The sequence below is a fragment of the Neofelis nebulosa genome, chromosome 9 (assembly GCF_028018385.1).
Source record: "Neofelis nebulosa isolate mNeoNeb1 chromosome 9, mNeoNeb1.pri, whole genome shotgun sequence".
NCBI lineage: Eukaryota > Metazoa > Chordata > Mammalia > Carnivora > Felidae > Neofelis > Neofelis nebulosa.
This window is the reverse complement of record NC_080790.1, coordinates 113,579,482-113,638,912: the sequence shown is the minus strand read 5'-3', so window position 1 is coordinate 113,638,912 and position 59,431 is coordinate 113,579,482. Positions and strand designations below refer to the sequence as shown.

At 53.9% G+C, this 59,431-nt stretch overlaps 1 protein-coding gene and 1 non-coding gene across 2 annotated transcripts; one reads left to right on the top strand and one right to left on the bottom strand.

Annotated features, from left to right (window-relative positions):
* Positions 1–12,710: 12,710 nt before the first annotated feature.
* Positions 12,711–12,813, top strand: LOC131486401 (U6 spliceosomal RNA). Its single transcript, XR_009249312.1, has one exon. It is a non-coding gene; the product is annotated as a U6 spliceosomal RNA (small nuclear RNA).
* A 10,315-nt stretch (positions 12,814–23,128) lies between these two features.
* RSPO4 (R-spondin 4) lies at positions 23,129–59,230 on the bottom strand. Its single transcript, XM_058685158.1, has 5 exons — positions 58,713–59,230; positions 29,663–29,851; positions 29,055–29,195; positions 27,060–27,245; positions 23,129–24,648 (listed from the first exon to the last, which is right to left on the bottom strand). The coding sequence occupies exons 1-5, from the start codon at positions 59,188–59,190 to the stop codon at positions 24,545–24,547; spliced, it is 1,098 nt and encodes a 365-aa protein (XP_058541141.1). The 5' UTR covers positions 59,191–59,230; the 3' UTR covers positions 23,129–24,544.
* Between the last annotated feature and the right edge of the window lie 201 nt (positions 59,231–59,431).

Here is a 59,431-nt window from a genome sequence, read left to right as displayed (position 1 = left end):
GTGACTCGTTTTGACCACCCAAATGTGAACGGTAACTTTGAAGAACGGTCGCGTGGCGCCGTGTGCTTCCCTCCCCTGCCGCAGAGAACCCGGAGCTTTGTGCTAAGAGCGCGGCAACCTCACATGGTCCCGAAATTCTGGGTCCCCCGTGAAGTTTCGATGGGCTTCCCTGATGACTCATGTTGGACTAGATGCATGAGAAAGAAAAAACTTTCCGTCTTGTATCGTGCTGGCGGTTGTCACAGCAGCAGAGCCCCACTGTTCTGGGTTGAGCTCTGTTCCCCCAAACACATGTGGAAATCCTAACCCCCAGAATGTGGCCTTGTCTGGAGAAAGGGTAATTAGTTAAGCTGAGATCATCCAACACGCCTGGTATCCTTGCAACAAGATGTCATGACGATTCGAGGGCAGAGCGCCATGTGAGGACAGAGGCAGGGATCGGAGCAATGCAGGCACAAGCCAAGGAGCTGCAAGATTGGGGGCGATCACCAGAAGCCAGGGAGGGCCAAGGGAGCCTTCTACCCAGAGTCTCAGAGGGCACATGCCCACGCCGATGCCTCCGGAGCTGTGAGAGAATCCATTTCTGTTGTTGTGAGCCACCCAGTCTTCCGGACTTGGTGACAGCAGCCCCAGGAAACGAATACCCTGACTGTACCTTGGCTGATGCAACAGTCGACCGCGGCAACCTCTTTCGGTCACCCCGGTGTCATTTAGTGACACTCTGCACGCACCAGGCTCAATGCCCAGCGCTCCACGTACAATATCGTTTCACTCATTTTTGTTCTTTATTGTTTACCTCTACTTTATTTATTGTGTTCCAACCACGTGCCCCGGCACTTTCCTCTAAAGCCCTGGGGAAGCACAGGGAACCAAATGGCCCCCTGGCAGGCTGGCAAGGCTAGAGGGATAGACACTGAGCAGGATGGTCACGTGGATGTGTGTTTGGCTTTACCGAGGAGGTGGGATTTGGACAGAGACTGGAAGGAGGCCCCACAGGTCCAGCCTTGAAGATTTAGTGGCCCTCTGCCTGGACTCCTCTTCCAGAAGGGGAATGGGAAACCAAGTCCCAAGTACCAAGTTCATGGGCTGGAAAATCAAGGCGCTATTAAAAATGAAATTGCAGGGGGAAGAGATTTGTGATATGTTGTTGAGTTTAAAAAAACAGCTTTAGGGGCGCCTGCTTGGCTCAGTCCGTTAAGCGTCCGACTTCGGCTCAGGTCATGATCTCACGGTTCATGGGCTCGAACCCCGCATCGGGCTCTGTGCTGACAGCCCAGAGCCTGGAGCCTGCTTCCGATTCTGTGTCTCCCTCTCTCTCTGACCCTCCCCCATTCATGCTCTGTCTCTCTCTGTCTCAAAAATAAATAAACATTAAAAAAAAAACAAACAGCTTTAGCCAAGATTTCTCAGAGAGGACACAAGTACAGAAATCGTAAGAGAAAATACTGGCAAATTGAACTTCATCGAGATGCATGGCCTTTATTCTTCCAAAGGCACGATTAACATAATGAGAAGGCTCTTAAACGCAGAGAACAAACTGAGGGTTGATGGGAGGTGGGCGGGGGAGGGGGGGAAATGGGTGATGGGCAGTGAGGAGGGCACTTGTTGGGATACACACTGGGTGTTGTATGAGAGCGATGAATCATGGGAATCTACCCCCAAAACCAAGATCACACTGTATACACTGTATGTTAGCCAACTTGACAATAAATTATATTTAAAAAAAAAAAAGATAATGAGAAGGCAAGTCACAGACTAGGAGAAAATGTCTGCAAAACGTATCTAGGGACCCCTGACTGGCTCCGTCTGAGGAGTGTGCTACTCTTGGTCTCGGGGTTGTGAGTTTGAGCCTCATGTTGGATGTAGACATTACTTAAAAATAATAAAAATCTTAAAAAAAATATGCATATCTAACCAAGGACTTCTATCCACGATATATAGAGAAGCTCTCAAATTACCCAATAAAAACATGGGCAAAAATTGTGAATCAGTTCTCACCAAAAGAAAAGACAGAAGGGGCGCCTGGGTGGCTCAGTCGGCTGAGCGTCCAACTTCGGCTCAGATCATGATCTCACAGCTCGTGAGTTCGAGCCCCGCGTCGGGCTCTGTGCTGACAGCTCAGCGCCTGGAGCCCGCTTCGGATTCTGTGTCTCCCTCTCTCTCTGCCCCTCCCCCACCCGTGCCATGTCTCTGTCTCTCAAAAAATAAACATTAAAAAATTAAAAAATAATAAGAAAATACAGAAATGCCACAGAAGCACACGAAAAGGTATTCAGAATCATCGGTCATCAGGGAAATGTAAAAGCAGTGAGATAGCAACATTCACCGAAATGACTATGATAAGAAAGATTGACAACAAGTACCGTGAGGATTCGAAGCAGCTAAAACTCTCATTCGGGGGCGTCTGGATGGCTCAGTTGGTTAAGTGTCCGACTTTGGCTCAGGTCATGATCTCGTGGTTTGTGAGTTCGAGCCCCGCATCGGGCTCTGTGCTGACAGCTCAGAGCCTGGAGCCTGCTTCCGATTCTGTGTCTCCATCTGTCTCTGCCCCTCCCCGGTTCATGCTCTGTCTCTCTCTGTCTCAAAAATAAACAAAACATTAAAAAAAATTTTTTTTTTAAATAAAATAAAAATAAAACTCTCATTCATTGCGGGTGGGAATACAGAATGCTACAGCCATTTTGGAAACCCGTGTGGCAGTGTCTTATGAAATTAAACGTATATTTACCATACAACTCAGTGATTCTCTTCTGAAGTATTTATCCAAAAGAAATGAAAGATGTATGTCCATCTGTATGTGTGCGCACATTCTTATGAACAACATTGTTCCTAATTGCCCCAAACAGGAAACAACCCAAATGCCCATTGACAGGTGAATGGATAAACAAAGTGGATGGAATGCTACTCAGCCGTAAAAAGGAGTGAGTGATAGATGCAAAGAACAACATAGATGAGTCTCAAAAACCTTATACTAAGTAAAGGAAGCAAGAGTTCCTCCTGAGTGGTTCCATCATACGAAACTCTAGAAGAGGCAAATCTAATCTATAGTGACAGAGAGCAGACCAGTGGGTACCTGGGCCGGGAAGCTGAAGGGAAAGGTTTGACTGGGAAGAGACACAAAGGAAGTTTTTGGAGGGTGATGGAAGCCAGCGTTCTCTGCCGGACCAGAGGGGTAGCTACACGGGTGTGTTAAATTTGTTACAATGCAACAAATTATAAACATAAAATGGATGAATTATATTGTATTCAGTACAACAATAACAGATTAAACTGATTAAAACAATAACAGATCTGGGGCCCCTCAGTCAGTTAAACGATCCAACTCTTGATTTTGGAGCAGGTCATGATCTTGAGGTTCCGTGGGTTCAAGCCCTACGTCGGCTCTATGCGGTCCGTGTGGAGCCTGCTTGGGATTCTCCCTCCCTCTCTCTCTCTCTCTCTTCCTCTCAAAATAAAGAAATAAAAACTTTAAAACAACAACAACAACATCAGGTCTTAGGGAAATGGTTGACTCTTGGTGATCACCAAAGTGTCAGACCACTGCCTGCCTGTGAGACTAGGTCCAAGTCATTATACCTCCTCACCAAGTAAGAATCACCACCCGCCTCATTGTGCGATCCCTTGTGAGCATTAGAAGTGATTCAGGGAGAGACCCCAAAAGATCATAGTACATGATGGTAATGATTGTTACTTTTAATAATCATAAAGAAGGGTAAGTTTCCTTAAGTGTTCTTAGTGTCCTCTCTCCATCTACTGAGAATTCATCCACGCACCCATCCGTGCATCCATGCATCCATCCATGCACCCATCCATGCATCCATGCATCCATCCATGCACCCATGCACCCATCCATGCACCCATTCACCCATCCATGCATCCATGCATCCATCCACGCACCCATTCATCCATCCATGCATCCATGCATCCATCCATGCACCCATGCACCCATCCATGCACCCATTCATCCATCCATGCACCCATCCATGCATCCATGCATCCATCCACGCACCCATTCATCCATCCATGCACCCATCCATGCATCCATGCATCCATCCATGCACCCATGCGCCCATCCATGCACCCATTCATCCATCCATGCACCCATCCATGCATCCATGCATCCATCCATGCACCCATCCACACACCCATTCATTCATCCATGCACCCATCCATGCACCCATGCATCCATCCATGCACCCATTCATCCATCCATGCACCCATCCATGCACCCATGCATCCATCCATGCACCCATGCACCCATCCATGCACCCATTCATCCATCCATGCACCCATCCATGCATCCATGCATCCATCCACGCACCCATTCATCCATCCATGCACCAATCCATGCATCCATGCATCCATCCATGCACCCATGCACCCATCCATGCACCCATTCATCCATCCATGCACCCATCCATGCACCCATGAACCCATCCACGCACCCATGCACCCATGCACCCATGCATGCACCCATTCATCCATCCATGCACCCATCCATGCATCCATGCATCCATCCATGCACCCATGCACCCATGCACCCATTCATCCATCCATGCACCCATCCATGCATCCATGCATCCATCCATGCACCCATCCACGCACCCATTCATTCATCCATGCATCCATCCATGCACCCATGCACCCATCCATGCACCCATTCATCCATCCATACACCCATCCATGCATACATGCATCCATCCATGCACCCATCCACACACCCATTCATCCATCCATGCACCCATCCATTCACCCATGCACCCATGCACCCATCCACGCACCCATTCATCCATCCATGCACCCGTCCATGCACCCATTCATCCATCCATGCACCCATCCACGCACCCAAGCATCCATCCACCACCCAAGCACCCATCCACGCACCCATCCATGCACCCATCCATCCATCCATCCACATGCCCATCCACCACCCAAGCACCCATCCATGCACCCATCCATCCATCCATCCACGCGCCCATCCACGCACCCAAGCATCCATCCACGCACCCATCCATGCACCCAAGCACCCATCCATGCACCCAAGCATCTATCCACGCACCCATCCATGCACCCATTCACCCATCCACGCATCCACGCACCCATGCACCCATCCACACACCCATCCACGCACCCAAGCACCCATCCACGCACCCATCCACGCATCCAGCACCTGTCTATGTGATCAGCACTGTGCTCCACCCTATGAATTCAGCAATAGAGAAGAAGAAGTGCTATCCTGTGGGCTTACATTTTAGGGCAAGAAAAGGATACCAAGCAAACAGTAAACAGAAGATGAATTCCGGTGTGACAAATGCTGGGAAGGGGGCTCCAGGGAACCATGGGCCAGTGTAACAGGGTCTTAAGCCAGTCAGGGTCAGGAGACCCTTCCTTGGTAAAGGACCGTTTGAGGTGGCCCTCAGGGGTGGTGCGGAGTCACTCAGGCCCAGGGTCATGGCACAGGCAAAGGCCCGGAGCAGGGAAGGGCCATGGAGAAGGAACACTTTGCTGGCTGCACAGTCTCTTCCAGCTCTGTTCGCCTTGCATGAATGACTTTCCCTCCTGGTACGGGAGCTGGGGTTGAGAGCAGGGGGAGCCCAGCCTGGACTGCAAGCCACAGGTGTTTGGTCATCTTGGCCACAGGAGACCCCACTTCACCCCCCCTCTCCTAGGCCCTGGCCTCCCCCACCGCCCCACACTGAAAACTGAAACTTTCCCTTAGAAACCTGTCCAGACCTCTGAACAGCCCAATTCAAATCCCTTTTGTCTGAGGCCTTCCTCATGCCCAAGGGTATGTTGTACTTCCTGACGCGGAGCTTCCTGCCTCTGGCTCAGGTAAACTTGGCAGCTACCCTTGGCCGGAAACCTGCTTTTCACAAGTTCATTGGCCCTGTGATGCTGCTGCCTTTGTGATGGGGGGTGGGAGCAGCAGCTGACCAGGAGGTGGTGAGCAAGGGGATCTCCTTCAAGAGGCCGTTCCTGACCCCCTCTCTGCAGCACCCTCTCTCCAGTAATCGTGACATTGGCAGGGAGATAGAGAGGCGTGGGAAACAGACTCTGGAGTTAGTTGCATCCAGCCTCTCGAGCCTCAGTTTCCTCATCTGCAAAATGGGTTTAATATGGCGTCGACCTACTTCATGCAGTTGCTGGGGGATGATCTCAGACCAACACACATCATCCTTAGCGCTCAGAGCAAGGGCTTAATCCGGGGCATGAATTGTCGCTATTCTTCCTGTTGCTGCTACAAGGGCCATTGAGCAAGGACTCACCCCAAGGCCAGGCCGCTGCCTCCGGGACCACACGAGCGACAAGGTGTTCTAGCGCCCTTTTTGCGGGTTGGGACAACGGAGTGTCAGCAAAGCCACGGGATGGGCTCCAGGTCCCACAGGTGGGGCAGGCAAAGCTAGCAGTGAATTGAAGATGCGGGGACACCGAGGCCTGTGCCCTCACTGAGCGGACTCTGAGCCCCCGAGGGTGCACGGCTGCGCACACTGACGGTGGGGGAGGGGCGCCAGGCTCACCGGGCTGTGGCCTTGGACCTCCGGGGCTCATTCCTCCTTCCCACCGAGAGATCCTGGGCCAGCCACTTCACCTTCTTGAGCTCAGCGTCTGCCTTTGGAAGCCGAGATCATACATAGTCCCTGCCCCGCAGGGGCCATGGGGGCATCGATGAGGAAGGGGGTGGGAAGCCAGAGCCCAAGGCCTAGTGCCCCGTGGAGCTGATGGGGCAGGTAGAGGCAAGAAGGCCAAGCCTGGAAGTTCTGGAGGGCAAGCACGTTTCCCTACCCGCCCCCCGGCCCCCGATTTCACATCCTTGGCAGAAACCTTTCGCAGAGGGTTGGCAGCAAGATGAAGTTCGACGGGTGACAGAAAAATCTCAAATCGGCCTATTTTTCTAAGTGGGGTATTTTTTCATTTCACACTGGTGTGAGAGGAATGTTCTTGGCCCAGGAGTTGCTGTATTCGGCTCATTCATTTATTCAGGCATTTCCCACACACGGGTCACGTAAGGCCAGCCTGAGCTGAGGGTCTTTGTATTTGCTGTTCCCTCCATCTGGATCACTATTCGCCCGGTGGCCACCTTCTTAGCATTCTAGCTAGGCGCAAACACCTGCCCTCAGAGAGGTCTTCCCTGGGCACCCTGTAAAATAAACTCTATCCCCTTCCCCACTGTGGTTTCTTCGTGACGCTTTGACTATCTGACATTGTGTTTTAAAGGTGCCTGTGTGCTCTCTGTCTCCCCCATTAGATTGTGAGCCCCTGAGGGCACTGACGGTCTCCAAGCCATTCACATCCCCGTTGCCTAAAACGTACCTGGCACACAGAAGGTCCTCAATAAGTACTCGTTAAGTGGATGAGTGAAGTGCTCTACGCTCTAACTCAGACGTTTCCTGAGCACCTATGGTCTGTGAGCTGTGGATATGGAAATAAATCAGACACCGTCCTTGGCCTCAAAGAGCACTCGGCGTAAAGGAAGGAGAGGTTTTGACCAAAGCCACAGCAAGCCATCGCTGGGGAGTCCGTGTCTGGATTCTTCAAACTTCATGTACGTGAGCGGAAGGAAGGAGGAAGGCAGTGAGTGTGTGTGGAGGGCCTACGCCGTGATAGGACCTTTCACATCTCACATCTGGCTCGGTCCTCACAAGAGCCCATTTTGCAGATGAATCATAGGGTGAGATGCCTCGCCCCCAAATCAAACTCGTGGCGGCAACGGGATGGGAACCTGGGCGGCCCGATACTAAGCTGAGTTCTATTTCCTCTTCCATGAGGCCCCTCTTGCTCAAGAGAAAGAAGTTCAGTCCGGCCTAGGGGGGCCCAAACAAAAATCTATATCTATAGCTTTGTATAAAATAAAATTATAGACATTTTATATATAAGATACTCCATAAAGTATTTAATACGATATATAGTTGTATTTAACGTTTTATATTTATAGAAAATGTAAAATATAAATGGAATAGTCTATTATTATTATTATTATTTGCTCATGTATGAGCTATAGCCAAGAAGATCAGCCTTCAGGCACTGCTGGATCTAGGATCTCAAGCAACATCGTAGAATTGGCTCCATGACCAGAGGACCTCTCAAGTCATGGTGGCAAGAGGTTGCCTTTAATGCCTACCCTCCCCTCCCCTCCTCTCCCCTCCCTATTAGCCTCAAAAAACCAAGTCTTGTGGGCAAAAAGAATGTCCTAGTGCAGGCCTTGGGGTTGCCTAATCCAGCGCCCATTTGCATCAGCCTTCTCCCGCAATTGAGTCTGTATGCCAAATACTGACCGAAATTTCCAGGCTCTTCTACAGCCGGGGAAGGGGGACTCCTGACCCAGCGCTAGCTGAGGAGACAAACTAAAGTCGTCCGGCAGGAGAGTTTCGTTCCGGCTGTGGCTGGAGCTGCCCCCCCTCCTCACTTCATCTCGTCTTGAACACAGCATGGTGGTGGAGAGTCTTGCAAACCACGAGGGAGCGGGGGGTGCGGTGGGGTGGGGGTCATCATCCCTGACCCGGGGAAGCTGCTGAACCCCCATCTTTGGACTCCTTCCTAAGAGAGAAAAATAAGCCTCTGCTGTTTAAGCCCAGGCATTCACTCTCGTGTTACTTGTAGCCAAAAGCATTCCTGCTTCTACACATCTCTGTCAAGTCCCCACGAAAACCCTGCAGAGGCACCACATTGTCATTTGCCTTGTTCATCTTTTGGGCTTTTCACGGGGGAGGCGGAGGGGAGGCTCGGGGAACTGTCCAGCTAGGGGACCTTCCTGGGCATCAGGGATAAGCCGCAAAGACTGCTTTAAATGCAGTGTGCACAGGGTCCTTGAGGCCACGAGCTTGCCTAAGCTCATCGTGTCACCTCTCAGTCCTCGCCACCCTGAACAGGAAGGCAGACCTCTCCTCCCCCTTCTTCGTCCTCTCCTCTCTTGTAAGACTTTGGCTCCGCACAGGTTTGAGTTCGAACCCACCTCCGTCCCGTCAAGCGGGTGGGCGGCTTCAGACTGTTATCTTGATTCCCTAGGCCTGCGTCTCTAACAGAGGGGACACAAGGCCCTCCACGGGGGAGGACGGTGCAAGAAAGAGCGGGCCAAGCGTCTGGCCCACACCTTCTCTGCAAACCCTTCCCGGACGATCCGAGGATCCCAGGGAGAAAGTCCGCTCCCACCTGAGGCGTGAACCACCCGGTGGTGAGCAAACCCAGACGTGTGGCTGGGCCATAGTCCTCAGCCTCCCTGGCGGGTAGGAGTGGTCATGTGACCGAGTTCCACTCCACGGCGCACCTCCCTCTTCCCTGGGCTTGGCGCACACAGGCGTGGAGGTCTCGGAGCCACAGGGCAAGATGGCGGGGCTGTGGGATGGAAGGAGCTTGGGTCTTGGGATCATTGCTTGAGAAGCGAGCTTCTCGCTTCCTGAGCGCCCCTGTGTCGGACTTTGGGTGAGTGAGGAGCGAACTTCCATGGTGTTGGGTGCGTTCACCTTTTGGGCTTGCTAACGTTGCCCCAACTTAACCACTGCCCGGGGGTGGCTCACAGGATGGGTAAGGGATGTCCGGTCAGGGAAGGCACTCCATATGGGCGTCAGCAAAGGCAGACGGTGGGGGGTGAGGATACCGTCCTTGAACCCTCCTCATTGGACCACCGGACGGCGGCCGTGACATCAATCCTGGAGTCAGGGTAAGAGACTAATAACAACAATAATCCTAACGGGGGCGCCTGGGTGGCTCCGTCGGTTAAGCGTCTGACTCTTGATTCTGGCTCAGGTCGTGATCTCACAGTCGGTCGTGAGATCGAGCCCCACGTCGGGCTCCAGGCTGAGCTTGGAGCCTGCTTCAGATTCTCTCTCTCCGTCTCTCTCTGCCCCTCCCCGCACTTGCACGTGCGTTTTCTCTCTCTCTCTCTCTCTCTCTCTCTGTCAAAATAAATAAACATTAAAAAAGGTTTAACAAGCGATCATAATAATGCGAGTTGCTGCTAATATTCAAGAGCACTTACCACTTGGCAGGCACTGGGCTGATCCCTGCAGAGGCCTGGTCTCTCTCACCGAATCCTCATGATGACCCAGCCAGGAAGGCACTGCTGGTTTCGGCCCCATTTTACGGATGAGAAAACTGAGGATGCTTCCCAAAGGGTGGAATCTTTTTTTTTTTAATGTTTATTTATGAGAGAGAGAGAGAGAGAGAGAGAGTGCATGAGCAGGGGAGGGGCAGAGAGAGAGGGAGACACAGCATCCGAAGCAGGCTCCAGACTCCGAGCTGTCAGCACAGAGCCCGACGCGGGGCTCGAACCCACAGACCGTGAGATCATGACCTGAGCCAAAGTCGCGCGGCCTAACGGACTGGGCCACCCAGGCGCCCCGAGGGCAGAATCTTTGGGGGAACAGCATTTCCCTGAGAACAGCCTCTGCCGTTTCTTGGGCTGTGCCTTCATATGTCACTATGCGGCCGACATCACGGTGGGGGCTGCAGGGACAGCAGCCAACAGAGGGGAAGGAAATCCCCAGCCTCGTGGAGCTGATGTTCTAGCGGGGAACGTGGGCACCGGACCCTTGGGCACATAAACACGAGGGGTTCAGATGAGGACCAGTAACGTAAAGACAGTAAGTCAGGAAGCTGCGGGTGGGCCAGGGGACCGGGTGGTGCCTTGAATTGGGGTGTCGGAGGAACCCCCCTGATGCTGAGCTGAGAGGGGAAGGAAGTGAGCCACACGAGGGTCTGACGAAGGCTGCTCCTGGCAGAGGGAATAGCACGTGCCAAGTGTGAGAACAAAGGTGCCGAGGCTGGAATGAGCTTGTCACCCGGGAACGGAGCAGGGCAGGGCAGGGGGGAGGGGCGGGACGTGACGGCTGCAGAGGGGACCGGGATGGGACAAAAGACAGGTTTGGGTGGGCAACGGCGGGAGGGGTGGAGGACTTCCTTACCAGGACTCATCCGGGCGCCAGTTCTGAGGGCACCAGAACAGTGTCCAAAGGAGGAAAGAAGACAGGGTCTCAGCCCAAATTTAACTCCCGTGCTTCTCTTCGCTCGTCTCGTCGCTCTCTTTTCTTTGGCACAAGGGGAGGCTGTATCCCTTGGGAGAATGAGGCCCAGGCTTGAGTCCACAGGCCCTTGGAAGGACGGAGGCACACCCCTGCCCTCCTGGAGAGCCTGACATGGAGCAGAATCAAGGGACAGACAGTGCTGAGAGAAAGGGCCCCGTGCAGCCCTGCCCTGCCTCGAATTTGCTGTGTGACCTGGGGCTGGTCCCGGCCCGTCTCTGGGCCTCCCTTTTCTCTTCTGTTTGAGGAAGGGGCTGGTCTGGCTCCCCTGCTTTCCAGCTCGCTCTCCTTGGACAAGCTACTTAACCTCCTGTGCCTCAGTTTCCTCATCTGCACAGTGAAGATGGCCCAGTCCCGGGGTTATGGTGTGGACCAGAGGTACCGCACGCAGCTGGTGCTCATAACTGCTAGCGGTCACTGCCATTACCATCATTTTACCATTCGATTGCTTTTGTTACTGTTGCTGTTAGCATTGACCCGCTATCTGTCCCGAGGCCCCTTCCGGCTTTCAGCTTGGCCTGGTTGTTGCCTAAACCTCTACCCCTCGGCCAGCGCGAAGGACAGTATTCACCGACCTCACCGATGCTCTGCTTGGAGCGGGGCTGGGGACTGGGCTGGATGTCCCCTCCCGTGGATGGACCCAATCCCCCTCTGCCTTGCGGCTCTCCTGGTCCGGCCCCCTTCAGCAGGGACCTGAGCTTTCCTCCCTCGAAAAGGATGGCTTCCCACCGGAGGAGAAGACAGGAGCAGAAATCATCACGGAGGCCCGAATGACTACTTGGGCGGAATTTTTGGAGAGCCTGGGGAGAGCGGGAAGGGGGCGGGGTGGGGGGCATGGAGATGATCTCCAAGGCCAACTGCTACCCCTGGCCTTCACCAGGGTCCAGGAGGGGACCCGCCTCCCCCACATTCTTTGTGCTTCCCCGCCTCACCCTGGCTCCCATCCCATCCTTACCCCTTCCCACTGCTCTCCCGAGAGGATGCTCCTTCTCCCCCTCCCATCTTGCCCCGGCCACCAGAGAGCAGCACCCTGGGCAGGTCTCCTGATGCCCCACTTGACGAAAATGCAGAAGGCGCCCTTGTCTGAAACACGCGGCTGAGCCTTAATCGCTCCCAGCCTTCTTGGCTGAACAGCCACTGGCTGCTGGCTGTCCTCGTCCAAGATCGAACCGGACTTACAGACAAGGGAGCTGAGGCCAGAGTGGATCACCAGCCAGGCTTCAGGCTCCTGGTCCGGTGCTCGGGCTGGGTGTGAGGGGGGGTGGGGGGGGGCGGGCAGCCCATTGGTCCCTCCTCAGGCTCCCATTTCTCCATCTGCAAAATGGGGGTGGTAATGGGAGATGTCACACTTAGACTAGTGCCTGGCTCACCTTGATAGACCCTCCCTAAGACTTTGGCCTTCAGACTCCCACTATCCCCTCACGTGGCTCTCCTGCTGCTCGTCCCGCCACGTCCACGGAAACCACGGAGGGCACTTGAGGCCACGGCCACCGTCACAGGCACCCCCAGGAATCAGAAATCAGGCTGAAGAGGTTCAGGTCCACAGAGGCAGGGTAGGGAGAGCTTTGGAGTGGGGGTGCTGGAGACAGGTAGCCCGGGTTCGAATCCTGGCTGTGCCCTTCCCTGGCTGTGTGACTGCGGGCAAGTTAGTCGACCTCTCTGAGTCTCAGCTGGGCTATCAGAAAAGCCGAACCAGTGCTCGCTTCGGCAGCACATATACTAAAATTGGAACGATACAGAGAAGATTAGCATGGCCCCTGCGCAAGAAAAGCCGAACCAATAGGAACATCTAGCTCAGACAGTTGTGACGTTTGGATGAGCTAGTCTATACTCAGTGCTTCAGACAGTGCTGGGCACATGAGCCGTTGACGGTATTTGGGCACCTATCCGTGCGGCCTGGAGGGACACCAGAAGATCACAGCAGTTCGTGTCTATTGAGTGCTAACTGTGCCAAGCCATCTGCATGAACTGGCCTCTTGAATCCTTACAACCGGGGAAACCTGAAACTCTGAGAGGTAAAGGGACTTCGAGCCGGAAACTGGAAACCCACTGCCTGCCGTTCTGGGGACCTTGCTCAGGTCCCAGTGGGGAGGGTGGCCGGTGGGGGGGGTGGCCCGGCCCGGCTGGGAAATGAGATTTCCAGGGCTGGAGCCGGGTCTGGAGCACCAGTCTTGATGAGGAACAGCTGCACCCAGAGTCGGGGGCCCTGCCCACCCCTCCTCTGCAGCCCAGGACGAGGGGCCGCGATAGCTTCCAGATGGGCTTGGCCGTGAGTAACACCTTGAGTGGTTCCGTCTGCGGATCCCTGCGGGGGCGGCTCTGCGGGGCTCCTCCCTGGTTCTCAGTCCTTCTCGTGTCCCGGCAGATACCGGACAGGGTACCTTGGTTTCAGCCAGGTGACCTGGGCAATGTCGACCTCGCTCTGAGCCTCAGTGTCCCCATGTAAGAAACAAGCATTTCTCTACCCGGCTGGCCCCGCAGAGCTCTTGCATACTGGGAAGGCTGAGGAGGAACATGGGAGGATTTCCCAAACCGTGGAGGGCTGTGCGCATGGGGCGCAACCTCCCAGACCAGGCACCCCTGGAAATGGAGGGCTTTTTTAAGCTGGTTTTACTTTTCTATTTGTCTTTATTTTCGGACTCTGTAATACCAATCCACAGTACCAAACCTCAAAGGTACAAAAGGGGACATAATGCAAAGCGAGTCTCTCCCCCCGCCTTGTCCTCCCGACACGCAGAGCTCCCCCCATCCCTGAGACGATTCCTCGTGAATCTGTGTAGAGCTATTTTATGTACGTGCTGGAAAGACGCACAGGAGTTTGTTACTCGATGATGGCAAACTGCAGACACCATTCCGCATTTTTTGTTGTTGTTGTTACTTAATAACACACTTTAAAGATCTTTCTACTTCACTCCGGAAAGAGTGCCCGGTTCTTTCTGAGGCCCGATCACGTCCCTTGAGGTCAGCCCGACTCCCATTCCCACCGGCTACCTCCCAGCCGGAGTGGAAATTGGTTCTGGACAACAAAACGCAGGCAGACCTTTGCTGGGGGAGGTGGGGGAGGTGGTGGTGGTGAAAGAGAGAGAGGAGGGAGCAGGAAGTTTCCTGGGAGAGCTTTCCTGGCACAGACACAGCTTCTTTCTGTTCTTGCCCCTTTCTTCCTGCCTTGGGTGTGTGGGCAGAGGCAGCCATCTTGCAACCAGGAGGGCAAGTTCAAGAGAACTGCGGTCCTGACATAACTGGCTCGCTGAACCAACACCAAGCTACCACCTACTCTCAGACTTTCATATTATGTGTGAAAAACAAACCATTATTTTGCAAGGGGCTGATTCGAAAACATCGAGCACTTGGCATGACCGTACATGTGTGGGCCGGGTGCATATCCGTCCTGCTGATTTGCTGACACCTCTGTGAGTTCGGGTTTTCCAATACTTACAGTCAGATCGTTCCCAGAAAACCCATAACCAGGGTCTTGAGCAATTAGGGCCTTATTTTCCCCAGGTAACGGAGGCCTGGAGGTCAGTGGCAACTGTTAAAGTTTCAGGAGTTCAACAAAGTCAGGGCTGGCGGCTTCATACCCTCTTAAGTCTTTCCCTCAAACTTGTCACCTCATGGACACAAGATGGCTGCTGCAGCTCCAGACGTTATATCTACATTTAAGGCAGGAGTAAAGTGAAGCGGGAGAGTGTAGCGGTATCTGTCACACGCTGGCGTTGGGAGAATTCACTGATTTTTAAATAGAAGTGTAATTCACACACAGAGAAATACACGGAACTTAGTTGTACAGTTAGATGAGTCTAGACAAGTGCATCTTCCAAGGGCACCACCAGCTGAAACAAGTTATAGGACATTTTACCACCTTCTCCCCACCCCCCCCACCCCAAATTCCCTTATGCCCTTTGGGAAGGAGAGATGGGGAGGCATTCAAGATGAAGAGGGGCCTTTGAAAGTCTCATGATGAGATGGCTCCTCTATTTGAAGAGAGAAAACCCCGCTGGCAGAGGGAAGGAACACAGGGTGATAGGTGGATAGGGGGCTAGTTAGGACAAGAGGCCTTCCTGCTGCAAACGTGCAGGTTACAACTTGAGCTCCCACCCCTGAGCTGTGTGACCTCAAGCAAGGGGTGGGATCTCTCTGTGCCTCAGTTTTCTCTTCTGTAAAATGAGCACACTAATGACCCTTTCTCTACAAGGCGGAGTGAACTGTGCCTGGCACAGGGGAAGCACTCAGAAAGTGAGTGATCTGCTACCCCTTCAACGCCTGCCTTCCTTCCCTCTTCCATTCGTTCCACAAACACTGATTGGGTGCCTAGCCTGTACCGGCTGCTCTTCTGAATGTTTGGGATTTGTGGTGCTCGAGGCAGATGTGGCCCCTGGGCCTAGTCTGGTGGGGAAGACAAACACAAGTGACGGGGGCAGACATAAAGAGGTCGAGAATTAGATAAATGCTGGCTCCGTCCGTTGAGCGTCTCACTTCCGCTCAGGTCACGATCTCCCGGTTCATGAGTTCAAGCCCTGCCTCGGGCTCTGTGCTGTCAGTACGGAGCCAGCTTCAGATCCCCTGTCTCCCCCCCATCCCCCCAACTCCGTCCCTCCCCCGCTACCACTCTCTCTCTCTCAAAAATAAATAAAACATAAAAAAAAAAAGAATTAGATAAACCAGATCGTTTTATTTTATTCTATTTTTTCGCTTTAGAAATGAGGCAGCACGGGGGCGCCTAGGGGGGCTCAGTCGGTTAAGCGTCCGACTTCGGCTCAGGTCACGATCTCTCAGTCCGTGGGTTCGAGTCCCACGTCAGGCTCTGTGCTGACAGCTCGGAGCCTGGAGCCTGCTTCGGATTCTGTGTCTCTGTTCCTCTCTCTCTGCCCCTCCCCTGCTCTCATTCTGTCTCTCTCTCTCTCTCTCTCTCTCTCTCCCTTAAAAAAGTAAAATAAACATTTAAAAAATTAAGAAAAAAAAAGAAATGAGGCACCACCTCCTTTGGATGCGTCTGGAGTCTTGGGAGCCTGACCACCCTACGTCCTCCTGCAAATGGAACCTTGAGGGCTTGTCTGGAGGTTCTACGGGGGGAGCACAGCTCCTCGCCTACCCTTGACGGAAGAATGGTCCTCCTCCATCAGGGAAGGTCGTCTTCTTGGACCCAGCTTGCAGCTTCAAGAGGGACACACGGAGCAGTGAGGGAGGAAGGGGATGCTGGCCCAGCCAGTCCCATCTGCCCAATCCACCCTGGAGACTGATGGGGTGACAGACGTCACAGCTGGATCACCCTCATCTCCAAACAAGATCATCTCAAATCACCATAAGGCCTATGAAGAAACATTTGAACGGGTACTAAGCAGCGAGTGCCTTGGGGCGGCCTGTACTGTTTAGATAAGATTGTCAGGGAAGGCTTCTGTGAAAAGGTGACTTTGGAACTAAGAGAAAGAGAAGGAAGCAGCCAGTGGCGATCTAGATCAACAGGGAGAGCACTCTGAGCAGAGGGTTAGGGATAGCAAGTGCCAAGGCCCTGGGGCCAGAATGAGATTTCAGGAACAGATGAGGCCAGCGTGGCTGGAGGGGGCAAGGAGGACAGGACAGAAGACAGAGCAGGGGCCGACTTGGTAGGGTCTTGTGGCCATGAGGGGTAGAGATTTCACCTTGTTCCTGATGTCTCCTGGCCTCCTGCTTCCTCTTCTCTGGTCACCAATGTCACTGGACCGGTTGGCCGTCCTGAGGCTCCTCCATTGCCTCCAGCAATGAGGCTCACCCTTCCTGAACCCCCTTCACGAAGGCTCCCAGGTCCTCACACCTCCCCCCCAACCCCTTGCATGTTGTGGGGTTAACAAAGCCACTGCCCTGAGAACACGAAAGAGCCAGCCGGCAAAGTCATTAACTCCGAGGAAAACGAACCCATCATTGTCATCAGAGGGGCAGGTCAAGGGGAGGGCTGTACCTCCTACCACCTGGACCTCGGCCTCAGCCTCGGCTGTGTCACAGTAAAATGGGGGAGAACATCGCAGACAAAAGGGTGAGTCGAGGCTCCTACGCTCTCAGTGGTCATCGGAGAGAATGAGAGTTCAATAGTGAAAGCACTCCTCCTTTACCTGCCCCCACGGAGCTGGCAAAAAAACGAGAAAGCCAGGGGCTTCCCGGGGTTAGCAAAAGGGTGTGGGAGGCGGGAATTCCGTGTTCTGCTGGACCTAAAGCAGGGGCATGCCAGTGACCCCGCCACCCACCCTCTCCCTGCGTAAGTAGCCCAGAGAAATTCTACCGCAGGCCCAGGAAGGCGGCCCTAAGAGGCAGTGATTACTGTGACACAGTCGGAGGAAGGGAGCAGTGGACAGTCGCGTCTAAGGTCAGGGTAAGTGAGCCTCGGCGGGGGCAGGGGAGCTAGATCTAAGAAACACCGCGTGGGTGAGGGGGAAGGGGACGGGAGGAAATCGGTAGCACACACACACACAGTTTTTTTAATTAAAAACAATTTTTTTAAAAATTTTTAAACAGTATAAGTTTATTTATTTTGAGAGAGACAGAGACAGTGCAAGTGGGGGACGGGGCAGAGAGAGAGGAGAGAGAGAGAGAATCCCAAGTCTGCCCCCCCCACTGCCAGCAAAGAGCCCCATGTGGGGCTCGAACCCACAAAGCAGTGACGTCATGACCTGAGCCAAAACCAAGAGTTGGACGCTTAACTGACTGAGCCACCCCTGCCCCCTGAATCATTTCTGGACATAAAAACATGCAAACCTTAAAGAACATTAAAGAACACAGAGTTCGTGAGGGTGGGTGTGCGGGGGTGGGGGTGGGGGGCAGAGACGAGTAGGGGCATCAAGAGAGAAATTAAATAGGGGCGCCTGGGTGGCTCAGTCGGCTAAGCATCTGACTTTGGCTCAGGTCACGATCTCACCACTGGTGAGTTTGAGCCCCGCATCGGGGCCCTCTGCGGCCAGCATGGAGCCCGCTTCGGTTCCTGTCTCCCTCTGTCTGTCTGCGCCCGTCCCCCCAGCTTGCCTCAAAAATAAACAAAACATTCAACAAAAAAAGAGCGAAATTCAATAAAGCAAAAGAGGGGTTTGCCCGGATGGAGAATGACGAACTCAACTCTCTTGACACCCACAGTCTAAAAAAAAGGGGGGGAAGGAAGACAAAATGGGGATGACAGAAGGCAGCCACGGTAGTGCCTTCCTCCAACGAGCTAAAGTAAGCAGAGTGCGCAGAGTGGGATCTGGCACCCAGTAGGGCTTTGCGGTAAGCCCTGGGCCAGCGTGGTGGTCTCCAACCTGGTGCTGCGGGCTCCCTGGGCAATGCTGCCCTCTCATGGCCACAAGAGTTATAGCACCCAAGCCCCTCCCCAAGGTATGGAACAAAGGGCGTGGAAGGAGGGAGGAGGACTGAGTCACACAAGGAAGGGAGCTCGACTGGGAAAACACAGTGGATCAGGTAAGGCTTCCTGGAGGAGGAGCATATATGCTGCAGAACAGATACGATTTGGAGTCAAGGAGACTACTGGACAGCGTCTCAGCAAAACTTCGCACTAGTTTTGCGTAGGGAGTAGACGTAGCGCCTGCGTGAACAAGAGGAAGTACGCTGTGGGACCCCGCGCAATGGCTCACCCGGAAAGCCGCACCCCTGCTCTTTGGCAGGCAGCGAGGACACCCCACTGGGCCTCCCTCCTTGAGCTCAAGGCCATGTCTCCAAGACCCTGTTGGAAAAAAAAAAAAAAAAAAAAAGCTTAATTTTGGAGTTGATGCAAAGCCATGTGAATGTGTATTCCGGGGATTAAAAAAAAATTTTTTTTTTAACGTTTATTTATTTTTGAGACAGAGAAAAACAGAGTATGAACAGGGGAGGGGCAGAGAGAGAGGGAGACACAGAATCCGAAACAGGCTCCAGGCTCCGAGCCGTCAGCACAGAGCCCGACGCGGGGCTCGAACTCACGGACCGTGAGATATGACCTGAGCTGAAGTCGGACGCTCAACCGACCGAGCCACCCAGGCGCCCCAGTATTCAGGGGATTTAAAGACCCATTTGCCTAGTGTGACTGTCTCCAAAGCATTTTAGTTTCATTTTTATTTTGGGGACTTGGTAGTATATTCCCGTGTCTTGCAAGTCCAAAGGAGCAAAAGAGAAAAGCCAGTCTCCTTCCACCTGCTTTTCTCCGTTAATAATGCATGTGGGCAATTGCCCTGTGTCAGTACATCGAACACTTCCTCGGGATCCTTTCTCAGCGGCCTGGTGTGCCACTGAGTGCCGGCCGATTATACCTTAAGAGGGTCTCCTACAGAGGTTGGGGATGTGCCCGGTTTTTTGTGATCACACGCAGGCTGCAGGGAACAGCTGTGAGGCACGTATGCTTGTGTTTTTACACATCCTTGGAAGTGGGTCACGGGGTCAGGGGACGAGTGCATTGTCATTCTGATAGATGTCATCAACTCATCTTCGATAGTGGCTGGGCCATGTCCCTCCCCCTAGGAAGGCAGGAGAGAGCGCGGGCTCACCCACAGCCTGGCCAAGCCCTGTGGTTTCCCATTCCAGCCCTTTGCCAATCAGATAGGTCCCAAATGAGAGCTCTGGGTGATTTTATTGTCATTTCATTTGAACGAAGCTGGCCATCTCTTCTGGCGCATGTGTAAGAGCCATTTGGAGTCCCTTTTCCAGATGAGGCTTTTTTGCTGTTACAGGAGCAATACTGCCCAGAAGAGCAGTGGAGATCTGGACGCATCTCTTTCGTGACACTCGTCTTCCTGGGCTGAGTGGGGCGCACCCCATTGGCGCCCCGCAGGAAGTGGCCACCTGGTGGAAGGCGAGGTTTTGAGTTCCCACTCCATTACTTCCTTTCTGAGCCTTGGATTTCTCGTGTATAAAAAGTAGGAATAATAGTAAGATCTACTTGGGGCGCCTGGGTGGCTCAGTTGGTTAAGCGCCAACTTCGGCTCAGGTCACCATCTCACGGTTCGTGAGTTCGAGCCCCGTGTCGGGGCTCTGTGCCGACAGCTCGGAGCCGGGAGCCTGCTTCCGATTCTGTGTCTCCCTCTCTCTCTGCCCCTCCCCGACTCCTGCTCCGTCCCTCTCTCTCAAAATTAAATAAACATGAAAAAAAAATTAAAAATAAATAATAAAAGCTACTTCCGAGGGTGAGCTGGAGGATGAATTTAAGTTTTTAATGGTAAATGCCTGACACAGCTCCTGGCCCTGACTTAGTGCTTGGGAGATGGTTGTTGAATGAATAAATGAAATAAGCATTGGAATAAAAACCTTTATTGAGGACTTACTGCGTGTATAAACTCCCATGTATTATTGGAGCTCATTTAAACCTTGTAGTGACACCATGAGAGATACTCTTCTTGTCCCCTTTTACAGAGGAGGAAACTGAGGCACGGAGAGATGGACAGGATCTTGCCTAAGGGCTCAGAGCTGGTCAGTGGCCCGCAGGTGAAATTTCTGGCCTTCCTGCGAGGCTCTTCCCTGCCTCACCCCTCTTCACCCCCATTCCAGTTGTCTGTTGCTGCAAAACAAAGCTTCCAAACCTCAGGCACAGAAAGCAGCAACCATTTTATTATGCTTGTGAGTCCTGAGGATCAGGAGTTCAGAGAGGGCAGATTCTCTCCGCTGGGGCCTTAGCTAGGCAGACTGTGTAGCTAAGGGCTGCAGGAGTCACTTCCGAGCTGGCTTCTTCAGTCCCGGGTCTGGCTGGCTGATCAGCCTTGTGGGTGGTGAGTGTCCAGTTGAATGGAAGACTATGGGGAAGGCTGGCAGTTGGAGGGCAAGGTGGAGAAGCAAGAGATCCCAGGGCTGAGTCCTTGGATCCCAGGGTCGGGGGCCTAGGAAGCTTGCACATTCTGGGGTGGGCACCTCCACGAACAGCTTCTGCTCCGGGCATTTGCACAGCCTGTTTCCCGGAGCTGGGCCCCCTCCAGAACCGTGTCCGGCTTCCGTTCCCAGCCTGTCCATCTGGCCCTGGAGGAGGTGCTCCCTGAGCCCCCTTGGGCTGTGTAGATGCATTTGCTGTCCCTCCTCCCAGATCCTGTCGCTGGGGGGGGGGGGGGGGGGGGTGGCGCGGTGCGCAGCCCTGTCACGCCATTGTAACTGACTTGAGTACAGACTGGAAAGCTCCAGGGACAAGGTCTTGGGTCTTTATCACCAGCACCCAGCACAGTCCCAGGCACACAGCAGCGCCTTGGTGCATATTTACTGAACCGATGGCGAGGTGAGACTGGTAAATTTTTTTTTTTTTTTCAACTTTTTAAATTTATTTTTGGGACAGAGAGAGACAGAGCATGAACGGGGGAGAGGCAGAGAGAGAGGGAGACACAGAATCGGAAACAGGCTCCAGGCTCCGAGCCATCAGCCCAGAGCCTGACGCGGGGCTCGAACTCACGGACCGCGAGATCGTGACCTGGCTGAAGTCGGACGCTTAACCGACTGCGCCACCCAGGCGCCCCGAGACTGGTAAATTTTGAGCGACTTTAACTCGAGCCTCAGTTTCCTCTTCTGTAAGTTAGCTTGCAGCGCTGCTGTGAAGCGGCAGGAGATGACGCGGAAAGGCACGCACACAGGAGGAATTTGGAAAGGTGATCTACATCGAAGAGAGAAAAGCAAAGGAAAGAAGATACTGCCCCCAAAGCCCTGGGTCGTGTTAATTACGTTTAAGACATTCCCATCATTAATCATCAGTATCACTACTGCTGCTTTTGTTCTCAGAAGCATGCACGTTTCCTGAGTCTGATGGGCCGCACAGGATGGTCTGAAATCCTCCCATACGTGAACATGGGAGAAATAGAACTCCCTGAGTCACTGGGGGCTGGAGGCCGGGAGGTCAGGAACTGCTACAGTCTCCATTACCGCTGTAGGATGAATCCCTGTCCCCTCTGTGCGAGGGAGGGTCTGAGCCCTGGGCCTTCACTGCTGTGAATGGTTTCACCATTGCAACTGTTGTCTGTTGTCGTCCAGCCTGAGGCGGGAGGCGGCCTCCCCCCCGTCATCCAGCCCCCCCCCCCCTCCTGCCCACCGGTCCCATAGAAGAGAAAAGCCTTGCGTCCCCCTGTTTCTAAAAAGTGCCTGGCTGCAAGTGCCCCTGCAGCGCTGTTCCTGGTTGGGTGGCGCCCTCTAGGGACAGGAGGTGGGAATGACAGGCAGGGCCGTGGTGCGGGTCCGGGGGAACCGGGACACCGTGAGCTCCCGGGTGCGGAGTCCGCCTGCCCTGCGGAGAGAGCTCTGGGGGTGGCCGGTGCAGTGTGGCGGAGCTGGGCGGGAGGGCTGAACAGCAACTCCTCCGCTCGGCCCAAGCCTTGTTTTCTCTGTGGAATAGCGTCTGGCATCCTAGAATTCAAATCTCACCAGAAAACTGTATAGAGGAGAGATACACACGTGAGACTCCGAAGAACCACGTTGCTGAGCCCCGCTTTCAGAATCAAAATGGCAGCTGGGATTCTAAGTCTCCCGAGAGCCACCCTTTCCGCTGAGCTTGTCCTGGAATGGGTCATTGGCTCCCACTGTCTGCCCCCGAACTTGTTGGAGACTGGTAGGCCTGGGGTACGGCCCTGGAATCTGAATTTTTACAAAAAGCGCTCCAGAAGATGCTGTTGGGCCACTCCTATTCGGGCAACGGCTTCTATCTGGTCAGGCCCCCTCTGCATCCATCAGATTGGGGGGGGGGGCGCTGAGGCCCAGAAAGAAAAAAATGACTTGGCCTAAAGCCCACAGACGGCTGGTGGCAGGCTGGGACTTGAACCTGGGCCCCCAGTGCTAAAGCCACTCTCACCAGCAGCCCAGGGGATTGAGATGGCTCCTTAGGATGGTCTTGCCTCCTGGGCCTCCCCCGTCCCTCCTGTGATTCATGGGGCCGAGAGGTGCTGGGGGTGGGGGCCGACAGTGCTACTGTCTTCTGTCTGTGGCTAAGCCTCCTTCTTGAGAGGAGCCTGGGGGACTGTGGACCCCTTCTCTTCTTTCAGCACCCCCTTCGTCCCCCACACACCCAGGCCCTCTGCGCATTCCAGGGAAGACCGCCCCACATGGTTTAGATTTGGCTACTCCAAACTCATCAGCATCATGGTTTTGTAACACCCGCCTGATGCCCAAGAAGCACTTGCAAATTTCTTTTTTCTTCTCTCTTTATTAAAAAAAAAAAAAAAGTTGGGATCTTGAAACAACGACAATAGAGCATTTCAGAGGCACAAACTTTGCAGAAGAGAAGCTGGTAGTCTGGCCAGGCAAGGAAGGGCTGTGGCTGTCCTCAGGGAGGAGGAGAGGAGCTAGGAGTGAGGGTGGGCCTTTGGGGGGTGTTCAGAGGGTGTGCCAGGCAGAGGGAAGCCTGCGGGTGGACACTCTTGTGGGGTGGGGGAGTGCTACTTTGTCCCTTGCAGCCTCTCTTCCAGCCTGCACACACCCCGTCCCCAGGCCACCCCAGACCCTCAAAGCTCCTAGCTACTGGACCTTCTCAGTTCAGGCCAGCAGGTAATGCCAGGGCAAGCTGGGAGCCCCCCTTCTGGAGAATCCGGGAGGCCAAGGAGGAGGAGGTTGGTACCATGATGGTGGAATGACAGGCAGTGAGAACAAACCTACTTCTCAACTAGGTCTAACTGGAGACCCGCCCCCCCCCCCCCAATGTTCTTCCTGCCGGGTGTGTGAGGTTGTCACAGTGAAATACGAGTGCACAGGGTTCAGTGGTGGCATGGGGGAGTGGGAGAATCTTCCCTCGCCCCTGCCCCTTCCCTTGCTCCTTCCTTCATCTCCTCTCCAAAGGCCCCCAGAGTTGTGCCCTGCAGGGCAGCCAATAAGTAAAAAGTCTAGCACCTGGGTTCCCTGGGTGACCTTGGGTAAGTCCCTTCTTGGGCCTCAGTTTCCCCATGAGTACAACAGGGGGCTCCAGGGTGGGGAACAGAACAGCCTGGATAATCTCAAAATTCCTTTCAGCTTTGACGGCCTCTTCTGGGGCTTCCTATGCGAGCTGGTGACCAAGGGCCGTGGAAATGGCCTCCAGGGGTTGGCCTGAGCAGGGGGCACTCACAGCCCTGGGTTCTGGGGTCTCCTCTGGAGCAGAAGCGGGGCTGTCTGGATGCAAGCAGCCTGCCTGTACTGCGACCTGGGCCCTGCCCTTGGAAACCCCTTCTCTGCGAAGCTGGGGTCAGGACAAGGTCAGGGTAAGGCCTAGAAAAAATGGTTTGCTTTCTTTAAGAAGTAGATAGAACATCTGGGGAGCAAGGCACAGACGGTCGGTCTCTCAAAGTGTGTGTGTGTGTGCGTGTGTGTGAGAGAGAGAGAGAGGGAGAGAGAGAAGAGACACAGAGGACACGGTGAAGAACAGGAAGGAAAGCAGGGGAAAAGGAAAAGAAAGGCAGGTAGATAAAAGGGAAATGAGTAAGAAGGGAGAGTAATATTAGAGGGAGGGAGGAGTGGAAGAGAGATGAAGGAGTATCAGAAAGAGAAACAGGAAAGGTGGAAGGGCACAGGGACAGAGGGTGGGGAGAGGCAAGGACAAAGCAGCAGCAGCAACCGCGGTGGAAAGGGCTGGAGCGGGAGGCGCGGGGCGCTGGGGGCTGCAGCTCTGGGGCTCCTCAGGCGGCCGGCTGGCGAGGCCTCACGTCCAGCGTGCGGTCCAGCCTCCTGTCCTTGCGCGGGCGCCCGTCTCTCCGGCCCTTCTTCTGGCTGGGGCTCTTCTCTGCACCGAGAGCACAGGGTGTTGTTTCTGAGGCCATTTGGGGCCCCGGGAGGCCCCTCCATCCTTCCAGATGAGGGTGGGCCCCCCACTCCCCCTGAGCGGGGCTCAGAACTACCTTTGGGTGCTGACCTTACAATCACTCCACTTTGGAGCGTGGACTGCGGGGGAACCTACCCGACATGGACCACTGCTCCCACTTCCCTAGCGGGTGAAGAGGGGCACTGACTGGCTGAGGGCACCCCCGCCCCCACCATGCTGGGCATCTGGCCTGGCCAGGCCCAGAGGTTCGCGTGGGGCGAGGGGGCCAGTCCGGACTTGGGGCGGCCTTGCGGGGGGTGCCCGTGACCCTCCTGGGGGCACTCACTTCACAGTTTACAAGGCTCCAAGCTGGAGACTCCATACCTTTTGCCCGGGTCCCGGCACCAGCTCCCCCACTCACCTTTGGGCCCCAGCTCTGGCCTCAGACGACGAGGACAGTAGCATTCAGCCAGCACCCCTGCATGCAGCCACGTCCCGCAGGTGTGGGAGCAGGCACGGCCCCACCGCCCCCATATGACAGTCTGTGCTGTGGGGAGGGGTGGCCTGGCTTGCAAACCCCAGACCTACCTGGGAACCTTGACCCTACTGTACCCCCAGTCCCCCAACCCTGCGGCGGGGATGAGTTTCTAGCACAAACATCTGATTCATCCCATTTCTCAGATAAAGTGACTGAGGCCCAACAGGGACCTTGCTTGGCTGGTGACATAGTCTGGGTTGGACTTCCTGGTGTCACTTTCAAGTGGCTCCCGGCTCACGTGGAGGAAAAGACCACACCTTCTCCCCCCAGCCTTCCTGCCTCCACTTACCCCTCAGGGCAGATTCTGGGTCATCCTCTTAGATGAGGCTGCCCACCTCTGGGCCTCCCTTCACCCACTCCTGAACCCTTAGGGGTTGCTGAGGCCAGGCTCCCACTCTAAACTCCGGGGCTGGCTGTGTCAGCTGAAATGACATAAGCATCTGGGGGATGAAGGGTGGCCACTGCCTGAGTGGCTGTGCCAGCTTTGAAGGTAGGAGGGTGGGGTGAGTGGTGTGGGGTCCCCAGCCCTTCCCTCTGCCTGCCTGATATTGGCCCACCTTCCTCCCATCCACCCACCCATCCACTCCTCAACAAATGTTAACTGAGCACCTGCTGTGTGCCAGGCCCTGTTCTAGGCCCTGGAGAGGCAGCCGTGAACAAGGCAGACAAAGACTCGGCTTTCACCGGGGATCGCATTCTAGTAAGGAAGACAGACACTAAACAAGGCAGCACAAGAGTGTGTGCCATCATTTTGGGAGGAAGTAAGCGCTGTGACACCACGGGATGGCGGTCCCAGACACGGGTGGTGTCTCTCGGCAGGGGCAGTCGTGGAGGGCCTCTCTGCGGAAGGGACTTTGAGCTGAGCCCCGGAGGATACAAGTAGCTCACAGTAGGGTTGTCGTGAGGACGAAAGGCATCGGTTTACAGAGCACTGACCACAGGGCCCAGCGCATGAATGTTTGCTGCTGTCATTCATTCTTCATTCATCATCATCATCATCATCATCATCACCTATGGGAAGACATTTCCTCTCTCTCTGTCCCTCCATTGCCAATCACCACCAGCAATCATGTGCCATGACAGGCGTGGCCAAAGTATCAAGTGTTGTGGAGAACTTTCCGTCTGTCCGTCTGTCCGTGTGGGTGTTTTCGCGGGCCTGGGGTCTTCGTTTCCCCAGTCCCCTCTCAACCTCACCCTCTGTCCCCGGCCGCCCAGCTCTGCTGTCTGCACTCCCAACCCAGACTACAAGTGCTCCTGAAACCAGGCGTGTCCCTGGGCTCGAGTCCTGGCCCCACCACATGCCAGCTGTGTGGCCCCCCGTGACCTGGCTCTGGGTTCCTAACACTGAAACGTGACTCTAGATTCCTCTTTGCACACAGACCTACATTTGGATCCCAGGTCCACACTTTCCTAGCTGCATGACCCTGAGGCAAGTGACAACCTCTCTGGGCCCCGATCTCCTCATCTGTTGAAGGGGGATGGTAACGATTCCACACCATCGAGTCATGGTGCAGATTAAATGACCCGAAGGTGGAGAATTAGCACACTGCCCACGGCAATAGCAGATGCACAGTTAATGCTGGCCCCCTGTGCATTATTGCTACTCACTGTTCACGACGTACCTACCACCCTCCGCGGCCTCTCTTCTCTTTAAGTCAGTGGCTTTAATAGCTGGGACTGACCCCAGCCAGGAAGGACACCGGGGCGGGCGATGCTTAGCCCATGGGAAGGAATGGCTACTCTTGGACTTTCGGGCAGCTTTACAGGCACTATTTGGGCAGGTGATGTCCCCAGCTGCTCAAAGTCCCCCGTGGGCCCTGCCCACTGCAGCCCCGAATGCCGGCCTGGTACTCACCTGCTGGGCAGGGCCTCTGGATGGGACATTTCCGTGACTCGGACAGCACCTGGCAGGTATCTGCCTCGTCCTTCCCGGCCCGGCCGGCCTCCCGCACCCGGGTCTCCAGGCCCCAGGCTGAGCCACAGGTCTTCCCGTTGTGCATGCAGGGGCTCCAGCTGCCCCAGGGGCCCAGCTCACATTCTTCTGTTGGGTGGAGACAGACAGACAGACAGATAGACAGTTCTGGTCAGCTGGCAGTGAGTGTCCTTCAGATCCAAGGGCAGGGTCTGAGGGGTCCTGTTCCCCGAACGCCGTCTCCACATGCAAGGGGTTTGCAAGCTCTCACAAGGAGCAGAGGGGAGACACTTAAATATCTATTTATGAAAGCCCGGGATGGGTGCTAGACTAAAGCATACCCAGGCCAGATGCGGGGGGGAAGGGGGTGGGGGGTGACCACTGGCTTTAGAGGGGAAGACTTCCCCCAGGAGATGACAGGGGCTAAAGGGAGAGGAGGTGACCCAGTGGAACCGGAAGGAAGCACCATGAGGGTAGGCGTGCACAGCTCTGGGGGCCTGGCAGACCGTGTCTGAGGGATGGCAGCTAGAGCAGGGGCAGGGTGAAGGCTGGGAGGAGGGCCAAGCGAAGAGGCCAGAAGGTCTGCTGGGAGGCCCTCAGGGCAGAGACACTGCTTTGACCTTGATCATGTGCCTTTGATGGGCTGTGGAAGGTGGAAGCCGTGCAGTGCTGTTGTGAGGAAAAATGAGGTCATGGGACATGAACGTTCTCAGTAGGAAACAACTTTAAAAAAACCCATATATATATATATATATATATATATATATACACATACATATATATCAAATCATATCATATATATATGAATCAAATGTGAACATATATATTTTTTATATTTATATATTTATAATATATTTATATATTTCTATAATAAATATAAATATATAAATATATAAAATATAAAAACATAGAATAGAAATATTATAAATATATATTATAAATGTATATAAATATATATTTATTAATATAAATATATATATTTATTAACATAAATATATATATTTATTAATATAAATATATATTTATAAGTATATATTTATATTTACTTATAAATATAAATATATACATCATAAATATATATAAATATATATACATCATAAATATATATAAATATATATATTATATTTTCACATTTGATTCTTTTAAGAGCCCCTGAGAAGTAGGCAAAGAACTGGGCAGCTATGGGATACCCCCATGTTGCAGATGAGGCCACTGAGGCCTTGAGTAGGTAAGGGGCCCGCTAAGGGAACAGAGAAGGGGGTTCAACATCAGAACACTGTAAGCGTCTCAGACCCGATCGGGCCCAGAAGCCAGGTCTCCAGGCCTGAGAACAACGGTCCTTTTGCTAGATGTGTTGATTTGACCAGCAGGGACTGAGCACCTACTGTGTGCCTCATGCTGTGCTAGGTGCTGAGTGGCAGTGGTGACCAGACTGACTGGCTCTGCCTCCCAGAGTTCACCGCCTAGAAAAGTCAGGCGGGAAGGGCAGGGTGCTCCTGCGGTAACGGGAGGAAGCACAGGCAGGTGCCGGAGCCCAGAGGAGGCATGGGCCCCAGGGGCCTGGGGGGAGCTGGAAGACTTCCTGGAGGAGGTGACTCCTGACCTGAAGCTTGAAGTAGGGGTGGGGAGGTTAGCCAGGCTCAGGGAGGGGTGAAGGGGAGAAGTGAAAAGGATGTGAACCCGGGTCTGTCTTATTCCTCGGCAGTACTCTTCTCGTGAACTCTGCTGCCTGCCGCTGGCAAGGACAGCCAAGCCGCTGTCGGTAATAACGGCAAATCACAGTGACGGTACTGGAGGCTCCCTCTGTGTGTCTGACGTCACCTGTTGGGCCTCCACTCACCACGCGACATTCTCTTAAGGTTCTTCCGGCTCTCCTGACCCCCCGCACCGCACCGGGCCCTGCAGGGACGCAGGCGGGGCGAGGAGGCCCCCACTCACCCTGGCACTCCCGCGTGCTGGGCTGGGCCGCGGTGCCCAGCGGGCAGGTGGGCAGACACTTCCCCTTGTACAGGTAAAACCGCCTCTTGCACCGGATGCAGAAGTCCTGGGTGAAGCAGCTCTCACACGTGGCCCCACATTCTGCAACAGAGCCAAGGTCGCCCGCGGTGAGGGCAAGCGACTCGTCTGATGCCGTCCCATAGCAAATCTAGGCTGGGAGTGCGGACTTCCTGCCCCATTTCCATCAAAGCTCAACGATGGCCATGGTTTGTCCCCGGTCGCCATGCAAAGCAGAGTCAGGACTTAGGACCCCTTTTCTCGTTTCAGCTAGGTCCAGAGGGCTCGAGTTAACACGCCCAAGGCCACACAGTGCATAGGGTGGAGGCGAAGGTTCCCTGCCCCCTTAGCGCTGAGACCAGACAGGACACTGACTTGCTTGCGGCTTCGGAGTCGGCCCGAAACCCCGCCTGAAATCCCAGAGTCTGGGCTCAGGCACAAACCACTTGCCCTGTGGCTGTGTCGGGGTGGTTGGGGGGGGGGGGGGGGGGATATGGGCCGGAGGCCTCAGGGGCCCAGCACGAGCACAGGACAAGGGAGGAACCACGTACTTTTGCACCTGTTGAACTCCTGGCCGCGGACGCCGAAGTAGCCAGAGGGACAGTCATGCACACACTTGCCGTACTGGCGGATACCTTCCCGGCGGATGAACAGGAACAACCTCTGCTGGCACGTGGAACAGCCGTTCTCCTCGGAGCAGATGACGCAGCCCGTGCAGTTGCCCCCCAGACCAGTGCCCGCTGCCAGCCAGGCCCGGGTGGGAGGTGAGGGGGAGGGGGAGGGAGAGAGAGTCAAACCACGTAGGTGAGCAGCTCAGACTGCCTCGCGGAGCGTATTAACTGAACACACGGCCACCCAGACGAACGACATTTCCCCCACGACCAGGTATGATCACGTGACCCCAATCTGGCCACTGGGGTATAAGGGAGAGCAACGCGTGCAACCTCTCAAACGCTGCCTTAACAAGCACGGGCGGGCCCCGTGTCACCCCCTCGTCCTTCCTGTTGTTGGAACGTGAACATGATGGCCGGAACTCAAGCAGCCATTCTGGACCATGAAGTAGGAACCACGTGTTGAGGACGGCAGAGAAAGAAAAGCAAAAGAGCCTGGGTCCCTGAGGAAGGCAGAACTGCTGTGCCAGCCTTGGACTGCCTGTGCCGACTTACAAGAGAGAGAAATCAATGTCTATTTTGGTTAAACCATTGTCATCTGGAGTTGTCTATAACTCACAGACAAACTTAGCCTTCAGGGAAATGGTGTGTATTTTTGAGCGTGTGGGGGGTGGGGTGCACGTGCATGTGGGGGTGGGGGAGACCCTCGGCCCCCTGTGGTGGGTCTGAACAGTACTCCGTTCTGCCTGTCACCACCATCAAGGGCTCCCAACATCATCAAGCATAGGAAGTTGAGGAAAGAAAATTTTTGTTGCCCCAGAATCAGCAACCAGACCCAAAGCTGGGAAGAAGGAGATGGAGAATCCTCTAGAAAGAGATTTTCTCCCAGGCTCATGGTGGGGGGGGGGGGGGGGTGGTCCTTGCTGTCCTGGCCATCACCTGATTAAGCTGACCACTTAGAGAGAGGGGCTCATGGGAGACTGGAATTGTCAGCCTGGGGGGGGGGGGTTGGCGTGGATTGCTGTGGCTTTCCTTCTGTTCCCAACCCCCAAAACCAATTGAGGAGAGAGGCAGGGTGCTCCTCACAGAGACAGGGTGTCTGCAAAAAGAGGTGACCAGCTTCTCATGCCCCGGGGGGACACTCACTTGTGTTGCAGCCCTGCAGATCTGCCCCTTTCCAGGCCTCTCTGAGCAGAGAAAAGAGGCCAAGGGAGAGAAGGGCAGGGCTGAGTGGGTGGGCAGCAGTGAAAGAGCCTGCACATCCCTCATGGCAAGCACGAGGGGCTTCTCGGTGGCAAGGGCCCCTTAGAAGTACCCAGGCTTCGGTGCTCTTGCCATTGCCTTACCCAGGCAGGCTGGTTGATGGCAAGTGTCCCGGTGAGAGGCAGCAAGGGAAACCATGGAAGGCAGGAGCCGAGGAGAGTCAGAAAGTGACCCGGTGTCACGAAGGATCAAGCAGCTTCTTCGAAGTGATTGGGGACACATTAAAAATATATATTTTTTAATGTTTATTCATTTTGGAGAGAGAGACAGAGCGTGAGCTGGGGAGGGGCAGCGAGAGAGGGAGACACAGAATCTGAAGCAGGCTCCAGGCTCCGAGCTGTCAGCACAGAGCCCGACGTGGGGCTCGAACTCACAAACTGCGAGATCGTGACCTGAGCCGAAATTGGATGCTTTTCTGCCTGAACCACCCAGGTGCCCTGGGGACACATTCAACTGTTCCACGTTTATACCCCATTTAAGGTCAGACTGCTTAATACACCAGTTACACATCTCGGCTCACTGAGCCCATGGCCACTCAGCACAGGATGTTCTTGACTTTCCAGCTCTGCCCTCCCTTTCTGTTGGGGCCCCCCGTCCTGCCTTTTAGAGGAATTCCCCATTGTGTGAAAGAACCTGGAGAAGGGCAAATCCCGGTGTCCCCCTGGAACAAAAACCAAGGAGGCCAAGCCCTTCTTCAAGTTGGCAGTGACTGGGCATTGACCAATCAGATACTCATTCCCATGACCCCGAGTCCTGGAAGTCGAACAAAGAGAGAGTAAGGAGGATATGTGGGGATAAGGGTCCAGGTAGAAGCGAGCTGACTGCCCAGACCAGCCTGGGGCCTTTCTGCCTCCCCTCCTTCCCGCTGTGGTGTGGATCCTGCATTTCTCCCAGCCTGATCTCCAGCTGCCTGGATTCTGGGAGCCCCCCACATCCTGCTGCTAAGTCCCCTGGCTGTTGCTTACAACTGAGAACCCTCACGAATGTCCCTGGGAAGAGCAGAGTCAAGGTTTGCGTGTTTCCAAAGCTGTAGACCCGCAGGAACCTGAGGGCGGAGAGAAGGTGTGATGTCGTAAGAGGGAACCCCCGGGGCCAGAGACAGAACTTCAGCTGAAAAAATGAACAGAGCCCACACCTCCCGCCCAACGGGAGACAAGTTAAATTCTGATAATACAAAGGGCTGGCAAGGATGAAAGGAAACTTTCCGTTCTGATAAGAGTGTAAATGCTGGAGAAAAATCCAGCAGCATCTAGAACATTTGAGGATGTGCCTTTGCCGAACACAGCCGCTTGACTTGTGGTCTAAACCCTAGAGCAGAGCTTCTCAAATTCTTGTACCAGCCTCTTGGAGGGGGCTTGTTACAACACACGGCGCTGGGTTCCACCCCGAGTGTCTGATTCAGTAGATCTGGGGGGGGGGGGGGGCGAGGGGATGCTGAGAATTTGTATTTCTAACTGGTTCCAGGTGATGCTACTCTGTTGCTGCTGGTCCCTGACTATGCTCTCAGAACCACTGACACAGAGAGACTCTGGTGTCTGTGCCCAGAGAGACCTGAACAGAGATGTTCACTGCAGCATCACTGAATAGCAAACAGTTGCAAAAACCCGTGTATCAAAAGAAGAGAGAAACACAGCTGGCACGCAGCCATATACGCTCGCCACATTCCACATCCAGGACCCATGATAAATGCCTGAGGCTGAGTTGTAGCTGTCATTATGGATACATTTCAGAGACGATGCTGAGAGCAAAGAAAGCAAATGGCATAATGAACATAATGAATCGCGCAGGAAGAGACCATTCGTAGCAAGTTCCAAACTCTGCAAAGCAATACTCTGGGTCATTTACGATACTTAAATTAGTATTAAGAGTAAAAGACACAGGGGACCGATGAAACTCTGAATTCAGAATGTGGCTCCTCCTCCGAGGTGAGGTGAGAAGTGGGAAAGGGGATTCAGGAAGAAGGCTGGAGACTTCTCTTGAATCTGTAATATGTAATTTCTGAAAATCTGAAACAAATACGAAAATGGCAACATTTGCTACCAGTGGCTGGCAGGTGTACAAATGTCCATTATGTTTTTTACTCTTGCCTGTAGGGTTGAGCTACTTTACAATAAAAATATACTTTAAAAAATGTTTAGCCTCTGTTGTGTGTGTGGGTTGGGGGAGGGAAAAGGGGGCAGAGGACATCTAATCCCACCCCTCCCAGCTTCCTTCCCCAAGCCCTGACCCATCCTCAAGCTGAGGCCTTGGGCAGGGGACGGTGACAGAAGTTCTGAGAGCCGTGGAGACCTGCAGCCATGAGAGCTATGCAAGTTGTCCTCCCTCCCCCCATGTTCATTCTCCCTCCTCCTCAATAACGGAACCCTCCTGTTTAGCGAATTAATGTCTTCCAAGAATAAAGACTACATTTCCCAGGCTCCTTTGCAGTGGTATGGGATGATACATCTAAGTTCTGACCAATGGGCTTCCAGTGGGAGTGTCCTGTGCCACACGCCAAATGACCTGCAAAGAAGAGCTGCTCTATTTTCCTCCCCTTCTTTGTGGGCCTGCGGGGGCTGCAGACTTGGAGGCAGGAGCCAGGGCAGGTGCAGGCGGCAGACGGACCTGGCAGAGAGACCACGGCGAGGCCATACTAGCCCAGGGCAGTCTACCTCACATTCTCGTTTGGGAGAGGGAGGAAAGTGTCAATCCTCTTGGTTAAGCCATGAGGACCGCATGATAACGACTGATGATGTGGGGTCTTCAACCATGCAGGTGGTCACAGAGTGACGTCAGTGGAGACCAGGGTACCTCTCCCCAGTGCTTTGATGCTATGAAATGCCGCTGGACCTGAGATGCAGCCCCACCAACAAAGGGCAAAGGGACCCTCAATCGGCTTGAGGCGATCTCTGCCGCTTGGCAGAACAGGAGTTCAAATTAGAAGTTATGTTCAGTTACAGAAAAACAAAATCGTATTTCCTGCACACTGAGCGTGTGGACATACTCACACCCCAACTTGGGGGTCCTTGTCCACAATGCAGGGGAGGAAACAGGCTCAAAGAGGCGAAAGACACTCTCAGGGTCCTGCAGAATCAGTGGAGGCAGGGACCCACGGCAGTCAGCCCCCGCTGCCCTCTTGGAGCATTTTGTTCAGGGATCCACTCTGTCAGGCAGAGCCCGGGGCCACGGGGATGAGCCACACATGCCCCCTGCCTTTATGGGACCTCACAGCCTGGTGGGAGGGCTGAAGCCCACAGAAGTGGCAGATGGGCAAAGTAAAACTTCTTCCAGTCTCTGGGAAGAGCTTCGGGATCATTCGCCTGACCCCTGCAGTTTCACTGGGGATCCAGAAGGGGTGGAGCCTTCCCCAAGGTCAGGCAGCCAAGCAGCAAATAAGCCCCAATTACAGCTACAGCACTATTTGTAGAGTGATATCTTGACATGCCGAAGACAAAAGAACCCGACTTCGGAGGGTGTGTGTGTGTGTGTGTGTGTGTGCACATGGGTGCACACATAGGGGACAGATGTCACTAGCATGTTTCAACCCCAGGTGGTTCTGCCTCCTCCTGCATCCTTGGTCCTGGTGGTTGGCTAGGATGCCCTCTAGTGCCTCTATGTTGTAATGACTTTAAATGCTGATGGTCTGTGGCTTTTCATCACATCTCTAGAACGTGTCGGAAAGAGCAATGCTATTTCTCCCCTCCCCAAGGTCATGGCTGTAGAGACAAGATAATGCTATGAATCATAAGTGATGACAACTAGAATTTGTACCATGCTGCTTTAGAAAGACCCGAACTCGACAGTTCTTAAACTTGACTGTAAGAATCCCCAGGGAGGCTTGGTCTGAGCCCGGGAATGTGCATTACAGTAAGTCCAAAATAAATGTGATAGGCGTTCTGGATGTGTCTTTCCTGCTCACAGTTGCCTTTCCCTGAGAAGCAGACCTGGCAACCAAGCTTGGATTGCATGACCCTGTCCCCTGGCCAGTGGTGGACGGACTGAACTAGGGACTGACGGCTCTTCCTAGCTGGGCCCATTAGACCACCTCTCTTGAGAATTTTGACGTTGGGCCACCAGAAAATGGTCTGGGTTGGCCTCTTGACCTGAGGACATTTGCAGGAGGGCAAGGCAGTGCCCAAGTGTGAGAAGTTTTGGTGGGCACTAGCATCTGTGGCCCCTCTCTTTGTTAATAGAGACCCCATTCCTCCACACTCTCTGACTTTGAGGTTCACATAGAGTCTCTCCACCCAGACGCGCTTAATCCAGACTTAGGCAATCACCACACTGGGTGCCCTTGACTACAGTGGTTGGTTCGGACATAGGCACGTGTCTCGACAAGAGCTAGGCTTGAGATTTTTTGGGGGTGGTGGTGGTGGTGGTGGTTAACAGGTGTGTGTATGTGTGCATGTGCATGCGTTTTCTTTTCCGCTCTGTTGGGATTTGGGAAGATGGAGACCCCTCAAGGCTCCCTCAAGGCTGGGCTCAGCCCATAGCTCCAAGCTCCAAGCTCCAAAGCTTTTCACTTGAGCTAGCTCTCCTCCTGTCAACTCACAATCAGAACCATGCAGCTCACCAGGTATGTGGGGCTCAACAGACCACGGCGGAGCTGCTCTGCTTCAGCAAGGCCAAGGGGCCTGGACCGAGGGCCACCCAGCCTGACTGCCATGGCTCCCCACGGGCCCTCGGGTTCTAGGGAGCACACTTTGAAAGCCCCTGGATTCTTCCACACCTCAGCGGGATCCTGGACTTCATCACTGGCCTCTCCCAGCTCAGATGCACATTTCTAAATGAAAGCATTTGAGCTCAACTTGCAACACCCCCTGGGTTTTTTTTTTGGGGGGGGGGTCCTCAGAAAGGATGATACCCCAGTGAGTTCCTGTATCAACTGTCTCCCATGATCACAGCCATCCTCCCCCAGTCAAAATACCAGGCCCAAAATGCATGGCCCTGTTTTCCTCCAGCAGTTGGAGGGGTTTCAAATGACATGTGAGTCCCTTCGTCTTTCCCCGAGAAAATGACAGCAGAATGGATGACATCGGGCTTGGCAGTTTACCGAGAGACGCGGGCTAGTAACAACTCTGAGCGCATGCGTGAGCCCAGACTTGGGTGATCCATTCATTCATTCATCCGTGCATCCAACCAATGTGACTCTGTCAGGTCCAGTGCTAGGGGCTCAATGGTTATGAGCTTTGGGGGACAGCTGTGTGACTGGGGGCAAAGCGCTTTAACTCCGAGCTCAGTTATTCTCATGTAAATGGAGGTGATGATGCTTATCTTGCAGGGTTCTTGTGATTGAGGGAGGTGGTCCATGAAAACCACTTGGCTTTGAGCTCAGCACATAGCAGCCCCTGCCCCCCATAAACGGCAGCTATTGTTGTTATATTGAAGCCATGACCAGTTTTGTGTCCTCAAAAAGCTAAGGATGTGTGTTACGGTGCAGGTGCCCAGGTTCCAATCCTGGCTTCACCACTCATGGAGTGACCTTGGGCACAGAAGCTCCATCATCTGTGGGCCTCAGTTTCTCCATCTGAAAATCTGTGGTGGCAATTCCTACCCTCATGGGCCTTGCTAGGAGGTCTGTGCAAACAAACCAGCAAGCGCCTGGCACGTAGTAGGTGCTTCTTTATAAGTGTAAGTTCCTTTCCTGTTCCCTCACTGTCACGGGCCCAGGGTGGGATGTCAGTCCACATTTGGACCCGCCTCCCTCTCACAGGTGGGCAGACGGAGACCAGAGGGGTTGGTGAACAGCAGGGTCCAGGGAGATGGTCTGGAAGGTGAGGAGCTCAGGGCAGACATGAGGAGGCAGCTTTGGTCTTGGGTGAAGGGCAATTTTATCCTTTCTGTGGGGATCAGGCAGTGACCTGTGTCTTCCAACAAGGGTTCCCAATCTCGGCGTGACCGCATCCTGAGAACACCCCCAGGGACCCTGTTGCAAGAGGAGTCGATGGCTCAACATTTGCAAGTGATCTCCATATTTTTTTCTACTTGGTAATTTCAAGTGGAGTCAAGGTCACCTCTGCGATATCATGCCTCCCACCCACCTTCAGCCTGCAGAGCTTTCCTGGAAGGGGCCAAAAGGCACAGGGTGACATCTACGACCCTGAAAGTTACGTGCCCTCCCAGGCAGGCTTATGTCCTCAGCAGCCCACAGCGAGTCTGAAACACCCTCAATACCCAAGTCAAGAACTCCAGCCCCTGGGGCGCCTGGGTGGCGCAGTCGGTTAAGCGTCCGACTTCAGCCAGGTCACGATCTCGCGGTCCGTGAGTTCGAGCCCCGCGTCAGGCTCTGGGCTGATGGCTCGGAGCCTGGAGCCTGTTTCCGATTCTGTGTCTCCCTCTCTCTCTGCCCCTCCCCCGTTCATGCTCTGTCTCTCTCTGTCCCAAAAATAAATAAAAAACGTTGAAAAAAAAAATTAAAAAAAAAAAAAAAAAAAAAAAAAAAAAAAAGAACTCCAGCCCCACACTTAAAAAACAAAACAAAACCCAAAAAAACCCCACCCTAATTTGAATAGATTGCTAACATTTAAAAAATCAGATTTCACATAAAAAGCGGGCATTTGGACTTCTCTGGAAAAAGCCAGCCTATCTGCCAACACTGTGCCTGCATTCCTTCAAGGCAATACTCGGTTGAAGTTACCTAGATGGGACACAGGCTCGCCACTCTGCCCCATCATTTCCTTTACTTATCCCTGCCACTGAGGGCAAAGATCAGCTGCTCTGGGTTATCATCCTTGAGCTTCTGTTTATGTTATACCCACTTCACTCACTGATGCTAGAAGGCAATGTAGAGCAGGGGTTCCCAAACCTGGGCATGCATCAGATTCACCTTGGACTTATTAAAGGACAGGTGGCTGGGGTGCCTGGGTGGCTCAGTCAGTTAAGCGTCTAACTTCAGCTCAGGTCATGATCTCGCGGTTCGTGGGTTCAAGCCCTGCGTTGGGCTCTGTGCTGACAGCTCAGAGCCTGGAGCCTGCTTCGGATTCTGTATCTCTCTCTCTCTCTCTCTCTCTCAAAAATAAATAAAACATTTTAAAAGATTTTAAAAATTAAAGCACAGATGGCTGAGCCTCCCCCAGAGTTGTGGATGCAGCAGATCTGGGCAGGGCTTGAGAACGTGCATCGCTAACAGGTTCCCAGGGGATGCGGGCGCTGCTTGAAGACTGGAGTAGGGTTAAGAGCCAGACTCTGTGGGTTCAAATCCCAGTTCTGCCCCTTATCCTTGCCCAGGTGTCCTTGAGCCTCTCTGTGCTTCAGTTTCCCCACCTGCAAAACAGGCATCAGACTGGCTGAGCTTACAGTGAATGTCGTGAGGACCTGAGAAACCCTGACACCGATGAGTGACTCAGGAATATTACTATCACCGCCTACAATGCGTTCGTGGCTGTTTGTGATTCGGGACTTGCTTGGGCAATCAGTGCAGAACGTTTTATTTTGATGTCAACATTTTTGGGGGTAGAGTTTCTTCCTAACTGGGGTGTGCCCGGGGAACTGTCTTGCGTGAGAACATCATGTGTCATGGTCGACAGAGGATTTAACACAGCTGTCCTGAAGCTCTCCCTGGGGGTGAGAAGGATGGGGGTGGAAAGAGAATGCCACCCCCTGCCCCGAGGCAGTGTAACCTGAGGAGGGCCAGTCCCCACCCTGGGTCAGTCCTGCTCTGTCCCAGGGGAGGATCCAGACCATTGTAGGGGGGCCCCATGCAGACAGCGCTGGGCAGTGCGTCCTCTGATCCCTGCCTGGCAAGTGGGGGACACATGTCACCGATGACCAAAGGAAATAAACAACATGTGGGCTCCCGCCTGTCCACTCCGGCCACCACATATGGGAGGCAGTCGCCGCTGCTGGAAGCTGGCTCAGAGGAGCCCCGCGGCACATCCCTGCCTGGAGGGCAGATTGCACCATCCCGGCAAGGGATGGACCCTGGAGATGACTCCCAGCTTGTAGTCTCCCACGGGGTGCAGGGCTAAAGGTCTCCAGCCCACTGGCCTCTTCTCAGTACCCAGGGGGGACCTAGAGGGCCACACACTCAGCAGAATGTTGAGGTGCGCTTGGCTTTGGAGCCTGACAACCACCGCTTCCTGGCTGGGTGATCTTGGGCAAGTGGCTTCACTACTCTGAACCTCAGTCTCCTGCAAAATGGGGACAACGGCGGCAACCAGCTCCCAGGCACTTGTCGGCGTGACGTGAGCTCATCCACGCAAAGTGCTCAGCACAACTCAGGGCAGACGGATGAGCGCTATTTTGTTGCTTGATTTATGCAAGATGCCTGGGAGGCACCCAAGGTGCTCCCTTGAGGGCTGGCGCCTAGTTTGGAGTGTTCTTCAAACCGCCCTTGCCTCGCACCTGTTCTCAGGGAGCCTGCAGTCTGGGTGGGAGGACCAGTCTCATGTATTGTAAAGGAAGCTGATGGTGTCTCTTTTCCTCCACTGAAGGGTGAGCCCCAGGAGGGCGGGGATAAACCCCAGCGCCGCCCACAGACAAGTCAGCACCTTGCTTCTGCTCATCCAAGCTATCCTGGCCAATGTTGCACCTCTCCGCCTTATTCTTTTTCGTAGCTGCTCACCGTTCCATGTGGGGATGTTGCAAAAGGCATTTAAGTGCGATCATCATACCCACTTCAGAGACAAGGAAACTGAGGTTCAGAGCACCACTGCTGCTTGTCCGAGGTCACTTAGTAAGAGGTGGAGCAGACAGCCAGACCCAAGCAGGGCGACTGCAGAACCCGAAGGCTTCATCTTAAGGCCACACCTCCTCCCAGGTGCCAGGGTATGCCACCCCCGCTTTAATCCTCCACAATGAATAACACGTCCCCCTACTATGGTCTTTGCTAAGTTTCCAGTGTTGTGCTAAAGCCACTGCCGCCTTCCACGTCCATTTGACCTTGACTGAGGCAGGAAGTTGGCCCTGGCCACACAAGTGCAGGCTGTCCAGGGACTGAGTCTGCCCCTTCTGCATGTCTCATTCATTTCCCCCCTTTGCCATGCTCACCCCTGTGACACAGAACAGGTTAGCACGTGTGCGGTCAACCAGGGAGCAAATGCCTGTCTCCCCGTCCCTTCCAAATTCTCTCTGGGGGTTTCTCTTGCTGTCCCCACCAGGGCTTTGGGAGGTAGGGAAGTGCTCTGCTCCCCTCCCCCCAGGTCAAAATCCAGAAGGAATCCTTTACCGACGTTGGCTTACATGGGCGGGGGAAGACAGGACGGAGGATGGTAAGGGAGCCAGGATTCACACCCACATCTGTTCTTTCCCAGCCCCTGGTGATCCTCAGATTTAAATCCACATAGAATCATCCGGGGCTGCTTGTCAAAAGCAGAGGGCATCTGGGGCGCCTGGGTGGCGCAGTCGGTTAAGCGTCCGACTTCAGCCAGGTCACGATCTCGCGGTCCGTGAGTTCGAGCCCCGCGTCAGGCTCTGGGCTGATGGCTCGGAGCCTGGAGCTTGCTTCCGATTCTGTGTCTCCCTCTCTCTCTGCCCCTCCCCCGTTCATGCTCTGTCTCTCTCTGTCCCAAAAATAAATAAAAAACGTTGAAAAAAAATTAAAAAAAAAAAAAAAGCAGAGGGCATCACCACCTCTCAATATAGGGGGGTTGGTTTAAAGACTGTGGTGGTGTGCTAGGTGCTGTATTTGTATGAACTCAGATGCTCTTCAAAATCCACACTGCGAGGTCAGCCAGGGCTTCCCAAACACTGATGCTGCAACAAAAGTGCCCAAGGATCTTGGGTTCAAGTGTAGATTTTGATGCCAAAGGTCTGGGTGGGGTCTGAGATTCTGCTTTCCTACAAAGCTCCCCAGGGACGTGGATGGTGCTGGTCCTTGACCTCATCTTAAGAACCAAGGGGGTTGGTGCTGTTCTCACCCCTCGTTATACAGGTGAGGACACTGAGGCTCTTAGGCCAACCAGTGTAAGCAGCAGAGCTCAACAGAGTCCCCAGACAGTGCTACCTTGCTCCAGTGGCCTTGATGGTGGCTGAGGGGTGGGGGTAATATTTGGAAGGGGCAACCCAGCTCCTCTTACCACTCATCGGAGGGCTTTCCCAAGTGGCGTGAGTTGGGGACAGTCCCTACCAAGCTCAGCCAGGCAGGAAGGGGAGGGACTGGGGTTGTATGTGTGGAGCGCCTGTGTGTGTGTGTGTGTGTGTGTGTGTGTGTGTGCGTGCGCGCGCTGCTGGGACAATGAGGGGTGTGTGCCGGCAGGTGAAACGCACATCAAAAGGATTCCAGTGCTCAGGGGTGAAGCATGAACTCCTCACCCTGTGCCAGCCCTGCCTGGCCCTCCTGCCAGGTAGGGGGGAGTGGGGGTGGACACAGTCCAGAGCGGTCTGCTCGTGCCCGGCCTCCCAACTCTCATCGAACCAAATCTCTGCTTCCCTATCCCTTAACGACCCTCCCTGGACCCTGCAGATGTATTCTGCCCTCCATTACCCACTCGCTAAGGGCGGCCACACTTGTGTTCTTGGGGGAGCCCTGTGGGAGCCGAGCAGCCCAAAGCAGCGCTAGTGACCTTCAGAAAAATCGTCATTTTACAATCACTTGCAAAAAAAAAAAAAAAAAAAAGGATTGTTATTGGATCCTGCATCACTCAGCAAGCAGCCCTGGAGGTGGGAGCAGCCGGCTGAGACCGGGACCAGGCAGAGACAGTCCTATGTTCCAGGTGGCTTCCCTGGGACCCACATCTCCCCAGAGGTCAGACCCCACCATCCATGCATAGAATCATCATGGAGCTGCTCTGACTGTAAAACTGTCAGCAAATCAATCTGCCTACGGAACTGTCACAAAACCGTCTTGGGTGTGAAGGTGTCGTAATGTTGTCAAGCATGTGAAACTGTGTAAGAACTTGTCTCGCGATTGTCCTACGTGTGAGACTGTCACAAAATTGTCAAGTAGATGCGGTTGCCATTCTTTTGGGAAAAAGTATCGAGAAAACGGTTCCTTTTCTTTTCCAGCGACAGGGACTGGCGGTTTGTTGTGGTGGGTGGCCTGGAACAAGCTGCTGGAATGCTCCGTGCCTCAGTTTCTTCTTCTGTAGTTACCTCATTGGGATATTTTGAGGGTCAAATGCATTCTGCTCAAAAGGGCGCAGAGTAGGTCCTCAAGAAATCTCATGACCCTTCCCATGAATGGAGTCTCCCTGAAGTGGGAGCGTTTCTGGCTTGCTCACGGCCATAGCCCTAGTACCTGGCAGAGTAGATGCCTGGTACACAGTAGGTGCTCAGTACTTGTAGGGTGGGAAGTGGACTCAGACAGCTCCTGGCTCCCTCCAGTTCTGGTTCTGTATGGTTTGCTGTGTGACCTTGGGCAGGTCTCTTGCCTCTCTGATCCTACTTGGCTGCTCTAAAGTACCCTGAGACCTGTGTATAAAGTAGCTGGCAGAACTGGGGTTCAATCAACCCTAACCCTTTCCCTCCCCTGGGGAGCTTATGATTCCCTGTTGCTCTTTATTTGCGGAGGCCCCTCCTGGCTCTTTGAGAGGCTATAAAACTTCAGCTCTGGCTGAGTAGGAGGATGTCTGCAGCAGTTAGGACTCTGGTGGGACATGTCCAGCCAATATTGGCACCCCGATGCCATATGCCGTAGGTAGGGGACAATGCCCACTGGGCTAAACCAGGAGCCTCCCGCAAGCCCCAGGGAGGATGTGAGTGCCAGGATTCCAGGGAAGGTGGGGGAAACTTTCTAAGAGGAACTAGAAAGCCTGGATTCCTAAGATTCATTGGAGAAAGGTACCAGGTTTGACATAAGCAACCTCCTTTACTTTGTCTTGTTGAAGTCCTGTGAGGCACAGAGCACAGGGCTAGGAACCAGGACCGTGGTACCCGTCTCAGGGTGGACTCAGACTCTGTGTATGATCTTGGCAGAGTTCCTCCTCGCCCCACGCCTCAGTTTCCCCAGCAGAAAACGAAAGGATTGGTCTTGATAAGGGGCTTTCAAAATATTTTCCGCTATGAAAGCCTTTTTTTCCCCAGAAGGAGATGAGATATGGGCATTCAGTTAACAGGGCAGGAAAGAATAGAGCTGCTTGGGTTGAAATCTGGATGGGTGTGAGAGTGAGGATCTTGAACCCGGTCCTTTTGGGTCCCTTCACCCCCTCCTGGAGGCAGCCCCTGAGGGCTTGGACCATCTCTAAGGACCTTCAAGCCCCAAAGTCCCACAGTTCCAGTGGTGGCAGGAGAGGTGGCACAGCAGCCAGCAGACAGCCTGGGTTCAAACCTCAAACCAACCTCTCTGGGCCTCAGTTTCCCCATCTGTAAACCCGTGTCCGGCAGACGGTAGACGTGTGGCAGCGGGACGTCTGTGAGCAGTGTGGAGCCCCTACATGGCCAGACTCTGTCGCCATAACCCGGTGAGGTGCTAGTATCTTCCCTTACAGACAAAGAAGTTAAGGCACAGAGAAGGTAAGTGAGGTGCCCAGAATCACACAGCTGATGAGCGGCAAGCTGCAATTTAAGGCCAGGCAGTCTTAGTAACTGGTGGCTGTTATTGAGTATTAGGGAGAATCTAGCCCTCAGAACAGGCCCAACATAAACACCCTCCTCACCTCATAAAATTAAGCCCAAGGAAGCCTTGGGTAGATGATCAGCGCTCAGCACTGAGAAATCCTGGGGCCCCACTGCCAGTAAGCACCAGGGAAGGGGACCAGCCCTAAAAGTCAGGGCTGTCAGGGTTCCAGCGACAGCTCCAGCCCCTCTCAACCAGCACCCCCCTGGGGATCAGGAGGTTCCGAGGGGTGACAGAGTCGAGAATCCAGTCTGGGCCTCCAGGCAAGCGCTAAGCATCTTCGTGGACCCAATTCTGGGTCTGGTTCTTCCCACAGGCTCCCTTCCCCTCTCGAATCCTAGCAGAAGGGAGAGAGCCCCAGATGTAGCCTCCTGCCTCAGATCTTTGGGTCCTAGGGCAAGTCCCTCCCTGTTTCTGACCCTTGGTTTCTCCATCTGTCAAAACCCATTGTGTGGAAGGGTCCAGTATGCATTTACACATCCATCCGACAGGCATTTCTTAAATACCTATGAGGTACCACACCCTTTCCTAGACTCCAGGAACATCAGGGTAAAACAGGAAACAAAAAAACCCATCTCATTTGCTTTTGTTCGACTTATTAAAGTTAAAAGACAGATCACAGAGGGGCGCCTGGGTGGCTCAGTCCGTTAAGCCTCTGACTTCGGCTCAGCCCATGATCTCACGGTTCTTGAGTTCGAGCCCCGCGTCAGCTCGGTGCTGACAGCTCAGAGCCTGGAGCCTGTTTCGGATTCTGTGGCTCCCTCTCTCTGTGCCCCTCCCCCGCTCATGCTCTGTCTCTCTCTCTCCTTCAAAAATATATAAAAACATTACATTAAAAAAAAAAAAAGGAGGGGCACCTGGGTGGTTCAGTCAGTTAAGCCATCTGACTTCGGCTCAGGTCATGATCTCACAGTTTGTGGGTTCAAGCCCCACGTTGGGCTCTGTGCTGACAGCTCAGAGCCTGGAGCCTGTTTCAGATTCTGTGTCTCCCTCTCTCTCTGCCCCTCCCCTGTTCATGCTCTGTCTCTGTCTCAAAAATAAATAAACATTAAAAAAAAAAAAAGAAGACAAATCACAGACCTGTGGAAACATTTTAGAAAGATGCACAGAATGATTCTAGATTGGAAGATAGATTCCCCAGGCTCTCTGTCTTACTCATCCCCGCTCCCAGTGTTACGCACAGTGCTGGGTACGCCGGGTGCTCTTTAAACGTTCGTTGAATGAATGAAGGAACGGGACTTGCTGCTCCCAAGCTTGTGACAAAGGGTGGAAACCGTCTGAGTCCTCCCCTCCCTTGCCGCTGTGTTCTAAAGAGAGCTGCCTCGTGGGTATGCAACTGGGACCTGACACCCCCTCCAGGGCTTAGTGAGAGGGGGACAGGTATCTTGGCATTCCCCCCCCCCCATCCTCTCTGCTGCCACTGCCTCCCCAGCCTGTATAAATGGATTTCTGAAGAGAATCCAAGAAAGGTTGTCCCGCACTTCCCCACCTCCCTCGACCCAGCTGGGGTGGCAAGGGAACCACTCACAGTTTGGAGGGCGCCTGAGGATCGTGGAAATGGCGTTTCATCCCCTGATGGAACACACACTTACGGACCATTCTCATTTCTACCGGGAAGGAGGGGAGTGCCGAAGGGGCCAGCGCAGGCCCGGGGAAGACTGCACTGCCACCGTTGGGCCAGTTGTCTGCCTAAGCGACTGACGGAGGCAGGTGAGCTTGATCCAAGCTCTGGATTCCCAACCCAAAGAGCCAAGAGGCTGTGGGGGCGCCACGGGGTGGTGAGGGAGGTAGGAAAATCAGAAGAAGAAGAGCCCATGCTCCGCCCCCCCCCCCCCCCCCCGATAAATCACACCCCGCCACAGTTATGACATCTGTCCCATGGCGGGAGCATGAAGCGGGGCATAGGAACATTCAGACCTGACCCCCCTGCCCCTCTGCTCGCTGGTGATGAGGCCCCAAGTTTACTCAGTGCTGAGCGTTATGAGGCTACAGCAGCACCAGAGACCGAAGAGACCGAAGAGACCACTGTCCCTGTCCCTACCCCCTGTATTCTGCCCCCCAACGTGCAGAGGGGGAGGGAGGGAGAGGGCACGACACATCTCCCCACGGGGCAGGTCAATGGACTCAGGAGCCAAGTCAGGGAGGGGGAAGAAGACAGTTGGAAATTAGACCTATGTTTTTAAAATGTAGCACCGGGCTGGGTTTTTTAATACCAGAAAGCTTTGAGATCTGCCCAAATAATTCGGGACTGGGTTTTAGAGATACAACAGAGAACTAGAGAGAGAGAAAGCACATGCCATATTTGCAACCCTCTGTCACATGTTCAGTCTGATCATTAAGCCACTTACACACACAGAAGGCCAAGGATCATCATTCTTAATATACAAAGAACTCCTAGAAATCAATAAGAAAAACAGGAACAACTAAAGTGGGAAAACGGGCAAAGATATTACCAGTAACTCAAAGGAGAAAGACAAATGAGCCAGAAACCACAAGGAGAGCTACCTTACCTCACTAATACTTAAAAAAAATTTTTTTTTAATGTTTTTATTTATTTTTGAAGGAGAGGGAGAGACAGAGCATGAGTGGGGGAGGAGCAGAGAGAGAGAGGGAGACGCAGAATCCGAAGCAGGCTCCAGGCTCCGAGCTGTCGGCACAGAGCCCGACGCGGGGCTCGAACCCACAAACTGTGAGATCGTGACCTGAGCCGAAGCCGGACCCTCAACCGACTGAGCCACCCGGGGGCCCCAACTACTTTTCAAAATGAAGATTAAAACAAGAAGGAAATATTATTTGTGACCTACAGGATACGGAAACTGTATAAGATTGAAGTCACCCACACCTCTTTTTTGAGGAGGGAGTTTGGGCAGAGTCTATTAAAGTTTCAAGGGCAGTAACCTCATTGTACAGATGGCACCCTGAGGCCCAGAGAGAGGCAGGCACCTTCAGAGTCACCCGGTTGGTCACCAGAGGGCAGGGCTGGAATCCTGATTATGGGACAGGTGCCTTTGGCTAGTTGGCCACAGAGCCTCTGGCCAGCTGGTCCACTCCGTCTGGCCTTGTGTATGGTCTGGTCCCCGGCACCTGACCTGGGAGGCTAGGCCCAGGCTACTCACTGCTGCCCCGGGGGCTGAGGATGGCTGGGGCCTTGCTGGTGTAGGTGACACTCCTTCCCCAGGGTATACGAGGCTCCCGGCTGAATCCTAGCTTTGCCACCTTGGCCGGGAGAGGGGTCCTTTGGCCCTCGGGGCCTCAGTGTCTCATCTGCAATACAGAATGATGCTCTCCAAGGGTTGCCTGGAGGGTAAAGGCAGGTGATAGCCTGCAGAGCACCTGGCTGTGTGCCCGCCTATATGCCAAGCACTCATTAAATGGGAGCCAAACATATCCTTATGCTCTGTCCTGGGTTTAGCTGACAATCCCGGGCACAGTGAAAAAGAGCTCTTTGGAGCCCCAGCCTGGGTTCCAATCCAGGCTCTATGAGGGCTGTGCGAATCTGGGTAACTGACTTCCCCCATCTGGGTCCTATTTTCCTCTTCTGTAAAATGGGTACCCATCTCCTAAGGATGTGAGTAGTGCACACAAAGCACCCGGCACGCAGTAGGTGCTCAATAAACCGTACGATGCCAGTGGGGAGGAACTGAACGGAAGAGGGCAAACAGGCCCAGCACGTGGTGGGGGGTGGCAGAATGTCCCCAGAAATGGGGCCATCGACGGCCTCGGCTCTGACTCTCTCGTGGCCCCGAGGCACTGTCTCCACTAAACTGCAACCCAGGCGGTCTGAGGAAACTGGGCTTGCACAGGCCTGAAAATCTGACATCCCAGTCAGTGGGCCTCAGTCTGCTCATCTGCAAAATGGGAACCATACTCCTTCTTGCCCAGTTAAAACCAGAACTAAGGTCTGGAACCAGGAAGGGCAGCGGAGCCAGGGGACACCGGTCACTGTGAGCTCTGGCAGGCCCTCGAAGGGACCGGGACTACCAAGTGGGCAGAGGCCGGCTCATGGTGGCTGAGTCTCTGCAGCAGGCAGGGACCCGTGCCACTCTGGTCCTTGTGGCAGATCACTTCAAGGCTACTATGGCTCTACAAGCTGGGGCTACACATTCCCCATTTTCTTGGAGGAGAACGCTGAGGCTCAGAGAGATGAAGTGTTGCCCCACGAACTCACGGCAAGGATGCAACCCAGAGTCTCAGCCCCTAACTGCTGGGGGCATGCTTCCCTGGTGACTCCTGCCCCGTGGCTCTCCAAAAGCAGAGGACAGCCCTTGAAAGCCATATGTCTGTCAGGGCCCAAGGTCAGCCCAAGAGGGGCCCTGAGCTGTTTGTGAGGACAGACAGGAGGAGATTTATTCCAGGCAGAAGAGAGGACCTGCCTTAAAGTCAGCTTTGCATACAAATGTCCTGAGTGTTTGTATTCTTTTTCCTCCTGTTGTTGGTGGTGGTTTTGGGTGTGATGCTAGACAATAAGATGATCCATAAACTGTAGCCCTTTAGCCAAAACAGCCCTGAGAAAATGCCTGCCTCGGGCTGGGGCTGCTCAGCTCCGGAGGGGAGGATTCTGACACCCCTCGGGATGCCCTTCAAGCCAACTTCACTGTCACCTCTCCTACTCGCACACTAAGACCCGCTCTGGTGGGCCTGACACCTCCATCAGTCTGGGGCCCCCAAGGACAGGGTCCGGCTACCAGCAAGTGCCAGCTGGAATGCAGTGACCGAGGGGACATTCAGGGACGAGGGTGAACCGAGAAGCATCCCCTGCATTTGAGAATTCCAATAGTGTGCTGGGGAGGGGCCGAGGCCCACATGTTGTCATGGAAGGCATGGGTCACGGAAGGGTGGCCCGCTTGAGGGATGGAGAGCCGAGGGCTCACACCCTTCTAATGAGACTTTCTTATAAGGACATTTTCTTTTCTTTTCTCTTCTTTTCTTTTCTCTTCTTTTCTTTTCTTTTCTCTCTTTATCTTTCTCTCTCTCTCTCTCTTTCTTTTTTTTATTAAAAAAAAATTTTTTTTAACACTTATTTATTTTTGAGACAGAGAGAGACAGAGCATGAGCAGGGGAGGGGCAGAGAGAGAGGGAGACACAGAATCTGAAACAGGCTCCAGGCTCTGAGCTGTCAGCACAGAGCCCGACACGGGGCTCGAACTCACAGACCGTGAGATCATGACCTGAGCCGAAGTTGGACGCTTAACCGACCAAGCCACCCAGGCACCCCTCTTTCTTTTTTTTAGATTTTCTTTTTAAATAACCTATGCCCAACGTGGGGCTCGAACTCACAACCCCCTAGATCAAGAATCACACATTGAGCCAGCCAGGTGCCCTTAATAAGGACATTTTCTAAGATTAAAAAGCCCAGACCAGAAGGCAGAAGACAACCCCCTTCCCCAAAAGGCTCGTGGGCTTTGACCACATGAACAGTATCATGGGTAATGATTTCTAAACTCCAAAGGACATACAAAGTTAGCAGATGGGTGTCGGGCTGAAGAAAGACATTTTCAATGTCAGAACCAACATGGGGTCAATATACAGGTAACACCGTGAGTCCTACAAATTGATGAAAAATATTCAGGAAACATGGTGAAAACTTTATTTTTTTTTTCTTTTCCCTGGAGTAATTGGTGAAAAATTTAAAAATAAAATTAAACTGTTTACGTGGGATAAAAGAGAACAAAGTTTAAAGAAGTGAAACAAATGTAAGAGTGAAATAAAAAACCAGCAATTTGTAACAATTTAAAAAAGAAAGCAAGAAAAATAAAATAGAAAACAAGGGCAGGATTTTGCACGGCTGGTGCGGATAATGTGCTATGAATTAGGGAGTCTGATGGACTCAGATGCCTGCCAGAAGGGAGGGACGGGGGCAGGAGGAAGGAAAAGCATGTCCAAAAGACGGCATCTGACTGGGTTTTTCCAGCTTGCGTTGGGTACAGGGTAGGACGTCAGGCCCCGCGACGGCCTCATCCACAAATAGCCATCACATCATTTATACATTTATAATGTGCCAGCACCACACACACACACGCACACATTCTTCCAGCCTCAATGCCGTCCTCTGGAGTCGGATTTCACAGAGTAAACAGAGGCTCAGAGACGGTAGTCACTGTGTGACAGTCACACAGCACTTAGGACCACCATCTCCTTTGAATCTGGGCTCCTCAAAGTGGCCTTCTTTTGACAAGTCAGGTCTCCTGAGGACTTTCAAACGCAGGCCGGGGCCTGTCTGATGCCAGGCTGGACAGCTCTGGACTCTGGAAAGTCCAGAGTCACTTGATCTGGAAAGAGCCAACCCCTCACGGTGCGTGACGGGTGTCACGATTTATTGAGCACCTACTATCTCCCAGGTGGGTTGCATGCATAATGTTAATCCTTAAGACAACCATATGATGTAGATGCTATCAGTGTCCCCATTGTACTGATACACGACACTGAGACCCGGGAGTGGAATATTTTCACCCAAGCAAGGCAGTAGCAGAAGTGGGAGCTGAGCCCATGAACGTCCAGCCCCAATCCCATCCTCCCTGCCTGGTGCTAGAACTCTTAAGAGCAACCCCTATTTGCTAGGAATGCCCTACTTTGCAAGTTAGCCAACAGACGCGCAGAAGGGAGAGGTGAACTGCCCAAGGTCACTTAGCCAGTGAGTGGCAGAGCCCATGGCCTTCGTGACAGCCTGTTGGCCACCCGCTGCTCATCTGGGACTTGCTAGGGACAGCTGTGCCTGCCTGCCAACACCAGAGCACGCTCCTGAAGGGCAGTCATGACCTCCCTTCTCTGCGTGTCTCAGCCCCAGCGGATGTGGGCACCGCTGTTGGGCTTCAGGGAAAGTGGAGGCTTCTGGCGAAAGGGAGTGGTTTTCCCCATGCGGTCTGGGTCCCCCCGGCTTGGGAATGCCTTTCTTTTGAGCTGGTGAGACAGAACCCCCACCACGGTGGCGCACTGGAGCCTCCACCATGGATGGCAGAGCGGGGGCTCTATGAATCACACGGCATGACTCCAAGAAATCATCCCGGGGCAGGAGGGGGTGGCCCGGCCTGAAGCCGCTGTGCCCAAGACGAGTTTGTCAGCGGTGGGAACCGGACCATTCCCTGTGGGACCTGGCGGGGGGGGGGGGGGGGGATCCCCAAGGTTGGGGCCCAGGGCGTGTGTCTGAATAGCACTGCCTGCTGCACGGGGCCAAGATAAGAGCTTCCGGCCCCTGGGGACCTGGAGACACATCCCAGCTTCTCCCTGTCCTGGCTCTGCGCCCTTGGCAAGTCAACTGCCCTCTCTGAGCTTGGAGGGCCTCCTCTGTAGAATAATAGGATCAAACCGCCTCACAGGCTATTGTGTGGCTGAACTGGGAGAAGGCCTGGCGGGCTGGTTATGCACCCAAGCTTTGGAATTAATTGTCTGGGTTTCAATCCTGGTTTTGCCAAACTTACTTTGCCAAGCTATTGGACTCAAGCATATGAAATTGTTAATGTGGGGCCGGTTTTGACCTATAAAAATGGCGATTGCATATACTTTATGTAATGCCCCTGTCTCTTCAGTTTCCTCCTTTGCCAAATATGGATAAGAGTCCTCACAGCAAACCTGGGAGGCCGAGAAATGACTGAGCTCGGGCTCTGGGACCGGGCAGGGTTTGAGCCTCGGCTGTGTGGCCTTGGGTAAGTTACTTGACCTCTCTGTGCCTCAGTTTTCTCATCTGTAGAACAGGGATCATAACGGGGCCCACCTCATATAGGTTTATTAAGAAAACTTAATCAGTTCATATATATAAAGTACTTAGAACAGTGCCTGGTCTTGTTAAATCAAATAAAATAATACGGGTAACGGCACCTGGCATTGAGTTAACGCTTGAACGTAAAACCAGATCAAAAACAGACTTTTTGAAACCTTTGATGTCAGCAGAAGTTAAGTATTTTTCTTTTTAGTTTATGTATTTATTTATTTATTTATTTATTTATTTTTAAATTTTATATTTATTTATTTATTTTAATTTTTTTTTAACGTTTATTCAGTTTTTTTTTTTTTAACATTTATTTATTTTTGAGACAGAGAGAGACAGAGCATGAACGGGGGAGGGTCAGAGAGAGGGAGACACAGAATCTGAAACAGGCTCCAGGCTCTGAGCTGTCAGCACAGAGCCCGACGTGGGGCTCGAACTCACGGACCGCGAGACCATGACCTGAGCCGAAGTCGGCTGCTTAACCGACTGAGCCACCCAGGCGCCCCAACGTTTATTCAGTTTTGAGAGACAGAGAGAAACAGAGCATGAGCAGGCAAGGGGCAGAAGGAGGGGGACACAGAATCCGAAGCAGGTTCCAGGCTCTGAGCTGTCAGCACAGAGCCCGACGTGGGGCTCGAACTCACGAACTGTGAGATCGTGACCTGAGCCGAAGTCAGACGCTCAACCGACTGAGCCACCCAGGCGCCCCTTATTTATTTATTTTGAGAGGTGGGGGGGTGGGGCAGAGACAGAGAAAGAGAGAGAGAGAGAGAGAGAGAGAGAGAGAGAGAGAATCCCAAGCAGGCTCCGTGCAGTCAATCAACACAGAGCCCGACGCGGGGCTCAAACTCATGCACCTGAGCAGAAACCAAGCGTCAGACACTTAACCGACTTAGCCACCCAGGCGCCCTGAGAGTTAAGTTTTTTAAAGAAAAAAATACATATATATGTTTTTAGGAACCTGTATGTGTGTGGAAATACAGGTGAGAAGCGTGATCCTGGGTGTTTATCGAGCCTGGGGCCGCTTTGTGTACTGACGGTCGGTCGTCCATGGCCTGAGGTTCTAAGGGAAGGTCTGGCCTTGAAGCAGGGATGGCTCTCAGTCCCGCCCAGGTCTCGGCCGGCTCCCTCGGATGGAACCACACAGCCAAGCCACGGACCTGTGTGGCACACAGGTAACTCCAGGGGCCCATATGAGGCTCCCGGTCCTAGGCTGGCCCCTCGTTATTAAGAAGCCTCTGCCATGGGGCGCCTGGGTGGCTCGGTCGGTTAAGCGTCCGACTTCGGCTCAGGTCATGATCTCACGGTCTGTGAGTTCGAGCCCCGCGTCGGGCTCTGTGCTGACAGCTCAGAGCCTGGAGCCTGTTTCGGATTCTGTGTCTCCCTCTCTCTCTGACCCTCCCCCGTTCATGCTCTGTCTCTCTCTGTCTCAAAAATAAATAAACGTTAAAAAAAAATTTTTTTTTAATAAAAAAATAAAAAAAAGAAGCCTCCGCCAACAGCCTTGGTGCGCTTGACTCCACTCCTCATCTGACGTTTACCCGAGACCTGGGAGAAAGGCACAGAAGACCCAGCCCAGCCAAGCCACCCAGGGAAACTGAGGCTCTCAGAGGCCCTACACCAGGACCTTCAGGCTCCGGAACAGACTGCCTTCCTCTGCCTCTTCACAGCCGCCCTCCCCTCCTCCCCAGTCTCGACTGTACCCTCACTTCCACCCCCAGCTGGGTGACCGTGGGTGACGTGCTGCCCCGATTGAGCCTCCGTATTTGCCCAGGTATCAGTCTCAGAGGTCTCAGTCGGCCTTTTTGGCCCCAGCATGCCATCATTCTATCACCCTTCTCCAGAACTCCAGAGAGAGAAGGCAAGCAGAATTCTCTGCAAACTGTAAAGTGCCGTGTGGACAAGAGGATGGTTACTGGCATTGGATGGGTTTTCCAGAGAAGTCTGTCGTAGCCCGGATTTGCTCCGGTGGGTCTGGAGTCTGGAAGACCCAGGCCACACATCCATATCCTCTGTGACCTTGGACAAACCCTCCCTGAAGCAGCTTCCTCTTCTGTAAGGGCAGAGGGTGCAACCACATCCACCCGGCAGGGTCAGCGAGAAAGGCCCACGCGGTATCTGGCACCCACTGGCTGCTCAGGGGTGTCTGACGCAGGAGGAAATTCAGGGCCCTGACCGATCGATCATTCCACCTTCTGAGACTAAAGGCCACAGGCCTTGGGAAGGACGCAGCCACCAGATTCAGGGCCATACGACCTGCAAAATGTGTCAGGGGCGGTTGCTGCTCATTGAGGCGACTTGGTGTCGCATTTGTAGCTCCGCGGCCAGACTCCCTGGGTGCACCTGCTATGTGACCCCCCGCCCCCGGGCCTTAGTGTCCCCATCTGTGCCATAGGGATCCTCCTAGAACCCATCTCGGAGAGACTGATAGGGACCACACTGGGCTCAGCTGACCCAGCAGCCTCCACACTTCCTCGACAATGGTAAACATTACAGTTGCATATCCGTTCATGCACAGCACGCAGAATACACACGCTAGTACAAACACACACACTCTCGCACGTAACCCACATCTATGGGCACATGAGCAGGTGCACTCACCTACTCAGACACACGTTCACATGTGCATGTAGCCTGAAACGCACTTCCCCAAATAATATTTCATTTTAACCCTCGCAACACATTCTGGTATTTTCTAAGGTTAGCGAACTATAGCCTGTGGGCCAAAGCTGGCCCTCAGCCTGTTTTTGCACGGCCTGTGAGCTAAGAATGGTTTACTACAACAACAACAACGACAACAACAACAACAAAGGACAGTAGGTGACAGGTCAAATGTGGCCAGCAAAGCCTAAAATATTTACTCTCTGGCCCTCTACATTCTATACTGTTCTGTTCTGGTCCCTCGCTGTACCGTTCAAAAATGCTGGCTGTACTTAATAAATGGATCTCCCTGATCCACTGCTGGCTTGTAAATCTCAGTTTGAAAACTTTGAATTAAAGCAAGCGTCCGTTTTCCCACTAGATGGAAAAATGGATGGATAAACGGTTAAGTCCCACCCGTGACAAGGCTCCTCTCGGAGACCTCCACCTTGCAAGCCATCAACAGACCCCATTTGTACTTCTGGGCACAAGCTTTGGAGCCCCCAAACCCTGGGTCCACATCCCACATGTTGGGAGTTCCTGGGCAGGTCACTGCCCCTTTGTGAGCCTCAGTTCCTTTGTCTGGGAAATGGGTAGGACACCAGGCAGTGCCACGGTGAGGGTTCCCCGTGTGTGGAGCTCCTGGAGCATGGCCAGCCCTTGCTAAGTGGCCTCAGGGCTCTCCTTTGGTGACTGGGTGGTAGCTAGGTGGTTTCCATCCCTGGAGAGGGAGGTGGATCCCCCCCAAGGGTGGGGGAGCCCACGAGGTGAAAGCAGCATCTCCTATGAGCCCACTGTGGGCTCCAGAACTGGCTGCGGAGGGAGACGGCATGTGAGCGGAGCCAAACTTATTGAGTACTTACTATGTGCCAAGCATCCTGATTTCCTGGCCTCAACCAACCAGCCATATTTTTATGAAGACACCCAGACCCAAAGGGGCCAAAATGACTTGTCTTAAGTAGGACTCTGCCAATACGCAGCGCCTTCCCGACCCCTCCAGGTGCGGTTAGCAGCCCTCTCTCCGTCCTTTAGCAACTCGTTCCCCTTCCAGAGTCGCCCCTGACATGCATCTTTACCTGGCATCACCCAGATGCCACCATTTAGGGGGGGGATGCACCTTGTTCTGGGTCCAGCCCTGGCCCAGCCCTGGAGACAAGAAACCTGGGTCCTTCCCCGTCTCTGCCACTGCCCCGGGCACCTGCTTGCCGGGTCTCAGCATCTCTGCTATGCACAGGGGACAGTGCTGTCTGCCTGGCTGTCCACGCAGGGCTCTGCAATTTACAGAGAACAAGTACGATCACCCCCCACCCCCCGATGTCAGCGCTGTCACAGTCTTTTGACAGATGAAGAAAAAGGCTCACAGCAGGGACAAGGGCAGAGGTGAGGTTCAACCCACGTGAGATGCCCTTACCCCAAGTCCAGAGAGCATCCCACCCTGCTGTAGAATGGGAGGGGGGAAGGAGGAGAATCTTTATGAGGCGCCTGCTGTATGCTTCCGGACACCTTCCCTCTGGGACTGCGGTGAATCTTTCCAACTGCCAAAGAGGTAGGTATAACTGTTCCCATTTCACAGATGTGGAATCATAGATTGGAGAAGGCATGGTAGCGTAGGAGAGGGCTCAGGATTTGAACCCAGGGCTATCTGAATTCCAGAGCTGAATTCCCCGAATTCCCTCTGCCCCTGGCTGCCTCGGGGCTAGAAGGATCTTAAAATCACCCTGCAAACGTGGGGGAAACTCTCACCTCCACCAGGCCCCCTCCCCAGCAAGCCTTGGACATCAGGGAAGTCAGTCACAGCCTGTCTTCTCGTCGTTGCCTAAATGAAGCCCCATATCGCGGTTGGGGGGTTCAGACCAGAGCCCCCTCACACTCCCTGACTGTCCCATTGCCAGGACACCCCAGCATGTTTCCAGAGAAATGTTTCCATCTGGTTCTGATTCATTTACGCTTAATTAATCAACATGTTGTTTTGTAAGAGACACTCGAGATCCAAGAACCTTTCTCAAGCCTTGCCTTTCATTCTTGCTTGTCTTAGAAACAGAAAAATTGGGTTTCATCAAAAAAAAAAAAAAAAAACCAGTGACGCCAGAGCTGGAGGAAGCAGGGTTGTGCGGGCGTCAGGCCCCGAGGGGGGCTGCTGCTGGGCCTTGCAGAGCAGGCCGGAGGCAGAGGCTAAGGACTCTGGCACGGTGGGGAGGCTGGGGAAGTCAGGGGAGGGACATCCCTCCACCCCGGCAGCTGCTCAAGGGCAGCCCAGGGTCTCCACACCTTGGCCTCTCCAAGTTTCCCAACACAGAGCTTGTGGCACTTGTTGAATGAACAAGTGAAGGAACCGATGAATGAAGCAAGACCAACACCCAGGTGCCTTCGGGACGCACTCTCCTGCTAAAGTTAGAGGAAAATGTCAAAGCGGGTAGGGGTGTCCTGTGGAATCTTCCAAGCAGCTATCTGACGAAAAATGGCCTCTGCTGCATAATTAGTTTGGGATCCCGAGGCCTCGTCCCACTGCTTGACCATGAATGCTCTGGTAAGTCCTGCAGTCAAGAGATCTGCTAAACTAAGCGTTTCCCAAACCTATTTGGCCAGGATTCCTATGACCCCCTTGCATAATATGCTACGGGAAAGGTTCTCCTACCCCCCAACCCCCACCCCAAGGCCAGTGGGGAAACTGAGGCTGTAGGCAGGAGTGGGGGAGTCCACTCGCCCAAGGTCACACAGTACAAAGGGGTCCAGAGTGGGACTGAAATCCGTGGCACCCGACTGACAAGTGGAGCCACAAGCCTCTCTCTGGAGATGCTGGATGGGGCATGTTTGTGACCCCTACGCAAGACATCAACCGCTTCCGGGAGGGGCGCCGAGAGCCCCCTTGACAAACTGGGGCAGCCTCAGGGGCTGCCATGCCCAACGTCCTCACCAAGCGACTGGTGGCGGGGAAAGGGATTGGAAGTTTTCTTTTTCTTTATTCTGTGTGTGTGTGTGTGTGTGTGTGTGTGTGTGTGTGTGTGTGTTGTGTCTGTCTGTCTGTCTGTCTTTTTCGGACTGTGAAACATCTCAAAGATCTCCTAAACCAGCTCCTCTTCAGATGGGGAAACTGAGGCTCTGAGAGGGAAGACCAACACAGCTCAGGCGACACCCTGTCAGATGGATCGGGATTCGAGCCTGCTTTGCTGCTTACCTGCTGTGCAACCTTGGACGAGTCAGTTTCCCTCTCTGAATCCCCATCCAGATAAAAAGCACCTCCCATAGCCAGGGACATCATGGGCAGGAAATGAAGATGTGTTGCAAATGCCCACTAGGAGCCTGTGTACTTGGCTACTCCCTTCACATACTCACCAATTCACTCAGTCTTACCCACAGCTGGCTGGTGAGTTAGATACTTCAGATTACTATGCCTATTTTCAAGAGGAGTCAATGAGGAGAAAGTTTTTCTTTTTCATGTCTTTGGTCTGCTTTAACACTGAGAAAAATCTTAGAGATTTTCTAAAAGAACCTCAGGTGCGTAAACCCAGGCTCAGAGAGGCAAAGTGACTTCCCCGAGGTCACTCAGCTGGTCACTGGGGAAGCTGGGATTTGGACCCGGGCAGGCTGACTCCAGAACCCATGGGATCAACCACTATACAAGGGCCATCCACACAGGACCACGAGGTCCCAAACTTCCCCCGGCTTACCCTGAAGCCCACCCACTTCTCCTCCCCCTGGGTCCCTCCATTCAGTCACACCCGAGATTGGAGCCCTTTGGGCCAGTCTCCCTGCTCCCCCCAATCCCAAGTCCCAGTTCTCCCGTAGCCCGTCTGCTTCCTGCTCCGCTCCAGCAGTCACTGGGTCCAGGCAGGGCTTTTCCCTCAAGTGGATGAGAAGCCCCTAGAGGGCAGACTCTCTTTCTTACTCCCATGTAGCCTTCCTGAGACCTAACACCACAGCTGGGAAGAAAGACACTGGATCTTCCCACTCACCTGCTGGACAACTTAGCAAGGTTACCTAACCTGTCTGAGCCTTGGCCTCGGCTTTATAAAATGGCATGGGTGTTCTCATGAGGAGGCAGTGGGGATTCCCTTAATGAAGGACAGCCTTGGCGCCATGGCGGGCACTCCAAGGTTGGTTCAGACCGGCACCAGCTCAGGAGGAGGCTCGCCTGCTTGCCTTCCTCAGCCCCACCGGCTCTGCCGACCCCCACTCTGCAGGGACAGCCTCAAACCCACCTCCTGAGGACGTTCTGACTCTCCCAGTGAGGATGCAAGGGTCCCCTCTGTGCCCCAGGTACACTTAGAGTCTGAACCTTGGGTTATCTTCCTAGTGTTCCTAGGAGGTCAAGATGGAAAAACCTGGGGTGGGGGTGGGGGGGGGGGAGGCTCTGGGACTTCTTCCAGGTCATCCCAGAACCAATGGACTTGAACTCAGGTCTCAGATCTCGAATTCACAAAGCTCATGTCCTTACCAGAGGGGGAGCCCACTGAGAATCACGCCTTCCCCGAGGGGATGCGAGAGTCAGGGTCAATGCTGGGGCTGAGTCCGGGGCATCTGGACTCCTGGCCCAGGGCTGTACGTCTTCTCCTGGCTCAGCACGGATACCAGGCATGGCTTCTAAGCCCAAAATTCTGTCCCGTAGTCCCGGTATCCTGGGCTTCCTATCTCTGCACAGAGCCACCCTCCTTCTTTTCAGCAATGTTGCAACTATGGGGAGCGGGTCAGTGAGAGAGCCCTACCAGCCCCTTCCTTCCTTGGAGAGCCTCCTTGGGCCAGCTGGCTCAACAGGTACCCTGGAGCCTCAGTCTCCCCATCTGTAAAGCGGGCCTGAAGGCTACGCGGAGGAGTTAGTGGCCCAGGGCGCCGGGCACCATGCAGCTGTCCCAAGGGCCATCTCCCTGTCGGCCCCGCTGTGGGCGACCTGCCACCCTGCCCGCTGCCCCAGGTACCTTGCTTCTTCCTTCGGTTCGGGGGTATCATGTTCGCGGCGTGGGCGATGAGCAGCAACAGGCAGAGTGGCGCCCGCATCTGGGCAGCCTGGTCGGGGCGGGCGCGCGAGGGGCTCCCCGGGAGGCCCGACGGCTGCTCCGGGCGCGCGGGCGCATCCACGGGGCGCGGGTTCGGTGCCGCCGCCAGGGACGCGCCGTCCGCCCAGGGGCCGGCCGCCAGGTCGAGTGAGGGCGTCGGCGGAGCGCGGACACTGCCCCGGCGGGGAGGAGCCGGCGCGCGGGGCGGCGCGTTAACCCGCTCGGGAGGCGCGCGCGGCGGGGGGCGGGGGTCGCCCGGCGGGGGTCCGGAGGTCGGCGGGTCCCGCAGCCCGCGGTCTGGCGTCGTTCCGCCCCCTGCACTGCCCCTCTCCCCAGCCCCGCCGCCGCCGCCGGCCGGGCAGACACAGGTACAGACGCGCGGCCGCCAAGTGACCCCCATCCTTGTGCTCTCGGCACGTCGCGATCCCCCCACTCCCCGCCTGCCGCCGATTTTCTCTCTTCTCCTTCTCGGTGGCTCGTGTCTCCTGCGCCTGGCCCTTCAGGGCCACTCCTGCACTTCCTCTCTTCTTCTGTCTTTGTCTCACGTCCCCCCCCACCCCCCACCCCCCAAACTCTGTGGCCTCGTCCCTCGGCCATCTGGTCTGCGCCCTTTCTGCTCTTTCAAGAGTCCTGCGTCCCTT

Coding starts and splice junctions, on each gene's coding strand:
- RSPO4 (XM_058685158.1), bottom strand. CDS start 59,190: ATGGGGGTCACTTGGCGGCCGCGCGTCTGTACCTGTGTCTGCCCGGCC. Junction 29,852..58,712: donor GAACCGAAGGAAGAAGCAAG/GTACCTGGGGCA, acceptor CCTGGCTGGCAG/CGGGCACTGGTCTGGGGGGC. Junction 27,246..29,054: donor CAGCACGCGGGAGTGCCAGG/GTGAGTGGGGGC, acceptor TCCACCCAACAG/AAGAATGTGAGCTGGGCCCC.